At 39.4% G+C, this 72089-nt stretch overlaps 3 long non-coding RNA genes across 3 annotated transcripts; 1 reads left to right on the top strand and 2 right to left on the bottom strand.

Annotated features, from left to right (window-relative positions):
• Nucleotides 1-37484: 37484 nt before the first annotated feature.
• Nucleotides 37485-46675, bottom strand: LOC128806733 (uncharacterized). The gene is made up of 4 exons (XR_008436918.1): nt 46553-46675; nt 41931-42018; nt 39163-39281; nt 37485-37709 (listed from the first exon to the last, which is right to left on the bottom strand). It is a non-coding gene; the product is annotated as an uncharacterized LOC128806733 (long non-coding RNA).
• Nucleotides 46676-46809: 134 nt separating this feature from the next.
• LOC128806540 (uncharacterized) lies at nt 46810-48714 on the top strand. Its single transcript, XR_008436857.1, has 2 exons — nt 46810-47011; nt 48439-48714. It is a non-coding gene; the product is annotated as an uncharacterized LOC128806540 (long non-coding RNA).
• LOC128806541 (uncharacterized) lies at nt 48634-66166 on the bottom strand. Its single transcript, XR_008436858.1, has 4 exons — nt 66054-66166; nt 65847-65903; nt 50553-50720; nt 48634-48714 (listed from the first exon to the last, which is right to left on the bottom strand). It is a non-coding gene; the product is annotated as an uncharacterized LOC128806541 (long non-coding RNA).
• Between the last annotated feature and the right edge of the window lie 5923 nt (nt 66167-72089).

Below are 72089 nucleotides of genomic sequence, written 5' to 3'. Positions count from 1 at the left end.
TTTAACCATCAGGTTTAATAACCAAAGACAAGTGAAGCATAAAGATGTTTATGAAAACAAGCTCTCCCTATAGCTTTTATGGAGCATTCTATGCAGAATTTTTTTTTTTCCTCAGCAAGAAAAATTTAATAAAAATCAGCAACAGTGGAATGATTTCTTTCTCTTCCTCTTAATCAGCAGGAAAAAATCTGCAAGTAGAGTGGGGAGAGTTTCTTTCCTGGCAAAACATTTTTCAACTGTCAGACACAATGAGAAGTGTCATTTATATACAGGTTATAATGTATAGACAGAATGAATGAATATTTCAAAGTTGAAAAATTTAGAGTGGAAGTAATAAGTTAGTCATATGGCTTTGCAAAAGTCTTCATTTTTTCAGTCTAGTTTATGCATTCAACTTTTAATATTAGGATCAAGATTACATCTCATTCTTTGGAAAATAAAGTCTCTGCTGTCTGTGAGCTTGATAACAGGAATTACTTGATAATGTTCTGTTACCTGAATTTTATTTTTGTTTTTTTCATGCAGGAAATCAGAGTAGGTGACCACAATAGTCCTGCCAGGCTTTAAGTTTGAATAGAAATGAACAAATCTGACATTATAATGGATTTTCTCTTTTTTACTTGAAAGGCAAAGAAATGCAAATTCAAACCTAGGACAGTGCAACATTTAATGACTGAGCAGGTAACTCTCTTATACTATTAAAATGAGCTGGTTCCAGTTTTTGCACTTAATAATCTTCTCACATAATAATTTATTTCTTCAAAACAAAAGAATGCCTGCATTGAAATAAACCACTGAAAAATAATCAGGCAGAGTTTTTATTAAATGGCATTGTGGCTTTCTACACTGCTTGAAAGTTTTTGGGTCTCAGGAGTGTTGAAGTCTTGTCTCAGTCACTGAGACTGCAGGTTAGGACCCCGGGGACACTTGCAGGCTGAATTCTGTGTCAGCAGGAATGTCACCATAGGATGGTGGCCAGAGTGGCTTTTAGTGAAGACATAATTCAAGAAGATTGTTTCTCACTGCCTATTGGACATTATAGCATTTTTTCCCAGGATGTTAACTTACTAGAGTCTGCTCTTGTTCAGTGCAAATAGTTCAACAGCTGACAGATACTCAAACCTTCCTAAAGAACTTTAGTGGGGACTAGATTTCCAGGAAAATCCATTATTTTATTTTCCAAGCAAATATCTTTAGCCAGATCTATAATCCCATGCAATGCTACAGGCTTGGGAGTGACTGGAACCCTGACTGGTGGAACCTGGGGCTGCCAGTGGGCAGCAGCTGAACATGAGCTAGAGTGTGTGCCCAGCTGGCCAAGCAGGCCAGTGGCACCTGGCTTGGATCAGAAGTAGGATGGTCAGCAGGACCAGGGCAGTGATTGTCCCCCTGTACTCACAACTTGTAAAATCACACTCAAATCCTGGTTTTGGTTTGGGATCTCTCACAACAAGGAGAACACTAGGTGCTCGAGAATGTCCAGAGAAGGACAATGGAGCTGGAGAAGGGTCTGGAGCAAAAGTCTGATGAGGAGCAGCTGAGAGAGGTGTGGGAGTTTAGCCTGGAGAAGAGGAGGCTCACTCTCTACAACCCCCTGAAAGGAAACTGCAGCCAGGAGGGGATTGGTCTCCTCTCCCAGGTAACTAGTTACAGGATGAGAGGAAATGGCCTCAGCTTGTACCAGCTGTACTCAGCTTGTACTTGTATCCTGAGACTGGATAGGAAAATTTCTTCACCAGAAGGTGGCCCAAGGAAGTGGATAAGTCACCATCCCTGCAGGTAGATGTGTAGGTGTGATGCTTAGGGCCAAGCATGGTTTGGTGGTGAGCTGGGCAGTGCTGTGTTTGTGGTTGGACTTGGTGATCTTAAAGGTCTTTTCCAACCTTAATGAGTTGATGATTCTGTATAAGCACAGTCGATCCAAACATTAAAAGATTGGAAATAACTCTGTGTTTATTGTTTCACACTGAAATCAGGGAGAACAGATCAGTCTTTCCAGAATGATTACTGGACTATTCAGTTCCTTAACTCATGCTACCTTGGAATCTATCTCTTACTCAAACCAGGAATGTGCTTTTTCTTTTAACTAATTACATCATGCCACTTTCTTCAGCCATATTAAACTCCCACTGACTTCAGAGGTCAGGCACAATGATGTTAGAAAGAAAGGATTTGACTTATGAAACACCATCTGCAGCTTCAAGTCCAAATAATGTGGCACCTCAGACAATCCCAGGAACCCAGAGATTTTAACAGTTAAAGGAAGATTTGAAGATATTTTGTACGTGCTATTATAAGTGAATTGAGAAGTCAGCTATGAAGGTTTAATCCTCAATACAATAAAGAGGGATAATCCTAGTAAAAGTACCAATATATTCCCTTGTCCTCCAGTGATGTCTTTTCCTGTCAGACTTATATTAGCTTCTCAGTATATTCTGGAAATGGAGATTTGCAGAAGTACACTGGTAATGAGAAGAGGTGGAAAATAATTTAAAGATGTGAAAAACAAATTTTAGAGTGTTTCTGTTGGTGAAGGATGAAATTAAAACAATAAGTAGAACCAAAAAGAATTCAATAAATGAAATGCAATCTGAACGTGTCAGCTACTGAATCCATTAAAGCAAGGGGGTACATTATTTTAAATAAAAAAAATCAGATATGTCTAACTTGTATATCATTGACAGCATTATTACCAAATAAAATATTTAAACTTCAACCTAGTTTGTTCTCTTTTTCTAGAAGCCTCCTGAATTAACTAGTCACTTTTGCCATGAGAACTATGAGTTCAAAGATGAACATGAATCAGGAAATACCACAGTAGTCTTTCAAAAAACAGGAAAGTAACAGCCAGAGGCAATGAGATGCAAAGCCTCAAGTTTTGATTTGTGCATTTTCCTTAGCAGGATAATGTCTCTGAATCAATACCGCTTGAAGTCTGAGGCACATTTGCAAAGATGCATGGTCTGTTGCACACTTCCTACCAGCCTCCCAAGCTCCAGTAGAAACCACTGGAAAACGTAACAAAAGTTGCAGGAGGGTTGACATTTCTGACAAACACTGTCTCTGAGAGATACATTGTTTGGCTGAAAGTAATGAATATTTTTAAATGTTGCTCTTTGTGTTATTCTATTAATTTTGTTTTAGTTTATAGTAGTGGTAAAGAGGTTTATAGATTATAATCAACTTTTAATCAATGTGCCTGTAAAATTGGCATTGGAAGAATTTAAAAATAGCCAAGGCTGTAAATAGTACTAAGAATATTGATGTAGTAATGGATGAAGTGGTATTAACAGTAGTCAAAATATAATCTTCCTTGCTGTCTAGGGACAGTTCCAGAAGAAGCAAGGAGACAAGCTGGAAGCAATACATGGCAAGAGCCTCCAAACCACAGGAAAATCCTTTCCCTTTTTTTTCCTGTATAAAGCTGAGCAACTTCCCCTCCTACCACCATCAAGTGCTGCAAAATCTTCTGTTGCTTGATGGCAAAACGCTCATTAGGATACTTTGCATGGCCAGGTTTCTGCTCTTTTCAGTTGTAGGACAGTGAATTTAAATGTCATCAATGTCATCAGCTCAATGCCATCCAGCTCTAAGCTCTGCCCAAGAGGTCGTGCTTCCACTGATTTTAAAATGCTAGGTGTCAGGTTTTCTGTCCTACAAAGCAAATTTCATTATCTGCAGCTATTAAAGGACTGTTTCCTGTCAGTCTAAGGTTACAGCTTTGTGGACCAAAACCTACTGGTCAGATAGGTTAGGGATTTGTATTTGAGGGTTGTTGTAAGGTGTTGAAAATCCTCTAGAAAGTAGAGGCAGGGGGACTGAATGTTCAGCATGTCTTTTTGAGTTACATGCCCAGTGCAGGGCTTCCTGCAGGTGCAGGGGACAGGATTTGATGACCTTTGCTGTCCTTTTTGTTATGATGTTCTCAGATGAAAAAGAAGTGAGATTCTTTTCCCATGGACACTTAAGAGGTAGTATGAACTAAGAGCAGAAAACATGTTGTAATTTATAGAGAGAAACTTGGTATCCAGTGTGCAGAAATAGGAAGAAGAACCAAAAGTAACCCAGATAGCAGAGGAGGAAAGATATGAACCGTGCAGTGGGACTGAGGATAGAAAAAAAAAATTAAATTATACTTTTTTTATAAGAAATATCACTGTATCTTAAAAATATTTAAGAATAATTATATACACTTGCAACTGCTATAGCTGCTGCAAGTTGCTGCAAATTTACAAAGAGACGGGCCCGGAGATTTTGTGGGTTTTAAGATATTATCCATATTGTAGCAATTTTGGAAATTGCTGACCAACAGCAGGTTTACAAGATGACAGAATTACCTTTTCATGTCTGTTTACTTACTTGTTCTACCTCTTTGAAAATGACACTCCACAAGAGACATGCTTATGTTTTTATATGTAGTCAGTGTGTTTCTACAACACAAATCACTGACTAAAGCACTTTCATTGTACCCATCACATTAAGCTCCACAGAATTTACATAACAAATTCCAGCAGTGACTCCATCACCTCCATGGCGCTGTACAGCCTGAGAAAAGCTCTGAAGTAGTTTGTGGCTTTTTAATGGTAATTCAGACAGGGTCAAATTTACTTCTACATTGAAACTTTTGATTCCCAGCATATTTCTTTAACTGCAATTTTAGAATTTACTTCTCACTACTCACTGAACAATAAGAGTACAAATAAAAACTTAAAAACAATAATAAAAACAAAACAAAAACCACCAAAAACCAACAATAGCAACAAAAAAAACAACCAAAAAACCAAAAACAAACAAAAAACCACAAACAAAACAAACAAAAAAAAAATCTACACAAAAAACCGCACAGAAAACAAATAGACCAAACAAAACAAAAGAAATCCAAACAAGCTCCAAAAAGCAGCTGAAGGCTTGGTACAGCCTATGAAGGTTTTATCCACAGTTTTCATGGAGCATGTGTCTCAGAGATTGTGAGAAAAAGCCAACACAACAGACAAACTAATCTAGGGTTGGTAGACCCTTCTGCTCACTCAAACACCTAAAGTTAACCTCATTTCAACATTTGTTCATTGCTCACCGACTCTTGAAAGAGCCTCATGTCTTCATCTCTGGAAAAGACCAAACCTACTTGAAATTGCTGTCCTATGACTGTGAATATGCATTTTCCACCCTTTCTTCATGGTGTCCAAGGGACACCTGAGGCTTTAGTCATTAGCAACATTTTACAGTTATATTCACATTCTGAATGCTGAATTTAGCTAAAACTACCTCAACAGAGCACAGCTTTTTCCTGAAACAGGATGAGAATAGATGAGATATCTCAGTGGTTTGAGACAGCTCACCTAACCTTCCAATGTATCTATAATTCAACACATTGCACAATAAGTTGAATTTTGACAAATAAAAATAAATAATGCATTTCCCTGAAAGCTCAGGGAAAAGGAAAAGTGCATGGAACAAGAAACAGCATACTTATGGAAAAAAAAATTAACCAGATGAAAAGAAGGGAGAAAAATTATTTACTAAATATAGGGATATATTGAAGAGTGTAAGTTCAGAATCCTCAAAATAATCTAGTCATAGCCCAGAAAATGGCATAGTTCTTACTATGTAAATATATTTATATATAAAAAATGTGCTACCAAAAGTGAAAAATATTGTATTTAGTGGAAATTTAATCCTTGCCCCTAGCTGGTGCAATATTCACCCTTAAATTCCTGCCAAAGAATCTGAGCTAAGCTGATCTTTTTGCATTTTCCCAGCATGTTTCTGACTTTCAGTGAAAAGCTGAAAGTGCTAAATTCTTGCCATTAAACACCTGCTTAATTCCAGATTAATACCAGAAATAGATGCATTAAGTTAAAAAGAAACCCCACTCTTGATTGTTCAGAATTTTAAACTGCTGCTACTATACAAGAAATCAAGCTGGTTCTGCCTTTGTGCAACTCTATGACTAACTAGTTTACCTGTTTTCTAGGAAAACTCTCTGCATAATGGATGTGACTTTTAAACATTAATTACGTATTCAATTACTAATTATTATTCAGTACTTAATGCAGGTGTACTTAAAAGGAAAATTAGCATCTAGTACCCAGCTTATGTAGCTTATATTTTAATGTGGATTGAATAGTTCAAGAGTATCAGTCGCCTTTTCCAGATGTAGAGATATTTTTCATATATGCTTTCCCAAATCAAAGTAAAAAAGTGGCTAAGAGTTGCATCTCTACAGTGTATAACAAGCTGGAAAGAGCTCATTTTAAGAAAGCAAAAAGGTAAGGAAAAGCAAATAGTTTATGCATGAGGACTGATAAACCAGATCAGTAACCTATAAATTAAAAAGACAGAACTAAGGAAGAAATACAACAGGAAAATATGTTTAAGAGGGGAGGGAAAAAGCAAATAGTGTAAGGATGTAAAACAACAAAGCAAACCAAATGGAAAGAGCATATGGCAGGATGAAAATCACCTGAAGCAATACTAGAGGAAACTGTGAAGCTCCTTGTTATAGAGGAGCTATCAAGAGTGCTATAATTTTGTCCTCATTCCAGAGACTTTAAAAAATAATAGAAGAAAACTACATGGATAGGTCTTAAGAAAAGAAAGTCAATACAAACCACTGGAACTGGAGAGTAGCTTGCTGCAAAATCACTGCAGGTCTGTCTTGTTGCAATATGATTTTCTGTTGTGGGTCAGAAGAACCTAGAATATGTGACCACTAAATCTGGATTTAAAGTGAAAGGCAGAAAAGACAATTCTAGGTGGTATATTACTCAAGCAGAACATTTTGGATGGATTTCAACTGATTTGAGCTCCATGCTTTAAAAAAGGTTTTTAGTCCATGCAGGAGAACACAAAGGTTCCCACCTTTAACCTCAATAGGCAAGGTCAAAGGCACAGACCTTTGGAAAGGAAAGGAAACTAACTTAACCTTAGTGGGGACTGCAGAGAACCCAAATATGAGAGAGAGTCACTGCATATGAAATAACTAAATGGTGCAATAGTTGTTCCCCTTGGTGGCAAATTCCATTAAATAAATTGGGGCTAAAACATATAGGAAAATAACACAGTGAGACTCAACAAGATAGAAAAGACATGAAGCAGACTGGAATTCACAGTGGTTTTTTTTTTTTCTCTTTACACACCAGATTATTGAAATTAATCTCATTTTAGTGAGGTATAATACCAATGTTCATTGTAGAATAGGTTCTTTGCTGTATCCATAAGACAATGGTTGCAGAAATACGATACTTTACACTGCCTTCTGTAGACATCCATTTATGCTTACACATTCATTTTATCCAAACTGAGACTGAATTGAGGAACAATCAGCCAGTGACCAACTCCTTCAATTTTGTGTCCAAGCTGTGTCTTAGTTGTTAGATCTGAGCAATGAAGTGCAACTCCCTGTTCCTTCCCTCTGGCCACAGTGAATTATTAATTGTTGTTTATCTCTGAGTTTGTTGCTCCTTGGAGGATTTCATGAAAGAAAACGACAAAGTGAAAACAAATACATGAGATACCAAGTCTTCCACTTCCAAGGATGTTATTCAGGCACATCTGTTCACACAATAATGTAATTTCAAAGGCATTAAGCCTTGTATCAGAACAGTTTTATAGCTATGGATCTCCATGAAAATAGCAATTCACACATGTGAAACAAAGGTGATTAAACCACAAAGAACGAACAGTTTAGGGACAAATTTCGAAAGAGCAAGAATTGAAATGAATTATCAGGTTCTTTAAAAGAGTTCAACACTTCAAATCCTTTGACAAGTCACTGATATCTGAAGGAAAATTTAGACAATTCTTAGTTTTAAAACCCCACTTTTTCTTAGATCTAAAAGCCAATGTCCTTTAAAATTGGCTCTGTTTAGAAACTCAGGCCCATTGTATGCAGAACTCTCTTCCCTTTATAATAACCTGATGTAATACTTCAAAACGAGGAGTCTTTCAGTCTTTCAGCACACATTATTTTCCAGTGTTGAATTAATGATTATTTGTGCCTCTGTACGAGGATTAATATGATGTCATGACACAAAGTCCAGAAATAATGAAATGCTGCTTACTTGCCAAGCCGTTACAGAATTATCTACTGCTCTCGAAGAAGCAAATATTATTTCTCATAAAGTTTTCCCAAATGTAGCAGAGATGAGCAGCAGTTAAAATAAAATAGGATGATTCCCGCTTCAAAAATAGTTTCTTATTGCAAGAATGACAATAAACTGGAGCAGCTCATCTCTGATTTACACTTGACTGATAATGCACTCTGAAAGTACAAGGCATTTATTTTATTGTCATACATGTGACAGAAAATGACAGTTGCTAAGTCCACCAGTAAAACATTCCTCAAGAAACTTTATTAGGAAAGAAGTTTGAGGAGCTGTCACTCACTTCCTTAAGCTGCTAAGAACAAATAAATAAAATACAGGGCAAATTTTCTCAGGATTCTTCCAGATCAGAAATACAGTTGTTTTGTTGAGATCCTGATGTTGCCAAAACAGCCACATAAATTGTCTGTTGAAATAATGCAAGCTTCACAGCAGCATCATAACATCACAATATATTTTACGCACTTCAGCAAGAACTCACCTCTTGAAGAAGCCTAGGAGGGTTCCTTACTAATTGTATCTTACTCCCTGGCAGTTTAAAGGCACACTTACATCTGACTGCTTCTTAGACATGCTTATTTTAGTTTCAGCTTGGGCTGAGAAGAAGCTATTGTCATAGATGGTAGAAATGCCAGATCTATGTTCCTGCTGTTTAAGAACTGCATCTTCCAACATTATTACCTCACCTTCCTCAAAACTAATTGTTTGGAATTTTGCCCAGGTTAAAAAATGTAAAATGAATGCATATCAGGAAATTATATTATCTTTTGACTCAGTGCCTCCAAAATAGCTTCAGGGATCCAGGTCAGCCTGGTTAAATCTTTGCTATCAGGATCCATCAGCAGGCACAGCCCATGTTTGGGAATGCATGTTAGCAGGCAGCTGTATGACACCACCACATCTACCCTCACTTCTCCTCCCTGACTCAGTGAGCTCTTGCCCCTGCCTGCAATCCTATTCTTCAAAGGGTACCAAAAAACTGCATAAAACCAGCATAAAATACTGCATAAAGCCAACTCCTGTTTTTGGGAAAAAAAAAAAAAAAAAAAAAAGCAGAGATAAAAATCTCATTCCCCTTAGAAAACATTCTTCTTTATTTATTTTTGTATTGTAAAGAGAAAAATGTAGAAACACAGAAAGAATGGGGCTTTAAAGATACTCCAGAAATGTAGATCATCTTCTCAAAACTGAGCTAACTTCAAACTTTCATCAGTGTAGGGCATTGCCCCACTGTTTCCTGAATACATTGCAGTCTCTTGTGTCACTAAGGACTTAAGAATAAAAAATATAGACTGGGAGATATATTCTTGGTCAAAACAACTGTTTTCTCACAAATACAAAAAAAAAAAAAAAAAACAGCAGAAACAGCTTCAGAAGTGTCTCAGGTCCCATTTGCAATCCAGTTTGGTTTCTGTCTCCAGTTTCTGCAAGTCACTCCACAGCCACACTTATAAACACTAATGCAATAACTGACCTCATTAATGCATTAATACCTGCATTGCCTTCAGCTTAAATAGTATTTCCTTCACACAGCTGGCACTTACTGCTTATAAGGGCTGCAGATCTCTCCTTAATGTATTTACAGAAGACAATAATGTCATCTTTTAATCTTTACATACTCATATTGGTAGGACAGATAAACAAGGGCCTTGAGTCATAAAGTAGTTTTGCGCTACCCTGTCCCTGAAAGTACTTAGGGCTGGGCTGGATGGGGCTCAGAGCTACTTGGTGCAGTGGAAGTTGTCCCGGTCCATGGAAGGGGGGTTTGGACTAGAACATATTTAAGGTCCCTTCCAAACCAAACCATTGTAGGATTCTGTGATTCTGTTAAATATACACTAAAGGCCTCTATCTGAAGAAGAACGATCTGAACTAAGATAACAATACCTGTACCATTCATATGGGATGCAGGTGGTGTTATTACAGCCACAACCCATAAGGGAAGACAGTGAGAGGAGCAGAACCTGGATGTTTTAATGTGGGAAGAGACTTGTACTTTGCTGAAGCAGAGCACAACTCCAGAGAGTCTGAAAGGCTTATGTTGGCTGTAGAGACAGAATACCTGCACGACACATATTTGAAACACCCTTTAAAATTAAAGTGGTCCCCAAAGCCTTATGAACCCTTCTGTCTGGTTGTATTATGACCTCTGTTTTCAGTCACCTTCAAACCAGCATGAATTCTACTGGAATGCAATGCTTTTGTGGACCATACCATGGGTTTAATGATATTTCTCAGTGCTTTCATTCAGTTCTGTCTAATAAAACAGCCCTGGAGTGTAAAGATAGAGGATTACCTGTAAGGGGGGCCAGGTGGAACAGCCCTAAGGAGAGGGCAGTCAGCATTTTAAAACATATGTAGAGGAACCAGGTTTATGAGAAATTCTGGTGAAGTTCAGACCAGGGGGCTGATCAAAGGTAAGTACATTCTCCACTCAAACACAGGGGAAATCAAGCAATATACCACAAAAGAGCAAAGAACTTGTAACTTTGCAGGGTGGATGTATGGGAGTTTTCATGCACCAAAAAATATTGAAGGAGCCACTTGAGAGTTCAGAGGTTGAGGCATATGGAGGAGGGAAGATGAAAAATTGACAAACTAACAAGAATTTCAATGGCATGGGAAATGCAGCCACGTCTTTTGACTTAGTCCGATTACAAAACTTACCAAAGACTAAATAAGTCAAAAGTATAATGTACTGACTAAGCTAAAAGAACAAAAAAATGTTTAAGATCTGTCATTCTGTTATGTCACAGAATGCTGGAACAAATAATAATGTGAAAGAGACCATTCTTCAATAGATTTAGATTTCCCTCAGAAAATTCAGTTGCCAAAATTGACTGACCTCTGAAGTGACCCAAATATGCCACAATCAGCTCTTGGTTTTATGGGCTGTAGTTTCTGAACAAGAGTGCCATGGGAGCCTAGTCAATGAGCAGAGATACAAAATACCCAATATTAATTACTCATTTTAGAGAAAGGCCACTAGAGATCTGAGTCAACTTAGCTGTGGATGGCTGTGAGGATCAGAAATTGTGTTTTACTTCCGTGTTTCCAACTCTACTACAGGTTAATGCAGTAAGATGTGGGCTAGACTCTCTATTTAATATACTGATGGGGGATTTATTTTTTGTCTGTGTGTGTATGAAAGAAATGAGCTAAAATACTTTGTAACTAATGAATAAAAGCAATTAATTATAGCCAGGAAAGGAACAAATTGCCACAGAAAGAACCATCCTGGGAAGGGAAGAAGAGATTTTACTTTTTAATTTGATCTCAGCACCATCTTGAAAATGAATAACGCTTTTCTTATCACTTATGCAATGCTTTTTTATCAGCAGAGTAAAGGCAACATCCAAATGGAAACAGATTTCATATTTCAAGGTTCTTCAATGTAAATCAAGAGGAACAGATTAATTTTCAACATTCCTGTTCACTGAGCTGCTTAGTGGAACACAGAAGTTGAGCGCTTAATTCTCCAATGCACAGAACAATATCCTGTTGGATGGATTTGGCTGGAATTTCAGAACAACTAATGATGCTTATAAGACTCAGCAGCAATAGTTATAGCACCAAAACACTCTATAAAACCAAATACCATGTCTATCTTTAAAAAGAAGAGCTGCAAAGGAGGTATTGATTAGCCAGCTATGTCTTAGTAAGGAAACAAGGAGCATATAACACAGGGTTGTTAAGTGTAATCTTTATTTATTCTACCAAAAAAAAAAAAAAAAAATCCCTTGTATAACAGGATCATCACTCTTTGTGGATGGAAAGACAAAGTAGGAACCACATATCTAGGTTTTACAAGTCTATTAATTTTGCCTTAGGGCAGACTCTCAGTGTTCTAAATGAAAAAGCTAAAAAAGAGTTTGGCTACTCATTTCCAGAGAGTTATTCATTGGATTCACTGACAGAATGGAAAGGCTTGTCAAGCAGGGCTCTCCAGAAGTCTGCATAATGCTTCACTTTATAATCTGGATGATGAATGTTCAGTACGCCCTTTAAAAATGCAGATAATACAAAGCTAGAAATGACTGTGCATAGGCTGCAGGAGGGGATAACAAGTTAATAATGACCCTGACAAATGCAATGGTCCAAAACAGGGTATGTGAAATTCATCAAGTGCACGGGTCTAAAGATAAAAAAAAGTGGTAGGCTGGGCAGGGTGGGGAACAACAGGTTGTGTTACTCATATATATGGCAGATAGGACAAGGAATATTCAGATACCAGGGAAACTTGCTAATTACAATTCTGACATGCAAGGTTTTTCAGCTCACAGTGAAAGGGAAAGAAACTCTGCAAATAGCACGTAGTTTCCACACTGAAGATAATTTTAAAAGTTAGGCACACTTCTGTGAAGGATGATATTGTTGATCCTGTCTTTAGGTAGGGAATGGATTAAATGAGCTTCATGTGTAATTTGCAACCATGTTAACTATAATTTAAATTGTCAGTTGTGACTATCCTATTTGCCAGAAAATGTTCTACTCATAAATAATACTCAGTTCTTTGATGGACAGATGTGAGTTAAGTAAAACATCATTCATTGGGATAAGACAGTGTGCAGTTTTCATTCCCACATCTTGGGAGTCATTGCGAAATCATAAAAACATCACAACCTCTGTGGATACAGAGCATGTCAGCTGCCTCATGGTAACCTCTCTCAGAAACTCTCCTGCAAAGTAGTTCACATGTTTTGAATCATAGAATCATAAACTCACTTAGGTTAGAAAAGCTCTTAAGACCACCAGGTCCAACTATAAACTTTGAGGAGGAAGTTATGCCAAATTTCTTTGTATTCTTCAAGGGCAAAAGTGTGCAAGTGGACAAGTTCCATGGACCAGCTGATAGTTTTTCAGTGCACAACCTATCTTATCTCACAGTAATTTATTTATGTAGCCATACCCCTGTGCTCCATGGAGACACAAGGTAATGAATTCAAGACTCACACAGACTAAATAATTGATTTCAATTGTAATACCATACTGAACTCTTTATCATGCACCTGGACAAGTATCAGGGACTGCACAGAAATGTACAGCAGAAGCACACAGCAATTCTAGCAAGCCTCATGTGGGTCACCCTGTCTGGAGGTCGCAGGCTCATTTCCTATGCAGTGCTATTGCACAGTTACCTGAAAACTTGTTCAAAATAGGTATTTTTCTTTCTTAAAAACAAACAAACAACAACAACAACAAAAAAGTAGTGATCAGCTGCTCTGCATGTGTCAGAAAAACAATTTAACAACATGACTCGGTGGTCATGGCATGAGATGCTGCCAGGTCATGTCTCAGGTCACTCTTCTGGCTTATTATTTTTCCATCACTCTTCTGATTCTCTTCTTCCTTTGGACATTCTGTGCTTCTATCTCACTTGAATATTTTTAAATAATTTATCACAATTTGTCCAATGCATCCTTTTCCCAGTACAAGTGACTTCCTTGGCGACAAAGAAAATTTTCATACCTTTCATAGTATTTGTGTATTGAATGTATCAGAAGGAATTTATCTAATGATGGTGACAAACTTCACATGAGATTCAAAAACTGATTTATTATATTTACAGGCTAGTAATATTCACCCAGATAATAAACTTTACTGAAATTAAGTAACAGAAAAACCCTTAAAAATCTGTGGGATTACTTGTTCACTAAGGTATCATTCAGATTATCATAAAATTATTAGAGTCAACCATATGATATATTGTTCTGCTATAAATTGAATATACATATACATACCTTATAAAAGCTCCTGATAAATTTAAAAAGCATGTTTTCCAGTTTTTTTTTAAAGGGCTCTTTGATTGCAAGGAAGAGTTCTTCAGAATGATAAGGATTCAATACAAACTGACATTCTGCCTAGAAAGCAGCAAGGCTTTCATATGCAAATTCTCCAGCATGTTTTGATTTTTACTTCTAAAAAGTGTATTGTTCCGTATATAGAATGAATATTTTTGGAATAGTTGCATAATGTTAAATTTTGCCCTTGATGATTTTATCTTTGTTTGCCTGAAAAACTATTGCTTCATTTTAGATCTGAAATTACAGATTCATAAGTGCCCAAAGGCCTTTATACAATAACTAGTTAATATGAGATGTCATCATGATTAATGAATGAGAGTTCTTTTTAAAAAGCAATACTTTCAGTACTGGTTTTCATGGCATGAGCCTGAAATGACAGCACTTAGTTGCATAAAAATTGGAAGAAAAAAACTTCAAATTTTTCAGGTAAACCTGAAAAATAAACCAACAAAGAAAGAAATGCCAGTGTAAGTGGATTACAGTGAGATATGCTTGGGTTCATTCTAGTATGTTAAAGAGTAATTATTGACATTAGATTAAAAAAATTTTGGAAAACGTTGGTAAATATTTGTGGACAGGTGAACTGAAAACAAGGCAAAAATGCACTTTTAGCTATAATTATCAGCCATTCATATTTAAAGATGAATATATGAAACAAGAAAGCAAGTGTCCATGGAGGATGCTCTACTGGAAGGTACTAATGGCTGACATCAGAAGAGTCTAAGATCTGATCTAAGTTTCAGATGAAAAAAAAAGGCTACGGGCTGACTGTTTTCAAGCTCAGAACAAGCATTCAGCTTACTCTGTTGTTAGAAACAGATGTGAACAGGAGGGCCAGCTGTGGAAGAAAATATACCTGCAAAAAAGAGGTAGTTGAATCAGGGTTAGTAATGAGGACTTCAGCAGTTTCGAGAACAGGAACCAGGGTTTTATATCATTGGAGGCAGCAAGTCAGTAAAAGGAGAGCTATCACTGTGGGCAGAGGTGGGTTTAATGGAGGAAAACAGTCAGACATGGCTGGTGTCCCCCACACCCAGAGAGGTTCTGCAGCAGCTCTGCTTTGCATGGCAGGTAGCAGCTGAGCTGTTGTACAGTCTCTTCCATTCACCTGCCAGGATCCTCTTTACACACACAGCCCACATCAAATACAGAGACACCACAAAGGATATGCCAAATTCTAATTTTTGTCTTCTCAACATTCATCATGAATTGCTTTATGACATCTTTTAGTTTCAGTCCAGCCACTGGAGCCATGTAGGGGGACAGAGGATGGGACTGTCTGACAATCTTTTCTTGAACTGTTCACTGAAAGACTCTTTGCCTTGCATGGCTTTGTATCATTTTGAAGAAAAGGTAATGTGCTTTGCAAAGTCATCCTGCTGAAGAAGAGCAAGACAAGAGAATAAGGAGTTACATGAGAATAATGATCAGAATTTATAGGAGTAAACTTGACACTGTCTATTACCCCAGTTCTCTCCTCCCTGGTTACCCACTTCTACAAAAATTGCTGGAATTCTGTTCCATTTGAGATGTCAAATAAGGATGGAATCAGCCACTGGTTTAACGTGTTCTTGAAAAAAGGACAGATTGTTTCTGTAGGAGACTACAAGAGCAAGCTCAACAATGGTCAATTTGGGATGTGAGAATAATTCTGGACAATTAAGCTTCTTCCGCCTCAGTAACAGAATAATGGCAATGTTCAGGTTGCCTAAAAGGAAGGAAACTATTACTTCCAAGAAATGCCATCAAACTAACATGAACCAAAATCCTTTTCCCCTGCCTTTTTTTTTTTTTTTTTTTTGTGTCTGTGTGTGTGACAGGAGCATCTTTTTCTTGCTTTGTTTGAGGTGTCATCACTGTGTGCTACACTGGTTCTCCCTTAATTTCTCACTGTCATCTTCTCTATTTGGGATCTGTTACTGCATACTGTGCTTTCCTTCCCTCCACCAGCGTCCTCTCCTGTTCCTCAAGATCTATGAATCCATGTGACGCCTACTTCAGTGTCACAGCATCACTTTTCTAGTGGCAGAGAATAAAAAAGTGTCATACTATCATGGGAAAAGCCAGCACTTCTCCTGCTCTGTGCTAAAAAAAATTGTGGGAGGGAAAAGCAGCAGTTTCTGCAATGCTCACTTTTCCCTGGCACACCATAGCTCCCCTCTGGGACCACAAGAAAAGAAAGTTAAAGAGAAGACATTCAGGCTGACTCTGGGATGTTTACTCTTCAGCAGTAATTTGCATATAAAAAGTACACAAAAAAGATAATGATACTGATGTTGAAATTATTTTAACTATGCAATACAAGATTTCCTATAAATGGGTGGGGAATGGTGCTTTTTAAAATGGCCCAGACCTTTTAATGCTTTCCAAAGACATTGCAAATCATTCTGGTCAAAATGAGAACAAATTTCCAAATGTCAGAGTTTCCTACAAAACAGAAATTCAGTTAAATTGAGCTGTTACTGACATCCTCACTCACAACAGCTTAGAAAATCCAGTTGCTTCTGGTGTCACTGGTCCAGGAAAATGACAAGAAGATTTCCCCATTTGATGGTCTTGTCCACAAAGAATGTATGCTCTAACTTTACAAGTAAAAGTTAAATCTTAAAAAGGGTTCCAGAACACTAGTTAATAGCAATACAGGCTATGTACATGCTGCTTAGTCACCTAAATCAGAAAAAGATCAAAAATAAATCTGATTATAATGATTACTAAAATTAAGACCAACAGAGATGGAGGTGAATGAATTGCCACCTTTCTGCAGAAATAAACTCCTTGGAAAACATAATAAGCAATCATGGTTCTGTAAGAGTGCTTATTCATACACCTGCATAATGTATTTATGGCAGTTTTTAAAATACAAAGTTCCAGTTTGTACCTCTACTGCCTGAGCTGCATGATTAAGTTTTTTCCCTGGATTTCAAAAATGTATGTGCAAGTGGGAAGGCAGCAAAGAAATTGTAAAGGCTACTTGTATGCCATTTTTAAATGCAGATATCTGTAGACATGATTCTGCTTAAAGAAGTCAGCTTAAATCCCCTGTGATGTGGGTTTTAACTTGTGCCCATGAAAGAGGTGCTTTAACACCTTTTGAGACAGGCAACAGTGGAAGTGTTCTCAACAGTTCATGGATGCTGCCTGCTGTGATCCCAGGTTCCTGGCCCAGGCCACAGCTGGGTGTTCTCTTTGCTGTTTAATGCCCACAGGGCTGGGGCCCAGAGCATGGCAGGGCTGTAGCAGCAGGAGAAGCCACTTTCCTTATCTTGGTTCATCAGTAGCCACAGGGGCTTGGCTCAGCACGACAGAGCAGCCCTGGGCTGTGTGTTCACAGGTAACACACCTGCCTTCTGGGTGCAGAGCAGATGTGTCAAATCCAGCCTGCTCCCTATGGCCTCTTCTCTGGTTAACAGGGACCAATGGAAAATAAATCGAGTAAATTATTGATTTGTTTGCCTCGATGGGAAATTACTGAAAAAGTAGCTTTATGGAGACACTTGGGAAGAGATAATCTGATTTAATTTTGGACATCAGTCACCAAAATCTGCGATTTACAAACCAAGGTGCTGTTTTGTTGAGGAAATCTCTGCTTGCCAAGAGCTGCACCCCTGGAACTGCAGCCAAGGGCCCTATTGAGTTTGACTTTTTTGACCTTGTGTCCTTTACCTAAAGCAGGAATAAAGCTCCTGCTTTAAAGCTGGTTATACTGGCTTGCCATTAGGATGATGGTGGGCCCTTCCATCATTTGGAAAGATGCTGTGAAGACCCAGAGGGCACCCATCCCTTGCTGGGGTTTGGCTGCTGGGGGCTGGGGCCAGCCTGTATACAGGGGTCTGTCCTGGTTCCCAGTCCATGCAACCCCTCACAGTGTAAAGTGAGAGGGTCTGTACATTTATGTAAATATATATTTATGTAAACATATATACTTATTTTCTGCCTTGCTCTGCAGAGGAGCAGTAACCACATTGCCCATTAAGTTGTGTTTACCCTCAGAGAGCTCGAGGCCATACAAAGAGAACAAAAGATAATCAAGGCAGGCTCAGAGCAATAGCCAGAGACACGGGCACACTTATAATGAACAATACAATGCTGCATGACAAAAGAGGATTGTATTCCTACCTTCACCTCTGTGAACAGTCTTGTCCCAGTGAAGGACAAGCCAGGGACCACAGAAATAACCCTGGCAACTTGCCATGTCAAGAAAACTAGTGAAGAAAATTGTCTCTCCTAAGGAGTGGCCTGTGGTGTTGCCTTCACTGCAGATCTATTTTGTTCACTGCTGATATTTTTATACACTGAGAGAAAACATTCTGACTAAAGTCAATCGTGTTATTCAGGCATAAGTTCCCTAACACACATGTCCATCCTAATGAGTAGTTTACTGGTAGACATCAATTATTTCTGCTTCTTTCCCATGAGAGAGCACCCAGAATTTGAAATCATGTTTCTTTTCCCAGCGTTTGTCATTCTCATTTAGTCTAGAGGAGCTGAAAAAGAAGTAGTCAATTCCCACTTCCTTCCTTTGCAGAAATGCAGTAATAACCTAGAATTACTGTTCGACATCCAATCTTTTCCAGCAGATGGCTTTCAGCAAATAAATATGCTCAACTTGCCAAGCTTTGTCCTGAAGTACAAAAGCTATCCACATTAAATCAGGATTTTAAGAGTTTTCATTTTATTGTGATCTATATTTTGTTCATGTACCATCATATGATATGAGAAATAAACTCTTATTTATTCAAATTTACATTATGTATCTCATATCAGGTGCAGTTTGTAGAAGTAGGAGGTAGAAGCAAAAGAGTGTGAATAGGTCAAACTCAGCCCCAGTTTTTACAGCACCTGCTCTCAAGTGTTATAATTAGTTAAGAAACAATAATCAGCTTCTCTTTACCTCACCACACTTTATACAAAGGATCTGTCCACCTTTGAGAAATATGAAAGTATTTTAGGAGCCTTTCTAGGGGTAAAAGATAATCCAAATGCCTCCCAAAACACAAACAAATGAACTGAGGGAGGAAATATTTTTTTTATCTCCACCACATGAGACTAATATATAAAAACTGAACTACACCAACCAAAAAAAAAAAAAAATCACCCAAGACCATGTAAAGATACTTGTAAGATCTGTAAGGCATCAGCTAAAAGGCACAGTACAATTCAGTGACTGGCAGATGAAAGTTAATTTTGGAAAACTCAAACCAGAAATGAGGATATGAGATTTTCAAGTGAGGTTAATTACCAATTTAAAAAAAATCCACACAGGACTGGAAATTCTCCATCCTTCAACTGGCTTTAATTTCTGGTCTCTCTATGTTGCTAAAACATCCAGGTAGTTCCTTCCTTACAAATGAATCCACAAAGACTTTTCAGTCATGTTTTCTACCACCACAGTCTCAAGTGGGACTTACCCTTAAAAAGTCTGAGCAGGTTCCTGTTCAGATTTCTGCTTTTTTACCCAGATTGCAGTAGAGTCTCAAACCTCCTGAACATCCACTCCTCACACCACCATCCCCAGGCTCTCTTTCATTTCCTAGGACCACCCACAAAATCACTTACACTCTCCTTAGTCTGTTGTGAGCACCCACTCCTTTGGCAAAACATCAAAACATATATTTACCTTGACTTTCTCTCTCAGATCTTCTTCATTCAACCCTGCACTTGTCCCAGCTGTGCAGATGTATGGTCTTGCTGGTAAGTTTTCTCCCTCTTCCACTCCATTTTTGGCTTTTCTGTCCCATGATCTTCTCTGTGGCTTTTTTAATTTCCTAAGTTCTACCTCCAGGGAGCCTGTCCTACTGCTTTCAGAACTACAGGAGATGTCCCTTAATTTCCAGCAAAAGGTCTTAAAGAGGACAGATAAACTGTGAAGATAAAAATCCTATTTTTTAATGATAATGTGAATAACTCTCCAGGGTTCCTCTTAAAATGTCTACCAGCACTTGCTCAGAGCTAAACAAGAATGTGGATATAACATTAGTACAGGGGAAAACACATTTTGTGAAATTCTACAATTTTCAAAATTGTGTGGGCCCAATTTTCCCTTTTAAGAAAGAAAAGTAATGAGTATTGAAATTTGGAGTGACAAAAATAATTGTGTTCTGTACCTTTTTTGGCTTAATTTTTAATTGATTCAATGCTGTAATCTTTCTCCCAACACCCCAAACACAAGAGCACTCACAGTGACACTCCTTCCACGTAACACTCTTCCAACAAGGGAAAGCATGTACACAACCTGCAGTCAATAGGGAAAGTAATCTAGATCAAGTGATTTCTAACAGTGATGGGAATTGAAATTATTTTCTCCAGAGTCACAGAAGGAGCAGCACAGCAGACAGGCACTGCAGCAGGAGAGAAACAGCCCTGTGGGAGAGGAACCTTCTAGGGCAAGGGAGCCAAAGAGAAACAAACCATGGTGCTGCACTTTGCTTTCTTACTGCCCTCATGGCAGAGCTGCAGCTGGATGTTGGAGGGGAGGAAGAGCCTGTTTCCAGCCCAGTTATCCCCCTCCTAGGTGTATCCCTATCTGCTGTCAGCCAGGATCAATGTTTGCAACATTAAAAATGGCTTATTTATAAAGGTATAAGAAAAACTGAGGTGGGGAGATAGGTGTGTCTTGAGATAATCAATGAGCATAAAGAAAATTAAAAGCCCAGAGTACTTGAAAGTCTTCCAGAAGGTGCTTTATAGTTTAAAGCAGATAATGAGAATTGCATTCTAGTTGGATGGCTTTAAAGCAAAAAATGTCACTGAAAATGAACTGATAAATCTAACTGATTTTTTTTTTCATAGCTCTTCCTACTTTTGCCTGAAGAAAGTGAAATGATCAGTACTGCTCCTCTCCACCCATATTTATAGAGAAAAGGGACATGTTTCCCAACTTCAAATTAAGATATTTTGGCAGGAACTCAATCTGCACAATGAGGATGGAGAGAGAGAACATGTCTGGGAGGAGATACTCCAGTTTTTCCCTCAGTTTTTCAGGTTCCAGTTCCTCAGTGCTCTGTGATCATTTTCTGAGACAGCAGTTCAGTCTCCAGTGTGCTAACTATAAAAGTTAGGAAGTCATCCTTATTTTGCAGACCATTAAGTTTTGAACTTCAACGCTACACAAAGCCATATTTCTAGTTTTACTTGCTACAAGTCTGCAGACTGGCTTTACAGAAGTTTGCAGAAGCAAACATTGATTAATGAGATCAGACAGTAGTCAATGAAAGCAACAAATGGGTGGACTCAGGAGGACTGACTCTTGAGAACCAATTAATGTGTGGACATGCCATCTGGGCTGGCAGCACACAGGGCAGTTCACTACCTGCTGCCACTGCTGGCACTGCACCAAGAAGAATCAGAGCATCTGTCAGTCCCCAGGATCTGTAACAGAAAACTGCAGTGCAGAGGGCTTCAAAACAGGCCTTGAACATCAAAACTCTCTGGCAAATCCCTAGAAGAAAGAGCTAGAGATAGTGTGGAAATAACTGTATTAAAAATAAAATATTGAATTGTTTCCTATGCAAAAGAAAGTTTAATATACATGGACTTTTCTCTGTTCTTTGACTGCAGATGCAACTCTTTTCTCAAAATTTATTTTGATTACCTTAATTGACATCCAAATAATGTTTTCTCTGTGAATATCTTAAAGTAAGACTTCAGATTTTTAGCTATAGGCTTCACTTTTCTCTCCCATTTCCCTCAGTTCATTTTAATAAGGTCAAGATTCTTTCCAAAGAGGTGCTGAATCATTTAGGAAAAATTATAGTGAGCAAGCCATATCTCACTAAACTGTGTATCATTAGCCTTCAAGGACTTCTCTATTGAAAAACAAAATTTCTCTAGCATTGTTGATTATTTAACCAAAATGCAGGGAGGAATATCCCTATTCTGCCTCCCTTTTCCTGCTGAAAGGAACACAATCTAGATATGAGCTACTGCCAGGAGCTGACACCATCAGTCTTAAAAGGGGAAAATCACACAGAAGCAGCAAGTTAACCAGGGCTACCTTGTGGTCTTGTGCCCAGTAGAAACCATTATTGCTTTCAGTGGATAGGTTTTTATGGGATGGGAAGTGAAATATCAGGAATCAGTGTCAAAAATTAAGTTTTTAGTGCTTAATCACCATAATCTTCATTTCAGAAAAGATATTTTGACTTTCACTTGAAGACAGCTGTATTGCAAAAAGGCAGACAATTCAGAACTCAGTGAATAAATTAGAAAATAAATTAACCAAATTACCATGTTTACTCTTCTTTCTCCCATGCTTCATCCCTTTGACATTACTTTCTAAAATATCAGACTTAACCTGAAGTTTATAAATATAAACTTCAACTAAAATCGACTTGGTGCTGCAAGCTGTGACTACATCTGAGATGAATGAACTAAGTGTTATGAGGGGTCTTTTTGCAGGTCCTACATGAGGCTTTCTCAGAGCCTCATCCAAATCATTGGATACTTCTAAATCATTAGAAAATATTCTGTAAGCTACAATAGGCATTTGACTGGGTTATCAATGAAGAAGAATGGCTATATGGTTGGATTAAAGAGATAATCAGCCTGCAATATTTGCTTCAGAGAATGAATCACAGAAAACACAGCTTTCAGCTGAGGTGTTTATGTCTGTATTATGCATCAGCAGGCTTGATCATAGTGGAACTTTAATGAGACATTCGCATAAAGCAGTTGAAGTTGTCTAATTACAGACTTTTCTAGGAGCATCTTTTGTTCCCAGTGGGGCCTGGCCTATTTTCAGAGTAGTCTGGCTGGAAAGAAAGGATTAGTTTACCTGTCTCCATTACTGAAAGCTAACATGACTGAAGGCAGTGTCCCTTTGTACTTGCCAGGAAAATTCTCTCCTATTAGACGCTAAGCTCAGCTTAATGCTTTAATTGTTGGACATCTAGAATATGTTTGATTGAAGTTCAGCAATAAGAAGAGATGCACCTGATGGAAGTTTGTGTGCTCAGTGAAATTTAGAAAAACATTTGAAAACCTCTGTTATTTTCAAGCAAAATAACTTGCAAGTTTTATCTGAGTAGATTCTGCCATTCCATGTCTTCACAAATAAAGACATCATAGGGTGAAGACACCATGGTGATGGAACTATCTTTCTTATACACAAACTGTTGACTAACTTGCAAGCCACTAATTTTGCTGAGACTACTATCACTAGTCAGGAGCCCACAAGGGAAGCTCCTGAGAAGAGATCTAAGTGTGTAGTTAGGTAGTTGAACTCTGAGTTGGATGTGGAAGACATGAGATATCCTAAAATAGTATTTAAAATGTTCATAAACCCAAGGTGGGTTTAGAAGATGAAATGGTAGACCAAGAGATGGATGCAAGTCAAATTTCAACAAATTTCAATAAATTCAAACAAATTTCTACAATGGCCCTTCTACCATCAAAATGTCAGCCTTACTCCAGCAAGCCTAGGAAACTTTTTTGTGAAGAGGTAGAAGTGAGATCTTACTGCTTGGTTTGCTTTTGCACCCAGGCTTTTACCATTTTACCATTGCTGCTGGAATTTTGTAAACAAATTCCAAACCAATTGTAAACTCCAGTATTTACCAATCTGAGGACAGAGATTTTAAAGATGACTAAAACCAATCTTCTTGAGATCTTATAAACAGCTGTCCTAAGTGAGCTCCTTTGAGCTCTCCTGGACCACAGGCTGCACCAACACCTCCCTTGGTGTGGGACACCTCCCAGAGCTCACAAACCCTTGATCTGGCAATTTGAAAGACCATTGCTGATGACAAGGTTTAGTCTGATACCCCACAGGACATTCCTCAAGGTTCAAGCCATGCCTGCTGAGAAACACAAAGAGATTTTATGCATTTCACCAAATTCAAGGTGCATTTTTGATAGGTACCTTTGTGCACAAATAAAGATCTACACATCTCTGACTCTTGCACCCTTATCTTTATGTATTGGTATTCTTTGGACTCTCACCCTTTCCCATCCTGGTCTCAGTGTAAAAAATGACAAATTTATTCCAATCTGATTTTCCTATCCATGCTTCATCTATATAGAGTAACAGAGTGAACCTTGTCATCGAGGTCTATTGAGGTTGTACTTTCATAAATTCCTATTAAAACCTTAGTTTTGACAATTACCTTGATGGTGATCCTTTAAGTGGCCAAAAGCACTTGGCCAAAACTCATTTGTAACACAGGTGAAAATAATATTTTTTTAAGTCCATAAAATTTATGTCCAGTGTTGCCACTGTGAAATCAAAGAGAATAAGTTAAATCACTGAAAACTTGATTATGATAAGTTAACCATCTACTTATTGATGGAGAGCTCCTGACTCTCATCCAAAACCTTGTAGAATGGTTTGATGGTGAAAAGACATGCAAATCCCAGCATTGTCATGGATTGCACAACCATGATAATAAACCTGTAAGCACCAATAGTTATTAGGAAAAAAAAAAAAAAAAAACTGCACAGAAAATTGCATTAATGATAATGAAATCAGAAAGCTGAGAGTCCACTACAGTATTTCAACCAGTCTGCAAAACAACATAGCATTAGAAAATCAGTGTATTATTTCTGATTATTTCTGAGAAAGCTGATATCTGCCTAATTATTAAATTGACAGACATGTTTTCATAAACAGCAGCATACTTTTTTGAAAGGCCCCTGCTGATGCGCAAAAAATAGTAATACCCCATTTTGTAGCCAGAAGCTGTTTAGGTAAGAAAGGAAATTCCCTATGTATTGGCTTTTAAAATTCCTCTGAGGAGACCCAGGAACATCCATCTCCTCTTGACAAGTAATAGCCTAGAGAAAAATCATCACTAAGCACATTTTGATTGCCACAGAAGTCAAAAAACATCCTCTGGTAGACTTGATAGAGAACCAAATCCTAAAAGCAAAAGATTTCATGTGAAAATTCTCTATCCCCAGCAGGACTTTGTACCATGAAAATCAGCAGTTGTAATGTCCCAGGCAGTTATTTTCAGATCATATGGAGTACTAAGTGATCTCAGAGATAACCAGGAACAACATATGCACTAATTTAATATGAAATATTTTAATTGTTCTGAGAAAAGGAGTAGGATGCCGATGTCACAGGCTTATTAAATATAGCCTTTACATTGAACAGGAGTACATTCATGCTTAGATAAAGAGCTGCATGGCAGATTACCAAACTGGGAAAAGCAGTTAGGCTCATATCTCCTTCTGCATTGCCAGAGCATTCACACCCAGCTCTCCCTGCAGCCAGCACCTCCTCCAACGTTCATTAGGTCCCGTAACGTGTTCCTCACTTGTCTGCTCACTTAGTCAGTCCCAGCAGGGGAAATATTTGCAGTAGGGTGTCTTCTGTAATAATCCAGCTAGTATTTAGAGTCTGCAGACCACTTTTCCCCTCTGCTGCAGAAGTTCAGTTGTGCGTGGGTGGAATTCATCTTACCCAAATATAGTCCACAGAAAGAAATAAGCACTGCTGGGCAAGATTTTTCTGCTCTATTTTAGGCGCTGACCTCAGGATGAGATTTCTGTCACCAAGCACCTATTTCTCTTCTCTGACAGTACAGTGAGCCTATGATGACTCACTCAGATGTAGGAGTCTACAGCTGGTCTGGTGAATGCTGCCTGGAGTCTCTTGAAGGTAAGGGCAAGACCTTGGACTGGAGGTAAACTCTTACGAAAAGCAAATGCAAAAATCAGATGTGAGTAGCAGGGCAGACTGCTGAGGAGATAAACTACATCAGGACTGAGGCACGCACTTGACTGCTGGTGGTGGATTTTAAAACAGCCTTGGTACAAATGTTGTGGGATTCAGAAATACCTGAGCTTTTATCTGCTGCATTTAATCTTGTTCTGGTGTGCTTTTGTCTGAGTTATGGTTACACACTGCTAAGTCGAAAGTTTGATGTTTCAGTGATTACAAAGGCCTTGCTTAAATTTGATAGCTGCAATAAAACCAAAATTCATTAATTTAAAAGACAATAGCTATTCCTAAACAACAGCTTACATAGATGAGAGATAGATGGAAGAGCATGTCATTGAACATCAGCAACATAGGAGGTGGACACTTTACCTGCCTGGTAAATTTATCTGATTGAGACTTCTCCCAGCATCTCATTTGTAATAACTTATATCAATGCCTCTAAAAACCCCTTTTTTTAAATGCATATTGGAAAATAAATAACTACGCATTTTAGTTTACTTATCAAACTATTATATTAAAATACATGAATGCACTTATTTCAATATAATTATTTGGGGGGGGGGGTGGTCCTGAGTTTCTGTTTGTCTGTTTTTGTTTTGTTTTGAAATTAAAAATCTTTTAACTTCTATTCTATAAAACGACAAAAATGTCCGTCTTTCATGAATGTCAATTCTTCCAAAATGTTTTTATGTAGACTGTGGCACTCTCAGCACTCATCAAGGATGTCACCAGTGCCAGCAACCAGAGCTGACTGAAGACAAGCCATTCAAATGAGAAGTTTCTGACACAGGTAAATAAAAAGTATCACAGGAATGCAACAACAGATTAGAAACTCCAGAAGACCGTTGGCTAGGAAAAGGCTTTACGATTAATATCCAAATCCAAACAATAATGAAAAGCCTAGTATTCCTGAGAGGAAAAAAAAATTCTTGAACTGTCCATTCTTTGAGAATAAGGGTGAATGTATACCTTGAATGTTAACATACACAATCTACATTACAGCTACATAGAATAAAAGACATTTCACACAAATTCAGAATCATATTCTATCATTAAAATATCACTTCATGTTTTCACTTCTGAAAACATGTAAGAGTTTCTTTAGAAGAAAGCTGGAAATCTTTGTGCAGATACTGTGTACCTTTGCCTTATTCCAAGGCAGAAAACTCTTATGTTTTGGAAAGCAGAAGCTGCAATCACAGAGCTAGATTCTTCTTCCTCCAAAACTTCATTGCTATCTCTATAAAACTTGAGACATGGCACAACATAAGGTAAAAAGATGAAGTGTGAAATCAAACACTGTAAAGTATTAAAAGTTATATTGAATAGTCAGTTGAATAGCTTAAAAGTTTGCATCATTGTACACTCACATATGAGCACCAATTGATGTTTCAGTACTATTACACAAAAAAGCTGATCTATTTCTTTTTATCTTGATCATGTCACTTCTCCAACTGTACAGCATGAGCAGCACTCTAAAATCAGTGAACATTGCACTTGCTTTGTAGCAGAAGGATTTGGCCTCATTTTTAAAGAGCTTTCTAAGGGCTTCTTCAACTGCAGAAATTGGCCCACTTTCCTCACAGACAAAATATCTGACAGAGCCAATGATTTTTTTTTTGCCATAGCCACAATATCGTTTGTAAGATATTTTTGCAAAGATTCAACTTTATTTCCCTAATTATACGTTGGATGGGAGTATGGCACTCCAACTTAGTTCCTGAAGCATTAAGATTTTTACAGCTACTTATTCCAAACTGGACTATATTCTCAGAAATTTTGGGGATAACCTACAATCAATTGATTTGATTTGCAGAGTTTTGAATAAAGCATTGGATTAATTTTCATGCAGAACTGCATTGAGTGCTCATTGCACAAGCATGACCACAATAGTGCATTCAGGTACATTCACCCAGCTATGGGTGTCTGTAACTGAGCTTTCTTCAACACTATTGAATATTGGGTTTTAATGCTTTAAGACTTGTTTCATGCTACTTTTTTCGATGGTTTTATTCACATTAAAAATTGGAGTAGATGAAACCTTTTAGTAAAAAATTGTCTCTTTTGACTACTAGGAAGCAGTGAGGGAAAAAACAGTCCTGCAGTATAGAACAAATTCATGAAGCTTTTACTTGTTTAAATCTATGCACAGTTTTGTGCATTAATTTCATAAGCAAAGTGTCATCACTTTAAAGCCACAAACTTCCTCTCCTGTCTCTGTGTGTGTTTTCCAAAATGAAGTGTTCCCTGGTCTTTGACATACACGACCATTTGATAATGTCATTTTCTGAGAATTTCCTTCCTTTTATTCCAGGTTTTACTGGCAGTTATAATGTTCATAGTTACATTCTGTTTAAGAAAAAAAAAAAAGAAAAAAGAAGATATGAAAGAGGAGAAGGGATAAGAGAGAAGGATGAAGGAAGAAAGAAGTAAGAAGGAAAAATAAGAAAGAGGAGGGGAAAAAAGTATTTTCATGAAGAATTATTAAGATTTGAATGTAGCTGCATTTTCATGCCTTACAAGGAAAAAAAAAAACAAAAACCAATTCTATACATGACTTGTATAGAATAGCACTCCAAGGATAGCACTCCAAGGCATGGAGTTGAATATTGATGTCAAAATATTTTCCCTTAGAAAATTGAATTGAATGAATTTGGCACAATGCAATATTGCAACATTCACTTCTAGTCATCTTTCATATTTTTGCTTAGCTGAAAAGAGAAAATTATTCTGTGAAGCTGAATCCAAATACAAGACAAATGTATTTATTGCACTTGCTTTATAGATGTACAGGTAAATTACTTTGAATGCCCATGTAACAAAAAGTGATTTATTTAAATGGAAAAGCTTTTGTGTTTATTCTGTGAGACATGAAAATGTATCACTGAACACATGATTATGCTGAAGGAAGAGGTATTTGAAGCACACAAACATGCCACATCTCCTGAACGGGAAGCGTTCTTTGATGCATTTACAAGCATTCAATATTTCAGAGGTGTGTCAAGTTCTAATTCATGTTCTTTTTTAATAATTCTGCCCAAGAAGCAGCACTTTTAAAGAAGCTTTTAGCCACAAGTGAAGCCTCATTGACAAAAAAACAGAAAGCAACTCTGTGTTTTCATCAAGAGCTAATTTGAAACTCCCCAGCTTTCATAAACAGAAATATCTGTAGTCATGATCTGACCCCACTGACTCCATGAGCTCACAGTGGGCAGTAGAGCAGAGCAGGGAACAGCCCCACTCTCAGCCATCTACAGCTCCAGCAGCCACAACCCTGTCAGCAAAGACTCACACCAGGGAAACTGCCTTGTAGAGAAATAGTATTATTTAGTGCAATTCTAGCACAACTGTATTGCTTTCAGGACTCAAAATCCTATCTTTGCATGTTAGTTTTAAACTCACTTGCACACTGTGGTGATCAGTCTAGACACATTCTCTGGGTTTTAGAAACCACAACCGAGAAAATATCAACATTTGCACAAACACTTAGACACATAAGTGCACTTTAAAATCCAGCTCTGAGACTTTTGCCAAGGGCTCATGTCAGCTGGTTCAGCTCCATACCAGCAGAAGTGTTAACTCACTCCTCTGGGTGTGCGCATCAGCTGCCTACAGGCCAGAGTGGTGCCATTCCCAGGAGATACCCAGAGCAGTGCAGATTGTGTGCCAGCCTCCTTCCCAAGCAGAAATCAATGCCAGTGATAATACATTCCATTAATAAGGATAATGCCCAGAGACATAATTCAAAATCAAATCATTAGAAATTGCATTGATTTCTTTCTGAAAGAGAATAAACTTGAGAAAGAGCTTGTAAACTCCACACTGTAACACTCTTTTCTACCATATTCAAGAGGTTAATACAAATAATATTTGCTATTATAGTGTCTGTGTCAGAAGGTGATAGACCTGGAAATAACTCTTTTCTGACCAAAGGGAGAAACGAGGGATTTTTGTTTTTTAGTAATTCTGGGAAAATGACTTCTATGCTGTAGATTTAAACAGATTAAGAGCTAGCAGTGCAGCAAACTCAAATATAGATAAATATTGAAAGCCATTTCTAGTTTTAAAGCTACCCCAGTTAAAAATTACTTGAGTTTTATGGCCATGTTCTTGATACATTTTTGGGGAGTGCATTGTGTAACAATGTGGAAAGGGAAAAATTAGAAAGAAGAAATATGGGTTTGAGGGCCCCAAGTTGGGCAACTCCCTGGGGGCTCCCCTGGCAGGGGAGTCCCTCCTGGAGCAGTTCTGTGTCAGGAACGAGAGACACATTGGACTTTTTCAGTCTTCAGCTTCTGTTTTTTGTTATCTTATCAAAACTTCAGCACCCTGTCTGCACCAGACTCTGCATGCAGGAAAAACAGCACAAAAATGGCTAACCATCTCGTGTTACAAGGCCTTTTAAGTCTAATCAAAAACTAAGCTACCCAATTAAGAAGTGACACCTAAATTATTTTCCTTTCTAACCCAATAACTGACCCCTTAAGACCCACAATGCGGATTTTTCTACTCAATTACAAGATACCACCCAAACCCAAGAAGAAGAAGGAAGAGGAAGGAAGAAAAATGAACTCGAGACAACACCCTATATCCTCCATCTTGAACCCAGCTATAACATACTAAAAATCCCAAACCCTAAATTTCTCACCCATGTGACATACTAAACTACTCTCCACAATATATTTCACAGTTTTGTGGTTTCTAATTTATCTTGAAGTCTAGGAAGCTTTCTCCATGAATGAGGGTCGGTGCTCCCTTGGGAGTCAGGACAGAGAAATATTCCTGATGCCCTGGGTTTCCACAAGAAGCAGTAAGGTTCCTAATGAAGTATATAAGTGAAATGGCAGCTCTCTTCGCATTGAAGAGAATGTGAATTGTTCAGTATTTTTTCCTTCAAGAAACAAATATGGAGTGAAATAGTAATGACCACTATTAAAAATAGTTTAGTTGCACTTCTAAACACTTTTAATCTCTGAATGTCATGAAAAGATTATTTTGCTAGTTCAAGTTAGTCAGGAGGAAAGTGAGTTAAGAGGAATGTAAGATAGTTACTGGATTATGTAGATGTGTAGTGGGTTAACCCTGGATGGATTTCAGGCACACAACAAAGTCCCTCTATCCCTCCCCTCTGCAACCCTGCAAGGGAGAGAAAATAATAATGAAAGTTTCATAGGTTGAGATGAGGACTGGGAGAGATCACTCACCAAATGCCATCGCAGGCAGAGCAGACTTGAATTAGTGATATTAATTGAATTTATTACTAGCAAAATCAGAGCACGATAATGAGAACTAAAACCTTAAAAAAACTTCCTCTCAGCCCTCCCTCATTCCCAGCTCAACCTCCTCCCCAGAAATACACAGAGACAGGGAATGGGGATTATGGCCAGTTCATCACACATTGTTCCTGCTGCTGCTCAGGGAGAGGAGTTGTGCTCCTGCTCCCTCCCATGGGAGAGAGTCCTCCATGAACATCTCCATTGTGGGTCCATCACCCAGGCATCAGTCCTCCCCAGACTGCTGCAATGTGGGTCACTCTTCCCTCTTGGACCCAATGTGGGTCACTCTTCTGTGTTTGCTCTGCTGGTCATGGGGAAGCTTCTGGCAGCTTCTCACAAAAGCCACCCCTGTATCTCCCCTGCTGCCAAAACCTGGCCATAAAAGCACGAAACAAACCCAGAAGCTACTTGATTTCCTTTCTTTGACAAACAGACAGAAACAGGGAAATATTCAATGAACACAGTCTTCAAAAGAAGATTAAAGGACCTGGTTCACCACTCTGTGAGACTGGAAAACTAATGCACAGCTTTCTGGTACTCTATCTTGTTTAGTCTTCCCTGTAATCAAGTGACTACAACTATTAACCTTAATGATAAAAAGGAGAGTACTTAAGCTTGAATAAGATAGTAAAAAAAACCCCACAAAAATCAAAATCAAAAACCAACCAAAAAAACCAGAAAATACTTAGGTAAGTTCAAGTTTTCCCTGTGAGCTGGGATTGCAATAGGTGAATTTCAGATTTATTTGCTGCCTAAATTACACTACATTTCTCTAAATAGCATTTCCTGGCTCAGACTGACCCAGTGGAACTCACTCTGACACGCATCAAGAACTGAGAGGTGCAATCTCAGGCAGTTCACAAGTATTGCTTTTGAGAATTATGGGGGACAGGTGAAAGCAGAAACCTTGGAAAGAGGATGTTTCATATCCATTTTTTTAAAAGTGGGTGGAGTAGGAAGGCAGAAATGCCAGAACATTAACCTCGTCAGGCTAGCTCTAACACTCAAAATACTGCAACAAAAAGCTATTTTATAAGTCCCTAAAAAGCCAGCAAAAGCAGCATGAATATCTGAAGGCCAACTGATGTCAAACAATGCCTTTTAAGCTAAAAGAGATCCAAAGCACTTAAAATAAATAGATGTGATATGCCGTATTTTTACCTTAAAGACCATGAAAACCTACTAATTTGACTTTTTGTTTTAATCAGCTTGAGGAATGTCCTGTAGATGAGGGGTCCTAGGCTCAGTTTCCTAAGCTAGTACTGCCATTAATAGCAAAAAGTCCCTGACTTCTCTCCTGAGCAGCGTGTGGGTAAATAGGGGGCATTTTGCTGTCTAACAGCAAGGGTTTTGAAGTAGCTTTAAACACTCTCCTAGAGGTTTTTTTTTTCCTAAATGACTGCTCTAGCTGAAATTGTTAGAAGCTATATACAATTACCTGAAAACCAAATGCCAAGAGTGATCAGTGTTCACTGTCAAACTAGAAGGATGTCCTGTGTCTTCCTGCAAAAATCTGTCCCGTGTCTGGCACTCCTCAGCATTTCCATTAATGACTCATAAGCTGCGAGTGCTCCTTATGAAATTTGTATACAATCTGAAGTTTAATGTGAGTTTCAAGCTCTACAAGTGTAGAATTAAAATTCATCAGATGGAGTCTGAAATAAATAGGATGTACTTTGGCAAGGACAGATGAAAAGGTAGGAATAGTCAACTGCACAAATAGAAGATGGAAAACCACTGGATGAAATTAAGTTTTGGAGAAAAGGTTCAGATCTGCAAATTGAAGGGTTTGCAGTGTCACACACCTGCACTGTTTCTACCTACCTCCTTCTGACATTTAGAAGCAGGTGGGTTTTATGCAAGATGTGAAGCAATCCTCACCTTCCCTCCAGCTTTGGCATGGTCTCAGCAGTAATCCTGCCTCTCATCCAGAATATGATAATTAGAGAAAGATGGGAACACTGGAATACAAATCAGAGAGTGACAAGGATAATCAGAGCCCAAGGAAAAAGATTTCTCATGGGCAGTTGAAAGAAATGCAGTTGTTTAGGCTAGAGAACACTGAGAGAAAACAACAATTGTGGGATGCGTAAAAGGCTCTTGCAATTACTTTGAGAGCATTTCCCAGTGAGGGACACATCTTCCAGGACTCTGTGATACACTGTTTCTGGTAAGCAAAGCAAGTATTCACCTAATACAGGCCTGATTTTGGATATCCAGTGGATCCATTCTCCTCATCCTAAATGCCTAAGCAGCATTTCTCATTACGGGTCACATTGAAAAGCGATGTACAACCAGTTACAAAATAAAAGTGTACATGCTGAGTTACAGGCAAGTAACCAAACAGGCTGGTGAAAAGCATATTTTTCCAGTGGAATGCTGTATATGGAAAACACCTTTGCCTCAAAACATGACTCACATACTATAAGAAAAGAGGACACGTAGTCAGCAAACTCTTAAAGGTTGGTGATGTAGCAGTGTAGTCAACTGATGGCAGAAGTTGTCTTTGTAGGCCTCCAATCCATTCCAGCTATGTACTTATTAAACCATATCAAATGAAAACTGAGAAGGGGAAGAGAAGGAGAATGAAATATGTGGCAAAAATTCAACTACCAGGTGAAGTAGCTTAGACTGTGACCCACCAGCCTTTTCATGGCAGAGAAGCACCAGGGCAAATGCTTTCCCTCAACACCTCTGCCTGTCCAGCTGCACAACCCTCTCACCTCCATTAACTTTAGCAGCCTTTAAACACCTCATTCAGGCAGAGACTGCAACCTGTCAGTGATTTATTAACTGCGGTTCGGAAATCTACCCTGAGTGCTTGCAGTCATTTTCATGGTCCACCCACATGTGTTCTTGATATTTTCTTGATCTTACCTTCTCAATATTTTCTCTTGATCCATTTGCTTCTCTGCCCCTTTCATGAGTACAAGCTTTCATATGAACAGCCAACAGCCACCACCTAGGTACTCCATGCTGGTGCTTTGTGAGATGCTGGAGAAGGGACCCTTGATATCCTCCAGAAAGGAGCTGAATTACTTAAAAGAGATCTTAGATAAATGAACACGGACATTTTGCTGGAGAACTGGTGAATGTGTATATTTTAAGAGCATGTTTTCTGTTGCTGGGGATGAAGGTGGTGAGGATGAAGGTGAGCCTGCCCAACAGCTGCATCTCTGTCTCTCCACATCTGTGGAGAGGGAACATCTTGCGACAATTGCACAGTAAAGAGCATCATGTCTCCATCCTGAGTTGTCTGCACTCTGCTAAGATATCTCCTGCCTTCACATTCAATTCATCTTTTGTAATTGAGCAGCTTTTGTTTGTGCTTCTTCTTGCCCAAGCATCAGACAGAATAGCTTTGCCTTCCATCTTTCATAAAGAAAGCACTTGTGGTTTCATAGATGATGTAGGCTTCTGGGGGGAAGATTAAAATTTTCCAGCAAAACAAAGAAGAACCTCTGACTGAAGCATTTAAATTCCAAGTGTTGAGAGAGGGAACAAAGTGTAAGCAGAAAAGAAAATGCTTTCGCATTCTGGGTGCATTTTTCTGCAAACACTCCTCATAACCCTGGGCTTGAATGGCAGCTGAGTAGCAGTGCTGCTTGCAGCAGTGTTTATTACCAGAGGCAAAAGCTTTTGCTATAGCTCTCCTTTTAACTTTTGCAAAAAACATTGTCAGTCACTGCGAAGACATTGACAGAAGCATCAGAGAATGTGTAGAATGTAAATATTTGTGTTGTGGTTGTAAAACAGACAAACTAAAAAGGCCTAACTTCTCTGAAGTTCTCGGGGAGTGAACCTCAGAGCTGTGAACCCACTGGATGAGCTGCTCCCCAAAATGTCTGTGTGTTTAGGCAGCTTCTTTCTTCAGCACAACAGTATTAATCATAATGAAAGCTGATTATATTGCAGGCAATAAGGGGTGTACTATCACAAAAATGTACACACATACAAAGATCAGTAATTTCCCCAATTTCCTATGTCACTTCCTAAAAAATCCACCTGCAGAAAGGCTCTTCTTTCAGACAAGAGTGCCCACACAGAGGCCTTCTACAAGAAGACACAAACAGAAGTGTTCTTGACAAATGACCTAAGAGAATCTGGCATCTATGCTGTGACCCAGCAAATCCATGCAAAAGCACCTGTCAGACTATTTGAGGAGAAAGGATTAGCATATCTGATAAACACATGGTAGGAAGGCGGTTTCCTTGAAGGCTGGTTAGCAATTTTTAATAGGACCTCTTGCCCTCTACATGAAGGTTGGCCTTGATGATTTTGGAAGTCTTTTTGGACTTTAATGAGTCTATGATTCTATGAATATGCATTAAATAATTTGCATTTTTAGCAGGAACACACTGGTTTGATTCAGCCTTGCAAGGTAAGGCTGCCCTTCCACCACCTTGCCTGCACTACCTGTGGCAGAGCCTAAAAGATGCATTTCACAGGACTGACAGGCTCCCCATCATGCAGCCAGATGTCTAACAATCCTGGAAGTCTGATCTTGACTGGTATTTGCAGAAATTCACCTTCCATAAGTTTGCTTTGCAAGTATTTTGGGCTCAGAATCATTGAGCCCAAAAATATTGCAGTCAAGTTCAGGGGTTATACTTGATATTTGAATCCAGACCCATATAACTTCCAAAAAGAATATTCCAGTGCAGTCAAAAATTGCCTTCATGGCAAGAGGAGTCACATTGTGGATCCTGTGGGTTCGGACCTGTCCAATTTCTCAGGGCTGTTACCTATTAATGGGTAACTGAGAACAAGTGCATGCAAGACCTGTTTGCTTCAGGAGGTAGTAGAATCTTTCCCACAGACAATTTTTTAAGGATAGGGTAGATTTGTCACAAATGTTATAGAAAGAGCTGAGCTTGCTGCAAGACAGGGCAGAGACTACCTGACCTCTGCAAGCTCCCCTGAGCCATGCTGGTTTTTTTCCAGGTCATTGGACAGAGCACTGTCTAATTCCAGTTCAGATTTCTGGATGCTGATTACATCCTCTGCATTTGAAGCTTTTGAGATCCAGGCAGATTTTAAGAACATGCTTTCCAAAGCAAACTTGCAGAAAAGGGTGGACAGATTAAATAAGCATTTTGCAGAGGAAAAGCTTTGTGCAACTCTTCAGGAAATCCTTGCATTAGCAGTGGAATAAACCTGTTCTGCTTATCAGGTACTGACAAATAGGAAAAGTGCTAACAATTTAAATAGGAAGGTAGAGATGAGAAGGGGGAGAGGCCACAGGGTCAGCTGCCTCAAAAATGCATTAACATGTGTCCTGCCACTTAGATCAGGTCTGAAGAGGCTGGAGTACTCAGGTCTTTCACCCTAAATATTTGTGTCTGAGAAGCAGCTCAGTGTAAGAGATCTCTTTTAAATGATGCAAAACTGAAAAACATATGCCTCCTGAAGATGCAGCCTGCAGTGTACTCACAGAGCTGACAAATGAGGAAACTGCCAAAGATGCTGCCTACATGGTCCCCCAAGAACAGCTCCTCAGCATCACTTCAGCCCTTTCTGGGGTCCCTCAGAAGCCAGTTGAGAGTAAGACATTTGCTGGATAAAGAAATTTATCCACCCACTGTCTGCCACCTTTCCTATCTGCCACCTCTTCCTCATACTAACAAGAAATGGGCAGAAGAGACCTCATCCCAAACCAGGTGGGCATGGATTTATGTGATGGGATGTTCATGTCTGCCAGTGAAATGCTTGCAGTTTGGCCAGACAAGATGCCCAGTGATCTCAGTGGAGAAGTAGGAACCTCTCCAGTAAAGGCCCTAAATATTTAGTTTGAAATTGGACCATTAACTTTATTGTAAAAAAATTCCTCATTCAGTGTTAGAAGTAGTTGTTTCTTTATTGTTATATATAGAAAGCCATACTTCCTCCCTCATCTAATTTTTATTAGCATACCAATTTTTCACCCTTAGGGCCCCATTCTGATTACCTGCACACTGATGGTACACATTTGTGTAACAACACTGGCTCTAACAGCAACAGCTCTCTATTCATGGTGGCATAAGCAAGATAGGAATCTGGCTCTCAAAGCTCTATTTAAACTTGACCTGGATGATTCATGCCTTTGAGATCTCAAAATGAGATTACTGCAAAGTGCTTTATAGTGGGCTGCCAAAAGGGCTAATCCATTCCCTGAAGCTAATGCACAGTACAGCACCTTGATTGTTATCAGAGGTGGGCAGAGAGGGATCTGCCTACTCACTACTTGTCTGTCAGCATTTTCTGCTTTTTAGTGCCTAGAAAAGGTCTACAGTTTTTGCTTTTAGCTTTTAAAGCTATTAACAGGCTGGAAATTGATGTTGCCAAGGACATCTGTAAATGTGCCTTGGGGATGTATAAATAGTTTATTGTATTGAATTGTTCCCCTTTTTGTTAGCCACAGGAATCCTATCAGACTGACGAGGGTAATTTCCAGTGATGCCTCTCAAACTGAACATAACAAGATGGAGACTCTGCCATGCCTTTCCCCTGGACCCTGCCTGCGAGATCAGATGCCCTCCCTGAGTCTTTCATGATCAGATTTAAATGAATCTGAATTTGGATGTTCCCTTGTGAAGTTTCTTCTTTTGCTACGAAAATTGAAACCATTTCTCTCATAGTAATGTTCTTTTCACATTCTTCTTTTTTCTGATACATGAGGATCAAAACAGAAGCTCACACAACTTTGCATTGTATCTACAGGCTTTGCAGTGTGCTCCACAGGAGCAGCAAGTGTAGCAGAGATGTATTTCTATCTGCCATACAATTTGCTCAGAAATCCTTTCCTGTGACTCCTGGTGTGCAGCATTCAGCCTTTGTACGCCTGTGCAATGGCATAAGGCTTGATGTAGCTGTAAAAGCACTGGGAAACATACAGGAAGAAAAGGTAAGTGTGTAATGCAATACAGAAGACCAGAAAACAGTGCAGAAGGTAGGTAGAGATTTGCAGACTATTGTAGTGCACTGATATCCACACCGCCCCCCCACCCCACTGCACACGTAATGACTCTCTGGGAAGCTCAAATTAGTATGCATTTTGTCAGCCCATATTCTTTAATAATGTCTCTTTTAATAGGGACAGCTGGATCCAAGGCAATCCCATCAATCAACACTAACAGCTGTGGCTATGATATTTACTCCTCTGGCTCTTTCCTGCACTTGCAGACCTCATGCCCGTGGAATTACACACCTATTTTAGGTTTCCAAATTTGAAATGTTTGACAGCAGGAGATTGGTGAGATTTGCTATCATTAGAAGGATCTAGGAACAGTCACAGGTGATAACTCTTGGACATATCTTCACTTCTGCCTCACTGAAGGGAGGCAATACACTGACACTCCTGTCATAGTGGCTCTGATCCTTACACGGACTGGCTGTCTGCTCATAGAGGTTGACAATTTCAAGAGTTAATGGTTATATTAGCCCTTGGTGGAAAATATTGACAGTGACTATAATATTCCTATGATCAAGTCAGAAAAGAACCCACCTACTTTTATCTCCATTTCATAAATGCCTGAATTTAGAGCCCTTGCTGTCATGTCAGTGATAATGTCAAGCATGCAAACTTTCCTTTCTTCCACATCCATTGCTATGCTTTCAGTGTTCAATTTGTTGCATTTTGTTAGCAAAGTACAAATCCTAAATTATTTTGATCATAATCTCCACTTCTAACTAGTTTTGAATCACAGAATACCTTGTTCCTGTTATGAAAGAAGGATATTATAGCACAAACTTTGGAAGCCAGTAAATAAAGCCACACAATTTTCTTCCTTAGAAACCTTCCATGTGTATGTTTTGTTCAAAAAGTGATTAAAAGGATTCTATTTGTTTGTTTACAGAATAATGTTTTGGATCATGCAACAATCTTAAAAGAAACAATTTGTTACTGCTGCCTGTTTGGCATTGATCAGGCCACATCTGGCAGTCTGTGTCCAGCTCTGGGCTCCCAAACCAGGAGGAAGCTGCACAAACCTGAGCAGTCTCCACTGCAGGCAGCCTGGGGCTGGAGTACAGCGTGTGAGACAAGGCTGAGGCAGCTCCCCCTCCTCAGCATGGCCAGGAGCAGCCCTGGCTGCTGGGCTCAACTAGCTAAAAAGTAGGTAAGGAGAAGACAGAGCCAGGCTCTTCCCAAGATGCATAACAGCAGGACGTGAGGCAACTGTGACAAGGTGCAAAAAACCCAGGGAAACTCCAGCTAGATACTTGGAGAGAAAACTTACAAGGAAGGAGATAAAGTGTGAAAACAAGCACTGAGACTATGGAATATGCAGCCTTGGAAATGCTCAAAACTCAGCTATATGAAACCATTAGCTCACCGGTCCCTGAAGCCAGGCTTCTGTTCTGAGCAGGGTGTTGGAGTAGACAACTACACGGGTCCCTTCTGACCTAAATTATTGTGTGATTTGTGTGATTCTGTAAGTGCTCTTTGAAGTCACTATTTGGGAAGAAAAAAAGCAAGGAGAAACATAGGTCTTCCTTGTAGAAAGCAATCACTGTTTATGAAGCCAGCTCCCTTCATGTAAGGAGCATGAAGGAAAACCCAAAGGTACATTCAAATGCATGTATCCATCAAACCTTACTGAAAGTGGAAACAGGGAAAAAAAACCAGCAGATTTTTAAAAGCAAACCTAAAAATCTGGCGATTCCATCAAGTCCAAGCAAAAATGTAAAAGAATTTGATCATAATTTTGCTACCATAATTTTGCATTGTCAAATCCTTAGATGAGCCTTAAGACTAAGGAGGAGTCATGTCTGAAAGTTAGGGTTGAGACAAAGAGCTATCAACTCTGAATGTGTATAAGGGATTGCTGGAGGCCTGAGATTATCTCCAAAACATTATTTCTAAGCGTTTCAAAACTTTTTGGCCATATCACTTTGTTAACCTGCTCTTCCCTTCCTCTCCCACCTCTTATTGTGCTTTATCTATGGAAGCTGTTTCTATTGAAGCTGTTTCACAGAGTTGTGCCAGTGTCAATGTCTGCAAAGTAGTGAGTGCACAACTCCCCAGGGAATGAATCACCTGCACTAAGCTTTGACTGGAATAGCAGTGAGTTCAGTAGTCCCAGAAATAGCCAAGGTCTTCCTAAGAAATGAGAGACAAAGGAAAATACAACCTAGAAAAAATATACGCAAAATATAGGGTTGTGAAAAGTTCCAGAGCATCTCAGACGGATGTTTTTGTTTTCTACAGATGCTTCCTTTGACATTCCTCCAAAAGTTTTGAGCATTTACTACATAATAACTATTATTATGTATTATTATTACTGAAGGCCTGGATGGCATTCAGAGGTTTTTAAACAGCCATCTCTCACACAACATTTTGCAGTTTCTCTCTCTTCATGTTTTAAATTTTGTCCAGTGGAGTCTCAAACTCTCACAGAACAGGATGAGCTGAGAGACCTTTGCATAAGCCCCTCGCATGGATGGTTTTTTAACTGCTAACTTTCACACAAGTTGCCATGAAAGGACTTAAAAAATACCTGAATATGCAAAAAACCTTGGCCTGAAACAAAGACAGAACCAAACTTTAGCTAGACTAATAGATACCATTTCGCACTTTTTCTCTAAATTTATCTAACAAGGATTTTAAGAGCAAGTGACCATTCAAAGACAACTTCCACAATTTTTTCATGGCCCCTATTGATGAAGAACACAGTGATGGACTCAGCTCTGCTCTGCCCTTTAACAGCAACACACAATACACAGGATTTTTCAGAGAATGCCATGTGTTCCAGGTACTGAGAAAATAGCACTACTGTAGTTTGTGATGACCCTAAACCACTTGGAATTTTTCCTATTCTTTCCCAACAGCTCTTGAAAGGATTTCTCCAGGTTTGTAGATGTCTTTTTTGCATTCCAGGCACTCTTCTAACATATCCTCCCACTGTGAAGCTATTTATTGTACCAGGCTCTGTGCTTTTCTGCCTGAAATTCCTCCACTTTCTGAAGAGGGATTTTCCTATTAAAAAGAATCTTTCATACCAGGAAAAGGTTAAAGATTTACCATGCATCAACTGGGTTCTGGTAGTTTTATATGTGCATGTTTTTAGTTTATTTTAAACGGACTAAAAGCTCAACAGACCTCATTGCCACTTCATATAAACCTTCTCTAATCATGGGTTAAGCACATGCATGCAATTACTGATAACTCTTATCATCTGCCAGTCCTCAGAGAAAATATTCTTACCTGCACATTGATTTATAAATTATTATTTGGACCAGGTTATGCACTTGCCTTGCACTGGGGAGAAAGCCTGTACACTGAAATCGTTGCAGCTGTTTAGGTGAGCAACTGACTGCCAGCTTGAACAAGGGGTTCCTCACAGAAACTCCAAATCCATCATAATCCATCCTTCAATTTGGTAACAAACAGTGGTTTTGAAGATCTGACTTGTATTGAAATTCAATGTGTTTCCATCTACTAGCCAAATTTGTACAGTTATACAAACACACCTGGTATCTAAAGAGCATTCATTGCTTGCATGTCACTGTCCTTGCACTTTAATGTCCTAGAGATGACTTAGGGGCACCTGTCATTTTTCCTTGATTTAGGAAAGATTTAGGGATTTAGCAAAGCCTTTAGTTTGTGGGCTTAAAATCCCCTACAAAAGCCCAGGTTTTATGTGCCTTGTATTTAAACCAACATCCTTGAAGAGCAGATATTTACATCAATAGAGGTGAGGGTACCTTTTATTTAATGACTACAGAAAGAGATTTAGGCTATATTTCTCTTTTATGTCCAGGCAACCATATCTTCAACAAAGCTAGGAAGAAGTACCTGAAGCTGTGCTGAAATGTTTTTGAACTTTTTAACCTGCTGGTTCTCCACTCCCACATCTCCATCAACAAGAACTGGAGGAGCGTGAGATAAATGCAAACAACACAGAATGCAGCCTCAGAACCCAGATTTCCTTCTGCCAGTGGAGAAGCTACAATTATGCCTCTCTGATTAAAAGAAAGTCTGCAGCACTGATCAAGTTTGAGCAGCCTAATGACTTTGCTAGCACATGATGTTTGATAACAATCTCCAACAGACCACTGATGATACAGATCCCCCTGTTCTAGCTGATTAACTTGTACATACCAGGCCATGATCCAACTGTTTCTCAGCCACCTGTGCAAGTGAAATGAAGCTCTGCTCTTGCAGTAATTTAGCTCCTAATATTTTCAGGCTGATAAAAAACAGAGCACATCAACTAATGGCAATTTTTACATAATCCTTTTTATTTTCAAACCAGCCTGCCCACCTTATATTGCATATAAGCCATGGCTGTACTTACTAGCACAATGAACAACTCTATCTCCTCCAGAATTTAAAACTAATCACACATAAGCAAAATCATGCCTTCATATTCCTACAGATGAATCTTAAATCTATATTTTAATTAGGAAACAACTGTGTCATCATCTAGAGAACAAGCAAGTTCTATAGCTCATGTAAACTCTGGGTAATTTAAATTGAGTTTGTTCTATGATAAATGTTTACATTTGTCATATGATATAAGTGGTTAGGATTCACACCTGCACAAGTAGCTACCAACACACGGACAAGAGTTCTCACCTTTCCAGACATCAGTAACAATTCCTGTTTACCTGTGCATGGTTGTCTGAGCAAAAAGCCATGAAAAAGTCATCCCACAGTGACTGTGAACTGACTCATTCAATCCCTGCATGGTTCAATCATACACAGAATATGTATATATAGCAGCAGCTCTCTGGCCACAGAGGGCAGGCACAGACTTTCCCAGGGAAGGCTGTGAGAAGATCAGAGGAAAGAATGAGAAACAATTCTTATCTCCACTTGCTGCACCTGCTGTTGGGCACATGTGGAATGTGTCATGGAGATTTGTTTACCAAAGGGTAATTTCTCAGTTGGACACTAGATAGTGTTTAGATTGATTGACCAATTAGGTCAAAGCTGTATTGGACTGGCTGTAAGGGTTACTGAGTTTCTTAATAAGTATAAAATAATATAGTATAGGATGATATAATAAAACAATTGATCAGCCTTCTGCAATCATGGAGTAAATGGTAATCATTCCCCAGCTGGGAGCCTGCAGTGACATGTATACAGCAGTCCCCTTGCTGGTTTTGCTTCCTAAGCTTCAAGTTTATGTTCTGGAAATGTACTCACTTCCCATCATATGAAAAAATCTGGAAAAAAATCAGAAGTGTGAGTTGAAGTGCTAGTTTCATCCTTCATTTCTATAACCTTTTATATAGCAATAAAATGAAAGCAGCTCCATGCTGACAACCCGAAGGCTATGGGGCACTAAAGCAAATTAAATGGCAATCAAGCCTTCAAGTCACAAAGCAGATATGCCAAAGGCCTTGAGCTTCTTCTGGGGAAAAAGCATTCAGTAACTCTCTATACAATTTGAAACATCATAAGCATTTTCTCTGAGGAATTTACACAAACAAAACCTTAGCAATTCACTAAATATTCAAACAAACAAGGCAGTTTCAAAAATCCAACAAAACCTAAATATTTATTAATTACATTGTTGAACCTCAAATGCCAACAGCACATTTTACCTCCCTAAAGCAAATTCTGAACTTAGCTAATCAATACTCAAGCAAACTACTGATTTGTTCCATAAATAGGTATGCATTCATATGCTTTGCAGTGTAAGGAAAAAGTGGCATTCCCAGAAAATAAGTAAATTCAAATACTACATCTCTGGCAAGAAAAAGTTTGAAATTCTGCCAGCTGTATGCAGAGGATAACCTAGCATGACTTTGATTTCTAGAGGTAGTAACAGACTGATATCTTTCCCTGCAACAGATTTAGCCAAACACAGTGTTATGCCAATTTTTCTGCTGAAGAAACTGGGAGGGGAAAAAATGCCAAGAACAAATGAAGCCAAAACATACTCATTTGGGGGAAAAGAGAGGAAGTTTGAAAGAAATATGATTAAAGAGAAAGTGAAAATTTTAGATAAAGAAAAAATTTTAACTGTATTACCACATGGGATTTTTTTTCAATAAGAGATAAGTGTTAAAAATTTCATTCTGGACCTGAGTTTGCTCCCTAACAGCTTAAACATTTACATTTGGACAAAATAAATTCAAAATGCCACCATTTAAATTAGATGTTATTTGAAAGCCTCACATATGGAAGAAATTCCACAAAATATAAAGCAATTTGGAAACAAAAGATCCTAGTTTACATCCCCAAGTGAGCATTCAGGCAGACTCACCCAAACAATGATGCTCAGTTTAACCAAACTACCTGATGAGGAGAGATGCCCTTTTCACCTGAGAAAATCCACCTCCACAAAGTATTTTAATCAGTTTAAAAAAAAAAACAACAAAAAAACACAAAGCAGGACTTTGTCAGAAAGAACCTGCCCCTGTTCTGGGAAGGTAACCCAGGAAGGAGGGCCAGAGGAAGGAATTCATTTTTGGATCTTGCCACAAAGTGGAGAGCTTTGAAATACCTTCAGGTTTGGTCAGCCACAGCAGAAGAAAACCACTGTTTGCTGCCAATACCCGAGTGTATGCACAGAGTGAAGCTTTTTGTAGCAGCTGGTGAATGCAGCACCTCCTGAGTGCCTGTTGGAGACCCTGCTAAGTTCTTTGCAAATAAAGCACTGAGATTCTTGTCGGCATGTCTGCACTTTGTACTTGCCTGGCAATTTTCCAGCTCACTTCCCACCCAGCCTGGAAATCTGCCCGGGGTGTAGGATGCTAGCAAGCATCATTTGGTTTGTACTGTTTGCCTTTGTTGTCGACAGTTGGGTTTAAACTCTGCCGTACATCTGGCATGGTTTTGCAGGCTTATGCTGCTATTCACATCTTCTCTGTATCTCCCATGTTAAAGGTGGGAAGAGGAAGAGAGTATTCTCCTAGACTGACCATGTTTGAGAATTTTCTCTTCTTCTCAAAATGGACATCCTGACAGAAATCATTGTTTTTCTTCTTTCATTGTGGTATTTCCCCTCCCAGAACAGCAGAGCATCAAGAGGCAATAACCAACAGAAACCTCCATAGACAGGATCCATCCTCTGGCCCTTTCATGGCTCCTCCTTTCCTTCACATGTACATTTTCCCCCTTTTCACATATCCCAAACCTTTTTCATTCTTCAGTCATAAAGTGTACCTGGAGGAAAGGTACAGGAGGGCTGCCCACCATTACTTGCCACCTGCAGGCAACTTGCTGGTCCCAGAACCGAGCTACAGCCTCCATCCAATCACTGCAGACACCTGCCAGGAGCAAGCAGGGCTTATCGTGGTCTGCTACCAAGACATGTGGGCAAAAACATAAAGTGACCAACACAAATGCTAACTGAGAGCAGTAGCTGCCTTGGTTTGGCTATTTTTCTCATCAGCTTCACAAGACCCATGTCTGCATTGACTGGATCTTCAAGGAAATATCATTTACCTATGACTTGGTACCTGAGAGAGGTAGAAAAGACATGAAGTGCCCACCAAACCCTCTTACAGCCCCACAAGCTATCTCACTCCTAGGAGAGAAGGAGCTGATGATTCTGCTGGCAAGCTCAATCTTTCCATGCCCTTCTTAGGCATTTTGTCTCAGCCATGCTCAAAAACTCTTCTGCCAGTGGCAGGAGTTTTGGGGAAGCTCCAACAGAATTGTTTTCACCCCAGGACATCCAAACTATAACTCTGTTGCCCTCCTTCTGACCTCCTGAATCAAGGAGATGTTGTTGTCCTGCTGGTCTAGTCTAACAGATACTCAAGGGCAACCAAATTCCGCATCCTGGCTGGTGACTTTACACATCTCCTCATGGCTTCCTGAATTTCTGTTACAGTCAGTTTTCCTCCACTATTTCTTTCTGAACAATTTTATCAACAATTTTCCCAGCCTTCAGTGGCTTATAACATCACTTCTGGAAGAAACAAAAATTGCTTTGTTCAACTGAAGCAATATTTCTGTAAACTATTTATAAATCTGCCTTTAAGTGGCTGTAAATCGCCAGTGCCACAATCACAGCTCTGCCACATCTCAGGCTGAAAACAAGGGCTTTTCTCGAACCAGGGACCTCCAGGCAATGCTTTCAGTTTTCTAAGTGCATTTATTTATGGTAGACATAAAATCAACCCACAGCCCCCAAATACTTTTGCCCTGTTGTTATGCTAAACCATGCCTGTTTTGCGGCACACCTCAAATTTCAGTGCAATATGGAAGGATGAGTCAGTAAAATTTATTAACAAAAATAAATTAATTAGCCCAAGTTAATGTCTTCTTTTCATTTAAATTAAACTGGAGAACAAAGAGAAGTCTATCAAAAGTTCTTTAAGAAAGTCAAAGTGCATTCAATTAGTCTTTACAGAAATCAGGAGTAACACAAGTCATACAGCTTTGAAGATTCTTAATTTTTGTGAAAAACAAAAATTATCATGAGAAAACCACTGTGACTACTCAGCAAAGCAGTAACTCACCTCTCCCATGTGAACATTTGTTTTGGCTTTAACTAATGAAACAGACCAACTTCAGCTCTGAGGTTTTTCACCAACAAATGCTAAACATAGCCCAGGCCAACACGATTTTAACTGTCACAGATCCAGATGGCAGAGGGACATGAAACAAGCTCCAGGCAGCAAAAAGACACTTCTCAAACTGAAGGTGAGTCTCATAATAAAGCCATATGTCATGTAGCAAAAACACAGGGAATCAAGTAGAGCATGAAGACTTAATATTTTTTTAACCCACCAAAGGCACAATGTGCCCCTGCCAGATACCTTAGGGGGAAATCAGCTGAAAGAAGGCATCCTGCCAGCAGCCTGAAGTACCATGGCTATCCCTGAGCTTCCCACGGCCAGCATTAGGTGACAGCTTCTCCTTTCCCACCACAGATGTACAGATTGCTTATTTATCCCTGCAGTACTTATTGGGAGCTTCCTACCTTGCAGCTCACGTCTATCTTCCAAATGCACATTACACTGTGACCTCACAGCTGTGCTGGATTCTGTAATGCTATTCTCTGTCAGCATGGGGATTTAACAGAAAATTTAATGTGGATAGGCAGAGATATGCCATGTCTGACAGATGAAAAGGGTGCTAAGAGCAGCAACACCTACATTGGGCTGGTGGTGCAGAAGAGGAGAAATTTGTTTTCCACAGAATGTCCACAGGGGCCATCAAGAAAAAGCCACCACATTTTGAGAATTACCAAACTCTACAGCAGACCCACCCAAAAAGTAAGCCCTTCTCTTGATCCAGTAATACTGGGGTTATTTTATTGAGGCAAGGTTAAGTAGTTAGTAGTAGCAGATGAGGAGTGAGAAAGACTTACTGTGATATTCCACAGCCCTGCAGCAGGTTCTGCTCACATCTCTAGCAAACCCTGGAAGTTTGGAGGTAATTCTCCACATGAAGATAGCTGCCCCTCTTTCACAGCCCCACATGCAGTTTATTCTTTAATATTTTTGAAAATACCACAGCCTCCATTAGAAGTCTTCGCTAGAAAGCCTTTATTCAGCTCTCCTCCTTTCTGCATTTGGTATCTGGGAGAGCCATTTTGAGACAGAAAGAAGAGTACATTTGTATTTATCTGAGAGAAAACTGATAGACCAGATCTTTATTAATCAAAGTCAATGAAACTGCACGGTTGAGAATGTGATCCAGTGTTTACAAACATGCATTTTGCAGCCAGACTGTTTTGGTGCCGTTTCTCCTCCAGAAAGGGTATTGCCATACATCTTCATTTATTCTCCTAACTAACTTAACGAGGTATTTAATGGCACAATTTACAGAAAGAAAAATTAATGGCATTGCATTCTCAGCTTATGTGAAAAGGAACTGTCGTACTTCAGCAAAACAAATAGAATTCATCCGCCCACATGTAGTAGAGTCCTAAACCAATTAAACGGGCTGCTTATTTCAGATATAAAATTCAGGCTTCATCTTTCAAAATGAGATGTTTGATGAGGGAAGAATATTATGGTCTATCAGCTACATAGATATATATAAGTGTCTGAATTAATCTTTGGATGTCTCCCAGAGAAACTGAGAAGGTTCTCATGTCTATAAAATACAGAGAGTAACCAGAAATATAATTTGTACTTCTTTAACAGGACCTTGTTCAAGTTCTCTGTAAAAGATAAGACTTTTCTAAGGTCACACAGTTCTAATTTATATTATCAGTCCTAATCCTTGAAACTGCATTGTTTTGAATTTAAATATCAGACTTTTTTTTAGATGGCAAATGCCTGATCATCTTTCTTCTACTATGAGAACCAGGAGAAGCATGGTGAGAGTAAATTAAACCCTGAGGAATATATCTCCAATACTGTGTATTTAGCCAGTGTCAGGTAGAACAAAGACCAAGTTCAAAAGCACACAGAAAACTTAGATTAGTAATGAAGTGAGAGCCTAATAATTTTAAAAGGAAAAAATCCTAAGGGAGTTGGGAAGAAACTAAACTGTAAGCAATACACATATAGTCTTTTTGTCTTTTATTTCTTGGGTCCTCTCTGTTGTGCCTGGTACTGTAGTAAGTTACTATAGGCCGTAGATTCTAGAATTTAATATGCTGCTGAAATTTTTGTACTATTTAAGAGCAAGAGTGAGCCTTTGCAACTGCCTAAGATCTGAACAATTCTTAATATCTTTTGCTGTTCCTCAGAGCTTTCATCGCTTGTTTAGCATCCAAACTGCACAGCTGCTGCAGGGATTGGCCCCAAACTCCTGACTGCTGTGAGCGTGCCTTGTTTGTTCAGGTCTGAGCACCAGGTTTGCATCTTCCCTTGGAAGCTGACAGGAAAACTGGTCAGAAACATAGAGGCAAATCCAGGGTTAGTCTTGGAAACATGAATCAGGGAAGAAAACTAAAGCTGTTCTCCAATTTGTTTTGGCACAAATTATTGTCGGTTTTATCTGATCTGCCCAAAACCTTGATGATCTGCAATCAAACAGTAACAACAGTTAAATGTAATGATTTCACAACATTCTCTAGATATACATGCTATTTAAATGCATTGATTCAGCCACCTTGAGAGTTAAATTGACCAGAAACAGTAAGAAGTTACATAAGGTAAAAATTCTTATGGATATGAAAACAAATCATAGATAAGAAGAAAATAACTGCTTAGACTAGACCTTAACCAAGAGGCTGTGCTAAATAAATATATTTAAAGCTTTTAAAACTTTAACAATCAGACTGATATGGGACTTCAGCATACAATGAAGTTTTATGTGGCATTCTCAGAAGAGAAGTGCTCTTCTGCATTTGGTTCATGATTTACCATACAGAGCAAACTGAGGTATCAGAGCTCAACTAATAGCTTCAGTAACACTATAGATATTAAAAGATCTGTGCTAAATAGGTAGCTAAATAGGTTTAGAGCCAGAGAGTACCACCAATGGCACGAAATACCCATGGACAGGGACTTGCATCCACCTTTATATACTGTGAGATAGCTGTGGGTATCAGAGCACGGAAAATAAAAGTTCTCAAAGGGAAAAGTGCAGACACACAAATGTCCACAAGTGGAGGACAAGAACAAAAGGCAACACACTACAGCAAAACAAATACCGTCCTAAGAGATATCCTGGGGGAAGATCCATTAAGATGCAAAAATACTCAAGAATAATGTTTAAGTGCCAATTCATGAGATACCCACTCCTGCAGCAGCATGCATCTACTTCTAGGTAGCTCATGCAAAATCATCATAGAGTTATGCCCACTGGGAGCAGGTGCTTCAATTAGAGGTTACATTTGTAATGTAATTAAATATCTAATTTATTAAAAGGAATGCAAATCACCTCAGTTTCTAAGTGGCAGCAATGACATTTAGAGCACGCTATGCAACACCTTTCTGTTTGGAATTAAGCAATGTATGCCCTTGATGATAGCAGTTCCAAAATGGCCTGTTGTTCACTGGTCTCTTGAGAAGACCAGTGAGCATAAAAAGTGAGAAATAGGATCAAAACATTTATGAGAGGCAACTGAAACAGTCACAATAAAGTGTATTTCGAGGAGGTTTTAGAGGTTTTTTTAATTTTTCCTTTTTATATCAAGAAATCAACACAATTATTGAATTTTTTAAAAAATAATTTTTATGCAAAAGCTTTTAGTTGTTTTTTTAGTATTTCAACAGTTTGCAACCATAGCGGCTTGCCTTAGCTCTGAGAGTAGAGTCACTTCTTTGAGCTGTTGTGCCTTTTGTGCTGCTCCTCAGTAACTCTCTGGTGTGCAATTGAGCATCTGGTTGATGGATACCATTCCCATTGCAAGACCAATTCTGATGATTTGTCGTAACAGTAAGTCCCATAATGTAACAGGGAAAGATTAGAAACAAGCAGCCCTGCAGAACTGCTAAAATACATAATCATGTGTACTGGTGTTTAACTCATATTCCATAAGATCCATTGTTAACAAGACAGCTGCTTCACCATGGGAAGTTATTTATGCATTGGATAGACATGCTGGGAAAAAACAGGCCAAGCAACACCAAAATATCCAATACTATAATAAGACTTACAGAAAACAAAAGGATGTGATGTATCTTCTCACAGCACTATTTAAAAATATTACTCATTTACTAAGGCCCTTTTTTATGTGAGAAGATTGGACAATCTCTCACTGGAAAAAATTCAAAACAAAAAAGAAAAACAAGGATCAAGCACTGCAACAGCACCTCTCTCCCCCCAGCCCCGGAGCAAAACATGGCAATTCCTCCGTGCAGTGACACTCCTTCAATCCAGAGGTCCCAGAGTCCCTGGTGAAGAAGTTCTCACTTCAGATTTTCACCTTTTTTCTTCTTGTCTGGGAGTGAATCCTTCCAGGATTGAAAGTGTGTGGCTCAGTGGCTGCCCACGCAGACTCCAATGAAGTCAGCTGGACTCTGATTTTGTATAGGCAAGTACCTCCCAACTTGCTGCACTGTTAAAGCCAAATTCTGCAGCCTGCAAAACACAGTAAGGACATCTTTCTTAATGCTTTCTGGTTTAATTTTCAGCTTGTTTATCCTCCTATCTTTCCTCACTTGATTGCTATTATATGATTTAATAAGAACACAAATCACCCTCACCAAAACAAAAGTAGATGGAAAGGTGTCCTGGTTAAAATATTTTCTTCTTTGAACTGAGGTAATCACATCTACTCAAATTCTCATCTCCTGATAAAACATAAATTGTCTGTTGAGGCCATGAGAAGAAATAATTTACAGCTGCCTTTTTCAAGTGCTTCATTAACGGTATGCAATGTCTGTTGAACTACATGCTTTCCTCCAAATGTGTAAAGGCATAGAGGCCTGATACAGCAGACTGGGGATTTTTGCTGATTATAATTTGATTATTTGGGATTTTAAGAACATATGTGATTAAGATCATATTACTTATCTATATACATTTGTCTACTTACACATAAGAGCATTTGCTTTGGCTAATTTGGTATATTTCCAATACAATATTCTTCAGAGAGATAATATTTTTATCACTTTTTTATACGTGGTATTTCATGCGGTTACTTACAAGTAGCCCACTTTGCAGCATACTGTTGAGATCCAAGCAGAGAATCAAAAAACTAGTGTGGAAAAATAGGGATCCTTCATACCTAACACCCATCTGTACACTGACTTTGGACTAAGTAACTTTTAATACTTGTTCATTTCAAATGCATTTTTCTTTGCCTCTTACCTCAGCTCAGGAAAAGCCCTAGAAGTCATGTAATTCAAAATTATGATGATGAATAGCAGTTTGCTTTGAAAAACAAGCAAACATAGAGCACTGTCAGACCTCTGGCTGGTGCCACACTGTTCCCATAGAGTAGTGCCCATGAACATTTCTAAACTCTTTTTACCTTAGTTAGGATGTTGCTACCACAATATACAATTTTACTGCTTTGAGAATTTCCTAATTTCTACGTGGTAAGGTTCTTTTTTTTTCCCACCCATAAAACACCAAGAGAGTCTTATACCATCTGTGCAGAAAAACATAGGCAGGTCACCTGTTGGCTTCCAGATGGAACATAAATATTTGGCTTGGGATATTGCAGTTTAAAATAAAACTGCAGTGGCATACTACCATGAGAGCACTGAACTATTCCTCTTTATTTACGGACCTGGCATCAACCTTGGAAAAGAGCTCCTCTTCTCTTCTGATAAAACCCAAGCAAGTTGTTCCAAATTATTTATGTTCTCGTACCTTGCACAGACAGAGCTTTTAATTTGTCAAATATAATTGAATAGACAAAAGAAACATGTGAAAAATTTATGAACAAGTAGGAAACAAATAATAGATAGTTCTTAAGGGGAATGATCACTTTATCGCTGTAAACCTCATATTTTTGTCAAGGGCATAAAAAAATCTGTTTTCAGGCAAATTTTCAAGTCTACACAAATCATATATTCCAGCCTAAGCATCTATTTAAGTAAATAAAATCTGCTAAACATTTCAGACAGTCATTATGGGGGCTTTACAAACATGAAAGACATCATCTGCTCTAACGAGGTAAAACCAGGTTGTCTCCATGGCATAACCAGGTCTGAAAATGGACTGGTAGCAATACAAGATACTGCATGCTATGAAACTGGGAACTTTCAAAGTAATGAATTTTTCCATAAGAGAAAAAGTCAACACATATGATAGCTACTAGTACTGTCTATGTATTTGCATATTCTTCAGTAGCATTTACCAGTTCCAGTTAAAGGGACAGTAACTTCTGCAACAAAAGAGGAGTTAACAAATAAAAGCACTTAATGCCACTCCTAAAAAAAACCCAAAAGAAACAATACAAGGCTTGCCACAAAGTTGCTTAATTCTTTGCTGGCATGTACCTCACTCCAATTAGAAACAAACCACACTAAGAGGAGCAGTATCATTTGGTTAGCCAAGACCGTGGTGCAAGGGGTGGATGCTCTGCCTTCCAGCAAACTGCAGCCACCAGCCTCTGCCTTGTCCTGTCTTTCAGTCAGGAGAATGGACTCTTCTTCCAGCCTTGGGGTCTTATAAGGTTACATTTCCTCCATGATTAATAACCCTGTGACTGCTTTAGCTCCTAGAAGTACGAATTACACCTTTACCATAAGATCCCTAATGAAAAGGAAAATTATCTGTCTGAAAAGTAGGACACAGAGCCATGAAATTAAGAAAATGAGATAGCAACCTATTTCCAAGAGCTGCTGAAGGCACTGCCAGGAGTGAATGTTATTCTCCCTAAGAGATTGCAACCAATCCTGCTTAGTGGTTGATGGTCACCTAGGAATGGTCACTTCTCTTGTTTTAACCATCTAAATGAAGTATTAATCTCATTCCCTAAATACGACCTTCAAATTTTCTTACTTCCAAGTGAATAGCATTGGTAATATTTGGAAATCATCTTTGGAAATGCTTCTAGTCAAAGTTTTCCTGAGCTTCACTGGAATATCAACATTAAATAATAATAGTGAAACTTTTGCTGCCACGAGTCTGTTATCTCTGCTCTACTCAAACAGCACTGCCTGAAGCAGATACCATCAGCTGTTATGATGCTAATAATATATCAAACACTGTCATTCCACATTTAAGGGATCCAAAAGAACAGGAATTGCCTTCATTCATTTGTACTATGAAATTTTAAGAATGCTTCTTTTTTTCAGTTTCAGAGGTATCTTTGGACTTGACATCAGTCAAGAAACTGTGACTCCAAAGAGAAAATGACTGAGACAGAGTATTTCTCCACTGCCCTCTAATTTTAAATGACAGGTGCAGATATGTCTCAAGAGACTGACAGTTTTCTTATTGTGCTTTGCATTTGAAAGGCATGTGGGGGTTTTATTTCAGAATGTTTTTATTTCTTCTCTTGCTGTGTCAGTGGCCAAGTTTGAAAGTCAAACCTTGTAAATCACACAATTCCTGGAAATGAGTTTCAGACCTCTGAATGCTGACTCACTGGCAGTTAAGCACTTTTTTTGTAAGTGGCTCAGTAATGTTTAGAGCCAGAATTTTCAGAAACAGCCTTCTGTACTACAGATTGTTGACAGGTAAAATTATGTGCCAGTTTAAGGTTGAATAGAGGACTTTTTATTACCTGTCTCAATTGCATTCATTGCACTGATTAATTAAATGGTTAGAAAAATGGGCTACATACTTAACAGAAAGCATTCTAAAGCAGCTCATCCAATATTCTCACTTCCAGCACAGATTAAGAGGGTCAGATACAGCCTTCAAAAACTGCTCACCTGGCCTCTCCTGCTGTGGTACTAAACCACCAAAAAGCCTGAAAGAACTGCCAAGACTGCTCATGCACACAAACAGTGGCTAGGGTATCCTAGTGGAAGGTGACCTTCATCTTGAAAGCAATCTGGGAGGCAAGGTGTGTAAATCTCATGGCTTTAGCTGCTTACGATTCCCTTCCCTTGGCTTACAGGTGTAAGTTACACCTTAGGGTGAAAGCCCTGCAATGAGGAGGAGGGGCTTATCTCACTCAACACTTGAATTACTCAGGGAGTTCAAGGAGATGCTGTAGAAGCCACAGCAGTGGAGCTCTGCTGGTTATGCACTGATCCCAAGTGCCTCTGTTTTCCCTGCAGCCCTCAGCTGAGGGAAGGTGGGTGTCATTTGACATAGCTTCACTGAATTGTCTGTTTCTGAGAGATTCTAGTGTGGCAGCTGTTTCTAGAAGCTGCCAAGGACCCTGGTGCTGGACATCAAAGAGATACAGTGTGTCCATTCCACTACTGAAAGGCTTAGTGCCACTAGATGGGTTTCCATACTTGTACTTGCCTTTCTCTTCTTTAAGTATTTCTGCAATGGGGACACAATCTGTCTGAGGCTGCACTGGGCAGTGATCATGCTCATGACTGAGAGTGATAACCTCTTCCACCTGGAATGCCTTCTCCAAGTGTGCAGCCACTGTTGGGCTTTCACCCCGAGGACCACGATCAGTGAAAGGAAGGGGGTCCTGCAGGGTGCTGGCTATTCTGACAAAATACAGCTAATACTCCGGTGTGCTAAGCTGAAAATTTTTTTGTTACCTCTCTCCCCCCCATGACTTTATGAAACCTATCCCTGCCTATGCCAAGACACTTGTTTTGTCCATTTAGGAAGAACCTTTCCCTTATTCAAGAAACTGGTCTAATCAAACTGGTAGCTTGCGTCATGATTTTGCTTTATTCAGTCTGAAGTTTGGAACAGCCAGTGACTCACAAAGGCAAAAACCTGAAGAGCTGAACATGCAGAAGGGTACAGGTGACCTTTAGCTTTGCTCTTTCTGGCTGGATCACGTTGCTGTGCCTGAGCTGAGCTAAGATGTTGCAATCTCTCACACTCTCTTTATACTCCTTACAAATCACAGAACTGACAGTGAAGAAAAAGAGATGATGACAAGTGACCAGAGGTCTAGAAATAATTATTTCATTACCCTGTAATCCATAGCTTCCCCATATTGAGGCTGGAAGTATCCTGATATCAGATATCCTATATTACAGGAAAAATCTTGTTGTTATTATTGGATTTTTTATTATATATCCTATCCTATTATATAGTGTTATAAGAACCATATTATATTTGATATCCTATAATGTTGGATCTTTTGACTTCAAGAAAATACCTGCCTGCTTCCAGATTTCTCCTGGACTCCCTGTGCCATAGGACCTTCATACTTTGCCATATACAGGGGACAGAGATGGTCCTTCCTGGCAGCCTCCAGGTGGGCATTGCCCCTGAGAATTCCCATTTTCTTTGGCTTCAGGAAAGCTTTTCCCAGACAGCTCCTTCTCTGATAAATCCTGACTCAAGAGGAATGAAACAATTTGGGCATTTGGATTAGATGAAACAATTAGTTTCAGTTCAAAGGGAGATCCAGGGGAAAACTCAAAAATATTCCCAACATTTACTTTTGAAATTATTCTATCATGCAGCTATATTAAGAAATAATAACAAGAATTTCCCCAAAATAAATTCTTTTTTTTTTCCAGGGGAACTAAACTTTTACTTGGCCCCTTTACTCAACATTTTTCCTCATTTTGAATAGAAGAAAAGAAAATCCCTCCAACTTTCAATTTTAAACCAAAGGAATTATTCTCTCAATTCTCTTTTAGCTGGCCACAAAAATTAAAACACTTTCTTTTTCACTGTGTTCTATGAAGGATCTAAAAGCCCTAGATTTTCTCCCTTAAAAATCTAAATCTAAAACTGGCCTGATCTGGATTTAGCAGAACAGAATTTTCTGGGTTTTTTTAGATGAAGTAGGTGCAGAAATCAGGCTACTCTAAATCCTTAGGGCAAATTAATGTACTTCAAAATTAAACACCTTCTAAGATTCTGTTTAAATACTTAAAAAAAAAAACAAAAAACAAAAAAACCAAAAAAAAACCCAAAAAAAACCAGGCTAATAATAAAATACCAGCCTATAATAGAGCTGTTTCATGTTTTTCCTTTTGCAAGGTACCTGAATTCTCCTAGTCAAAGATAATTTAATTAAAAGTACACTGTTAGTTGGCAGGTTTGTAAACACAGAAGGTATGGTTAACATCTCAGCGACTCACAAACCAAATAAGCCACTGATTCCTTGGACTGTGTTCTTCAAACGTATAGAAGAAAATGCATGGAAGTACAACACCTTTACAGATGCAGAGGAGAATCAAGCAGCCCTTGCTGTGCCCCCAGAGACCATTTCTGGATGGGTCAGAGGGACATAATCCAACAAAACCTCTGCTGTTCATCCTCAGCCTGTGCAGGACACCACAGCACATAACCCCTCCAGTGCCTTCACCTCCTTCAGGTAGGAAAGAGCTCTTGTGCCCTCTCTTTGTGAAGAAACAAAGGTGGATTGGCTGGAGGTGGATATATGGAGGTAAGGCATCAGGTACTGTGAGAAGGTAGCTGCACTCTGCCAATAGCAAAAAAAAAAAAAAAAAAAATGTATTTCAGGAAATCTCTTTTTTACTCTGCCCTGATGTGGGATAGCTCTGGCTGGGATAAGTCCTGTGGGAATGTTTCTTCTGCCTCAACACATTGGAGTGGACACTGAAAAGTGCAAAAGGGAATTAGCATCTAAAGGACAGCCAAAAACTTTTAGTTGCATTTGCATCTCTATCTTTGTGAGAGGGTTGGAAATCTGAAGAAATAAGAGAAGACAGAGGATTTACTCATATCAAAGTATGTTCTTAAAACTTTGATTGTTTAGGAACTCATACATCTAGATTCTTACCAGTAACTGCAAGGTAGGAGTTGCTAAATTCATTCCCACTTGAGAAATCCTTTAGGAAGCCAAAGCAGCTTATCAGTGTCATTAAAGGATTTCACAGATCCGTGGGTTAAAATGGGAGAGGGTTTTCTTGCTAGGAGTATTGCATTTTAAAAGTGCATTATCATCTAAAACATTTCTTTGCTCCACTTTCATGGGGAATTATTGCTATAGCAATGAATGGAGTCAGGCTGCACGAGCGTTCACTTTCCATTTCACTGGCTGACATTTTCCCAGTCTCTGCTGGATCCCTACAAAACAGGCTGTCAAGGAGCAGAGGGAGAGGACATTTCACTGACCAAAACCTTCTCCTCTGCGAAGGGTGAGGGCCATTCCCTACCCTCTGGGGTTCCTGCTCGATATTCACCTCTTTTGCTGCAAGCATCAGTTTGCCAAAGGAACACAGAGGAACTGCTGTGGGTTTTTGGGATGGGCTAGGAATGTTTTATAGTTAGACAACTCAGCTGGGCTGACTTCTCAAAGTGCTGGGAAAGGTGAGATCCAGCATGTAAGGAAGAAGCATGACTCTCCCCAAATCTGAAAGTTTGGGCATGAATTTCATCTGCTCACTAAAGCAAATTTATAGTAGTTCTTTTGGGGATTTCAGCCTAAAAAAAAAAAAAATGGAACCACTGCACTGTCATGAATTATTTCCTATAATAGTTCTGGGTTTCATTTCTAATTGTAAAAAATGAGCAGAAATGTGGGCTTGCATTCCTCCAAAACAAGTTTCATGGCTGAAGTTTTCTCTGCACACATTATCCCCACATTTATTTCCTGATGATCCATTATTTTCAACTACCAGCTTCCCTGGATTTCTCGCTGAGATAAAGCAGACCCCTCCAGCACCATTTAAAATGGGATTAAAACAAACTGCAAATTAGACCAAGCACAGCAGGAGCTGAGCATCTAAAAGCTACTTCAGTTCTCAGTATTGATTCCCTAACCCTCCATCCCTGGTCAGCACGCCTCTGCATGGAGAAGCATAAACACAAACATCAGGCAATCATGGCTTTCCACTTTATGTTTTGAAATTAAAGGAATAACTTGTGAATCTAGATTTTTTTTTTTGGTTATTATTCTAGCCCACTGCCTTTATAGGCTTCCAATAGTCTTTCTCTTGAAAGCAAGATATGATTAGGAAAAAATCTATTAAAAGTCAAACTTCCCTGCAGACTCACTTATTTGTCATTCACCAGACTTTGGTCAGGTATCTCTGCAGAGCATTGCATGGGGGTGCAGGGTTAAAGTATATTTAATCTCATCTAACCTCAGGGTATTAGGAAAAAAAGTGAAAAATTATACCATTTTCCTTCTCATACCTTGATTGACAACCTGGTGGAAGAAAGGAAATTAATTTGATTTCTCCACATGAATCTCCCAATTCCTAAGACTAACTGAGGTAATGAATTCCCAGACAAAGCTGAATTTTGATCAAATAAGTGCTTAACCCAGGAGATATATCAGGTGCTTTTACCCAGTGGCTCCTTGGCAATGTGTGAAATGGGAAACAAAATCCATCAACTCAGGTGCCCAAGGTTCCAAGCAGAGCAGTGCAGAATGGACAATCCCTACCTGGCTCAAGTGGGCAGTGAACAAAGTGGGATCAGCCACATTTACCTGCAGCTGCACCACTCCTGCTCGCTGCATTTCCAGCACAGCCCTGGCTGCTGCAGCAGTGCTGTGCTCCTGCTACACCCTTTGCAACCAGTTTTGGATTTTCCTGGCTGTGAGCAATATTCCATCAGCATGTGTGCAGTGCTGAGGGGGCTCCTGGCCCCACAGCCAGCCAGGACAGCCATCATCTGTCCCCTGTCACTCCAGTCACTGCTGGATGGCTGCCGCCTTCGCACGGTGCTTCACCACTCCAGGGTTTGGAGCCAGCTAAAGCATTTTTCAGATCTGCTCTGATTGCTCTGAACCCTGAAAGCTTAAAAAGCCTCTACAAACAAATGTGGTTTCTCCTATTTACCTAAATACATGACTTAAAAATATCCAACAAAACAATGACAAAAAACCTCACCTCAAACCCACGAAGAATTAAAATCAAGACAATGCTGTATTGAACATTTCACATGCAGGTGTGCTTGCTTCAAGGACCATCCTGCATTTCTCAATTCTTTAATTTCACTCTCAGCAGCTTTCATATAATTTCCAACCTTTCACTGTTATTTTCTTCCCAACATTTTATTGTCTCAAAAAAGCAGAAATATCATTCCGTATTTGTGAACACGGTGGCCCCAACTCTAATTCCCCATTTGCAATATGTACACTGATAATGCTGAGCTCACAAGGTCACCATGGAAATACATTTAATTTGCTCAAAGAAACCTTCCTAAATTATCTCTGAAAAGAGCCAAGGATAAAACTTTACATGATGAAAAACATATTGTATTTTTAGCTTGTTTCACATTTGCTTGAAAATTGAGGATCCCGCTCAGCTGCCACTGAAAACAGTTTCAACTCTGTTAAACTGAAGGCACAGCATTTACCACGGTACACGATTTTCCAGCAGCGTGATGCTGCTTAGACCAAACTAAATGGGCACTTCTCAACGCTGTAGCATACCCACTAATGGAAGGCTGCATTAAAATATTTGTTCGCTTAGAATTGCTTTTATTCTTCATTAATTTGGGAACGTAGGAGGAAAATTTGCGGGATGGCGCCACTAGAGGGACTCGGTAGGTGGACGAGAAGCTGCCGGGCAGGTAATTCCCACCCCGGCGGGCAGAGGAGACACGGGCTGCCCAGGAAGCCACGACACACACCTGCACTCCTTCTGCTATGGATTTAAAACAAACAAAGAGCCCACAACAAAACTCCCGCTTTTCAGTTCTTTGTAACACATCAAAGAAGCAAGTGAACTCGGCATTAAAGGAAAGGCAACGCTGGAGAGAGCATCCCGGAGCAGTGTTCTGGGAACACTTTCTTCTTCGGTGCCTTGCAGAGCACTTTATGTCTTTCCAAGAAAAAGTCTTGTCTTCTTTCTCCAGGTGTTCAGGTAATGGGATATCTTACAAATTTCTGTTCTCAGCCACAATTTCAAGGATCTTTTTGCTAATTTACTATTTTTACAACCTAATTTCTAAAATAGTGGTTTGTTGGAGCCTCCCACTGACTTCCCTGGGCCTTGATTCATGCCCTTAAAAATCCTCAAATCCTTGATCTGCAAAACACTCCTGGCTTATGCTTCAACTTCATGCCTGTCAGTTGTTTCAGTTAAATTAGTGAGAAAATGTGTGTTTAGTTAACAGGAAATTTGCTATACAAAGCCTTTGGATTATACCAGAGGCTGTCTTTGTTTTGAAGCTTTGTATAGAGCTTAGTGTGCATTTGGCATCAAATAGTACTGAATATATAGTACTAATATATAGTACCAAAATACTAATATTAGCCTGTATGGCTATTTCTTAAGTATGAGAGCAACTATTAAAACGAATCTTTTTCAGAAATCACTTTGTTGGTTTAACTTAAAGCAAAGGAGAAAGGCACCTCTCTCTTTCCTTGAGAGACTTTGATGAAGTTTCCCATGGAAGGAAACAGACTTGCCTCAGGCACGGTCTGTCTCTCTTTAGAGGCTGTACCTCAGTTATTCCCCTTAATGCTGACCTGAGACAGCCAGCTGTGCACACCAAATTGCATCTAGAGAGTAAAACCAAGGCAGAGTTTGTGGAAGCAGATACTGAGAAATCTTGAACTCCATAAAACAAGAGCATTTCAGATTTTACCCAGCCAAATATGGAACCAATTAGGGCAGTAAATGTGACAACCTCAAGCTGTTCAATTTTTTGCAATCATACTGAAAAGCAGTAATGACAATTACATGGCACATATTTGCCTTTGCCTAAGGTCAAATGCCTGTTTCTTTTGGGACTTATTCCTTTAATCTGCTGAAGGCTGCATGGGCTTTGCCAGATTCCGTGGAGCTTTGCATTCTGCAATGGGGGTGCCAAAGCAGAAGCATTTGTCTTTTGGTTTCCCTACTGCACTATCAAAGCATGTACTTGGACTGACACACTGAACCAACATGCAGCTGGAGCAGGACCTTGGTCAGAACACCCAGGCAGAGAAACCAAAGCCCCTGGCAGGGCAGCTACAAGAGTCAGGGGTGCATTTCATGGCTTCTAGCATCCAATCTCATTGACTCCAGCAAGCACCCAAAAATGTGCAGAGAGGACTCTTACACATTTGTCATGAAGTCACAACAGGTTTTAGGTTTCAGGATTTAGACACTAAAAGGTGATTCTTAGCATGTTATTCAGAAAGGATCATGACAACACACACCACACCAAGACATGACATCCTAGCTACAGATTTGTCTCCATAACCCTTCAGATGCTTCAGTTAAGTCAGAAGTGACTGTCCAGCATTGCAGCCAGGCTTCCCCTGCTGCATTCCCAAGGGCAGGTACCAGGTCTGGTTTCAGAGGCTAAAGGGGAATGTTGTCACTGACAAATCCAGCCTACGGTCTGGTGATCAGGCACAGCTGTAATCCTCCTCCTCATGGAAAGGATTTGGCGCTCCAAATTCATCAAACAAAAAGTGACAAGCCCTAACTCCACCACCAGAAATGACACAGACTAATAAGGCATCTCTTCTATTTGTATTATATGCTGGTGAAAAAATACAACATTATGTATCCAAATACCAGCCAATAGTGAGAGTCCAGGTATAATTTGTACCTAGTTCTTTCTGATAGCTACTTGTAGGCAGGTCTGAGCCTATGAGAACAAACAAATTGGATTAGACAAAGAAGCATCCATTGGAGAGTAACAAGCAGCATTTATCAAGGACTGTGTGTGCCTGTAGAAGGGCTTGGATCTCCATGTGGACATTCTGGGTCACTCTGCTCCCCTGTGTCTCTGTACTGATTACAAAAGAGGTCTGTACCACCCTGTTAAACCAAGTGCCAGTAATAGGTGCACTCATGTGTCTCTGCAGACCTGCAGTTTGTCCTTGAGACACATAAATCATATAATGGTATATTTTGGTTGCTGCTTCAACAGCAAATAAAATAACTAGGCTCTGAGTAGCACTAAGGCAATACATCCCTGTTCCAAATAGGAAAATTGGTGTAAAAAAAGCCTTTGTGTCATTGAAGGGAAGTGTTCAGCCTGGGACCTGTGGGTTGGAGGAACAATTTTAAATAAATTGGTTCTCATCCTCTCTAAAAATATATAAAATTGTTCCTGCTGTTAAATTACCATTTGCTGGTACCTGGCAGACTCCTAATTGATTAGAAAAAAACTAATTTAGTGCAATGAATTATTTGCAAGTGAAGTATCTGAAATATCTGCGTTATTAATATTTTTGATGTAAAATTACTATTTTATTCAGATGTCTCAGCTTGTTAGAGTTCAGAAAAGTAACTTAAAGGAAAGCTGAGTAAAACCAATCCCTGGTGCAAAAGCAGCTCAATGAGCAGTCTTGCCAAGGATGAACTTGTCCCAGGATTCATTTTGTTGGCATTGCATCATGTTAAACTTATCTAGATAGTTCAGAGTTATTCCCACATGGGAAAAAATAAGAAACTCATTAGAATTTGGCAGCAGCTTTTTTTCCTGCTAAATTATCTTGACCTTTCCTGTGAAAGTTCAGAATATGCCAGTTAGCAAAAATTCAGCCAGGATTCCACCACTGAGTTCTGAGTGAATTCAGGTTTGGAGTCCTTCCCTCCCGAGCCCTGACCTTCTCCTCTGGCAGAGATCACATCCTGCCCTCCTTCACACTCTACACCTTTTCATCCAGATGAGGACACCTTATAGAAGAGAAGTGGAAATTATTTTTTTGAGGGATATCTTTTGTTGAATATCCAAAGTTTCTTTTATTTACAGTCCATATGGATGGCCACATGCAAGACTGCTTGATTTGAGAAACAACATAATGAAAAACAGCTCAGTGTTTGTGGCTTTTTGTAAGAAGTCTCTTCAAAATACTGAAATTTCACTAAATTCTGAGTCTACTCAGGCTTCTCCATCAACACTTCTATCTAACCAGGCACTGTCACATTTAGAGTGGTATAAAGAGTTTCCAGCACAACACATGGGATGCAAGAATCTTTTGAAAATTCTTACAACCTTCCAAATATCTTCTCAGTTTGCAGAGGAATAGGACATTTGAGGCAAGGTTTCCTGTCAGACATTTAGCAAAATTCAAAGTTTGAATACAAACTAGCAAAGAACTTCAGAGACCAACTCCTCCCCCCAAAACTAACAAAGTATCCAAACAAAACAACATTAAAAAACCAACTAAACCAAACCAAAAAAAAAAAAAAAAAAAGAGAGAGAGAGAGAGAGAAATACAAACCCTAAAAAGGCCCAGACATCCACAAGACCAAATGACTGGAAGTTCATCTCAAACTTAGTCCACCTCGATGAGTGACACCATGCAGTTCTGCTGCAGGACAAGTCCCAGCACTCTGCACTTCCCTGGGCTTTCCTGTGCCAGACTGTCTCTTCCCATCCATCACTACTCACTGGTTGTATCCCAGCCTGGTCAAGATGAAAACATCCTGGAATATGCTGTTCCTTTTTCCCTTCCTTCTAGATATCACTGATTAGAGATCCAGCTGCAAACATAAGATGTATTTCACTCTCCTTTTCTGCCCTACTCAGGAATTCTGGTTTCACTTAAAATCTTGAGGTATCTGTGATATGAACATTCCCCACTCCTCCCCTCACCCCTTTTTCTCTCTTGCCATCTTACTTTTAGATCTGTTTTTATCATGTTTTCCACCAGCCAATTCAGTCAGATCTTTACCAACTTTTTGTTATTAAAAAATGTCTTGAGAAACAAGAACACCTCAACAAAGCATCAGACCCTGGTTTGTCCCCAGTGTTTCAGAGATCAAATATAATATAGCAATAAGAGAAATTATAAAACTGGGGAAGGGGAGACTAGACTGAGTCATACTATCCCCACACTTTGTGGTTTGTTAGATTCATACATTTACTTTATATTATTTCCTATTTATAGCCTTTAGTAGTGACTCACAAAGCATGAGAGCCTTAAGCTGTCTGCAGCCCTTACTACCAACAGTCTGAGCACCCTCCTGTCTAACCTGAGGCAAGTGTGACATCCAGCCCTGCATAGCAGAGTTGAAAGAAGCAAACTTCAGCTACAAAAAGCAGTGGGAGTTTTTCACTCTAACAGCTCCATGTAGGAGGAGAGAGTCAAGCAATGAATATGCTGCAGTCTTGGCACGGCTTCTTTCCTGTCTTTTTATGGTCTCAATGGTCTTAGAGGTCATTTTTCAACCTTAACGATTCTGAGGACAAGACAGATTTTGCCATGAGTGTCTAATGAAAGCAGCTCCCAGCTGAACTGCTGGAAATAGGACAACACTAAGAAGTTTCAGTCAGTGTGGGATGCAACCCCAGCATGGTCCTCTACCACTGCTTTTGGTCATCAGCCTCCACAGAAAACAGGCACAAACCACCATCCTTCCGAAGGATTCAGTAGGATTCATCCTTCATCCTTCAGTAGGATTTTGCACTTCCATCCTATGTGTGCTGCATCTTACACCTAAAGATGTGTTATGGTCTTGCCAAGGACACTGTGTTGTGTTTGTCCCGAGGCAGCTGCACAGGACATTGGTTTCTGACACAAAGTTGATGTGAGTAGCTCCTACTGGGGTTTTTCCTTGGGACTCTGCATTCCAGCTGCAGTATTCCTTCTCGTTTCTGATTGACACATCCAGAAAAATTGCCCCATCAGCCAGATCAAGGTCTCTTAAACCACTTATCCTGACTGAGCCAACACTCTGAAAATCCATGGCTCCAGCAGAGTTTCTCCATGCAACTTTCACTTCAACCAGATGCATCAGAATAGTCAGTACTTGAAAAAATACTGACATGCACCCAACCACATTAGGACAGAATAATGCATTTTAGCAGGAAACACCCAAACTGAAACTGACCTTAGCCCTCAGATATGATTTGCACTAACCAGTGTAGTTGTCCTGACAGCCTAGAAAATATTGTATGGGTGGGATGCTATTTCCCTAAGACTGAAGCTTTGTGATGCTGTGCAAGGAGAGACCATGCAGAGCAAAATTCTGGTTTTATATCCTGGAGCAAATCTAAGATAGATAAACTAGTTTCAATGGAAAATATTCAGTCTTCCCTAATATTTCATTTCATTTATATAAGAGAAATCAGGGCTCATAGCTTTAGGCTTTTTTTAAGAGACAAAGATTTGCTCTGTGAAGATTTTTAATATAAGGAAATACTCCAAGCAAAACTATGTTTTCAGAAAGCTTAAATACTCAGTACCAAAGCAGTATTTCCAGTGCTTAAAGGGGCCCCAGTGCATCCCATTTCTCTGTGAATATACCATGAACTTTCCTATTAATGCCTAGGTGTTCCCATTATGCTTTTATCCAATGAACACTAAGATTTCTTCAATTTCTTCTGCATTTTTAATACATGTATGGGTAAAAAAAGTTTTTTTTAAATAAACTTTTTAGCTGACAAGAAAGTTGGACAATTTTCACCAGTCTCTAGCTCATAATCTATGTTTGTCCTAGTTATACAGGCAGCATGAAACCCACCAGTTATAGAGACACCAGGTCTTCTTCTGTCACAGTTTAGTGAACAGGGAAACCCCTTGCAGAACACCAACAAGGCAGCTGCAGAGCAGCTCTGTAGGGATGCATCTCCAGGAATATCAGCTGCTCAGTGGGGTCCATGGGTAAGGTCATAGCTACTCAGAAAATCATATATTTACTTATAAAAATCTGATCAATAAATTAATCAGTACTAGCTTGAAAGAAAAAGCTTATACCTCTTTAGCTCTGTGTCAAAATTTGGTATAGTCTTGTTGACTGTATATCTAAGCTTTAAGTGGAAATTCAATGACAGTACCTCCACGAAGATGCTCTGGTGATGAAATCCAGCTGAGCTTCTCATTTAACTAATAATCTGCAGGCGTAGGAAAAAAAATCAAATCATTTCATCAAGCTGAAACAGGTGAACACATTAATATGCTACAATATATCTGTCTGCTGTACATTTACATGTGGTATAAGCTTCCAGGCCATAACGCCTAAGCAGTGAAATTTGCAGACTCACTTTATCATTTTCTTCCATGATTTTGCTTCGTGCCCCCAAACTTAACAGCAGCACTGAATTTTAAACTGCAGACTTGCAGGTAGCCCTGCTCATTCCACAGGTCACAGCACCCATCTGACTCAGGCTGCAGGTCTTTCTACCCCTGTGTTTCTTTGTGAAGTGCTGCAAAAGCGGATGTCACAAAAACAGGAGTGAGAGACTTGGAGCTGTTTAAGACAGACATGAAGGGAAATCACATGGCATCAAAACAGGGCTGCTAAACTGCAGTTCTTGAGGTAAGGTCTGCCCATCAAATCAATGTCTATATGAAGGCACACTATGGCTGAGAGGAGCAGGCAACAGCAGAAAAGCAGAACAATCTACAAGAAGGAAATCCTAAAGGTGGAAGAACAGGCTGTTCCCATGTCCTAAACAGTGAACCAGCAGGGAGGACAACCAGCCTGGCTGAACAGAGAGCTTTGCCTGGAACTCAGGAAAAAAAGTTTATCACTTTTGAAAGCAGGGGTAACCTAGAAGGAACAAAGATGCCATGATTTTTATGAGGTACAACAATGTGAAGCACAGGGTCCTACCCCTGGGTCACAAAAACCCCAGGCACTGCTACAGGCTGGGGCAGAGTGGCTGGAAAGCTGCCCAGCAGAAGAGGACCTGGAGGTGCTGGTTGAGAGTGGCTGAACATGAGCCAGGTGTGCCCAGGTGGCCAGGAAGGCCAATGGAATCCTGGCCTGTATCAGAAATAGTGTGGCCAGCAGGGCCAGGGCAATGATACTGGGCACTGCTGAGTCCACACCTCAAATATCATGTTCAGTTTTGGGCCTTTCCCAGGTAACTAGAAATAGGATAAAAGGAAATGGCCCTAAGCTGTGCCAGGAGAGGTTTAGATTGTATATTACAAAAAAATTCTTCATGGAAAGGGTTGTCAAGAATTGGAACAAGCTGCCCAGGAAAGTGGTTGAGTCACTATTCCTGGAGGGATTTACAAATGTAGATGTGGCACCTGGGGACAAGGTTTAGTGGTGGACTTGGCAGTGCTGGTTTAATGACTGGACTCAGTGATCTTAAAGATCCTTTCTAACCTAAATGGTTCTATGATTCTGAGAGGTACCTGGACAGGGGACTGTTATATGGAAGACAATAATGAAAGCTTTATGTTCAAAATGGAATGGGAAATAAATTTAAGTTTGCCTTTGATCTTTTTAGGAATAGCTCAATATGACAAGTTGAAAAGAGAAAAAAGCATACCTTAGATCATGGAGCAGAAGCCATAAAAGTTTTAAAACCCATCAGTAATCAAATACTTTTTGCACACATGACACTTCAAAACAAAGAGAAATATGCACATAGTCCAGGGCTGTCTCTGGTCTTTGTCCATCCAGAGATTCACATCCCAACAGACTATTCAGAAAACTAGAAAATCCACTCCTCCAGTAAAATGCTGAGGTGGCAATAAGTGTGATTCAGGAAACCTGTGACCAATTTGCAGTCCTCGTCAGGTGTAAGGCAATTACTTTGTATTAGATGTGAATCAAAGATTTTCTTTGAAAAGGGAACTTCCCCCTCCAATTTCAATGCGCTTGGAGCATCTTTGCAGCCCTCCTCTGGATTCTCTCCAGCAGGCCCATGTCCTTCCTGTGCTGGGGACCCCAGAGCTGGGTGGGGTGTCACAGCAGTGGAGCAGGGGGGCAGAAACACCCTTGTGCTGCTGGTCTCATTGCATACAGCCCAGGAGACATTTGCTTTTTTTGGCTGCAAGTTCACATTGTCAGCTCATGTTGAACTTTTTGTCCACCAACACCCCCAGGTCCTTCTTCTCAGGGCTTCTACTTTCTCCTCCCAGCCTGTGTTTGTGCTTGGGATTGCCCTGACCCTGATGCAGAACCTTGCACTGGGCCTGGTTGAACTCCGTGAGGTTCACCCAGGTCCCTCAGGATGGCATCCCTTCCCTCCAGTGTCAACTGCACCACACAGCTCGGTGTCATCGGCACACACCACGGCTCAGGAAGGGCAGGGACAGGGAGCTGAGGAAGGAGAGCATTTCTGAAAGAAAATGGAGTTCTGGAAATCAATTAATGGAGCAGATCAAGTTTTTCATCAGACTTTAAAGCTGGCAATATTTTGAGAGACTTTTAAAGAATTTTCCCCTTTGGTCAAACATAAACCTGTTATTGCAATCTGCAGAGAAATCTATATTCCTGCAGACTGGCACAAACTAAGAAGAACAGAGATGTTGAAATACAGAGTAATTTTCACTAGTGCTGGATTGCTGAACTTTTCCAGCTTTCCCAAAACTCTCCTTGGCCCACCATGTATGCCAGGGGCTGATTTTTGCTGACTCCTGACAACTGGATTGGTGGAAGAAGTTGCTCCTATTTATTTCAAATTACTATTTCAGGTATATCTGAGAAATTAATGTAAAGAGGGAGGACGTAAAATTTCGATCCAAGAGAAAACAGATAATTTCCTTTAAGGAAACGTAACCACTCATCCGTCTGGGACAAAACGGTCTTTGAAGGGAAGAGCCAAACAAACCATAAGCAGGCAAAATTTTATTTTTACTGAAAAGAATTGGACCTGTGTATTTATAATAACACTTCTCAGAATTATCCCAAGTGAACTGAACAACTGAAATGTCATATATATGAGCATATAGACCAATCTCTGTTAGACACAAGGATCTAAAATGACATATTTTTACCTGTTGTCTTCAAATGGCTCAGTATTACACCTTCTACTGAAATAGCTGATACTGCCTCCACCTGAGTGTTAGATTACATGTCCCTTGGGTACAATCAGTTCTGCAATTCCTGTGCAAAGCAGAATGTTATTTAACAAATCTAAGATAGAATTAAAGTCAGGGAATAATGACTAAAAGTCAGAAAATATTGATATGCATTGACCACTTGTACTAGTAAACCCTCCCTCCAAATTTAGTTCCAGCTGATACCATGACTCATCTTTCCATATAAAGATTTTATTTTATTACTTATTACTTGGCAGACATTCACAGTTAAGAGTGAATAAAAAATGCAAACCACACCTTTCTGGACACTATAAAACATCTTCATCTCATCACTGTGGGATTACTGTGGACAGAGGTCCAGAGTCCCAGGGAGGAGATACACAGTACAGGGGGAAAGCAGGGCCCTGATTCTGGTCTGGCACTTTCTCTAACTGCCTACTCTGAAGGGTGTAAAGTAGGGGGTTTCGTTAGCCATTGCTCAAATACACTTTTATTAGTCATTAATAGACAAGATACAGAAATTTTTACTGTATTTTTTATGAGAGTAGCACCTACAACTGCAACAGGAAAATGGCCAAACTGGGCAGTTTTTCAAAGCTGGGAATGTCATTGAGGAACACATCTGCAGGCAGAAAGGGGCTACAGATGACAGCACCAAGCAGACAAACTGAAGTGCCAGCCCTCAATATCAGGTGGTGCATGCATCTTCTCAGGCATCAGAACACTGTTCTGAAGAAAGCCAGGAACCTCACTGAGCAGGGTCAAGCTCCTCACAGTTTTCTCTGCTGCATCCCACACCACCCAGACACGGGCAGTGCTACAAATCTGGATGCAGCACTAACAGCACCACTGTCTTCTCCTCTTGTACTTCCAAAGGTGTAGTGGTCAATCAAGTTCCTAGAAAGGTGTTTGGACAGCACACAGAGATGGAAAATCTTGTATCTCTTTAAAGAACAACTGCTTTTAAGTGCTAAAAGATAATTCATAGCCCTTGGAAAAGCTAAAGTAAGGTCCTTTAAGGGAAAGGGATGAAATGAAATGAAATGAAATGAAATGAAATGAAACGAAATGAAATTAAATGAAATTAAATTAAATTAAATTAAATTAAATTAAATTAAACAAAGAAAAGAAAAGAAAAGAATAGAAAAGAAAAGAAAAGAAAAGAAAAGAAAAGAAAAGAAAAGAAAAGAAAAGAAAAGAAAAGAAAAGAAAAGAAAAAAGAAGGCACCCCCAAACAGAAAAAAAAACAAAACAAAACAAACCCACAAAACAACAACCAAAGAAAAAAAAAACAACAACACAAAAACCCACCAAACCTAAACTAAATATGAGTTCTATATTTCAGACACCAGGATTTCAGAAGCTGCTGAGTGCTTTCCAAAGTGCTAAGTACATCTGCTTTTTGAAACTGGTTATTATGGTAAACTGTCATCATTAACCAAGGAAACTTAAATTCACAACTGGCCCAAAAGCTGCAGCTTTGTGCACTTAACAAGGCAGCAAGGTGTGTCCTTAATCAAAATGCAGAAAGGATAATTTACTCTGTGCTGCATCCATGTTTTTTGTAAATTGCAGAAGATGCTGCTGAGTGTACAGCACTCTTACAAAGTCAGAATGGTTTTTCTGTTCATAAATATTAATTCAAGGCACTCAACCTCAAACATTTGAAAGTCTTGGCTCTTTTCTATTATTATTCATTGCACAATGATATTTTAATTGGAAATAGACAATTACCAGAATATTAATTCTGTTTTTCTGTCTTGGAATTAATATGAGTTTACCTGCACACAAAGGAACATTACAAGTGTTTATTTGGCTGTATCTTAAACCAGACAAATGTCTCACTATACTGTATGTAAATATTACAGAAAATATATATTTCCCATCTAAATGCCAACTCTCATAACAGAGATGTTTCTATAGGGCAAGAGCTGTGAGACTAACTGAATTTCCCTTGCTGCAGCCTTTTAGAAAATCAAAGTAAGGCAGAGGCTCTAATTAATTTCAAATAAGAATGAAAAGTCTCTTGGGCTTGACAACAGCATTTTGCAAAAATCTGATGTAATCTGGATTTGACTGATAATATGTTAACAACATACTGTTTCAAAGAGATCCCTTGATTTTTGAAGGATCAAATTATCCCTGTAAGAAAGCCTGGTTTTGACAAAACTAAAAGAGAAAAATCAGCAGAAAGTTGAGCAGTTTTTAGCAGGGATTCTTTGCTGAGCCATTCTTCTAAGATTTGCAGTGCTAGAGGAACTAGCAATGCCTGGGGTGTTCCTCTGAGAACCCAAATGTTTGCCCAAGCAATGGGCCTAGGATAGCTGTCCTTCAACACTGATCCAAAATATCCCCTGGGTATGACTTTTTTCCTAGGTGGAAGAGAAAGAGACTATTTTTCTAATTTTTTTTTTTTTTCCTGAATTCACTTACCTTCCTGCTAACTTTATTTTAAAAGCGTGCAACTTGTAACATAAAAGCAGAGAAAGCAGCATCTTCATGAAGAGTGATTTTTCAAGAAGAAGGACTTTTTACAAGGGCATGTAGTGATAGGACAAGGAGTAATACCCTGAAAGAGGGTAGACTGAGATTAGATAGTAGGAAGATATTCTTCACTGTGAGGCTGATGAGGCACTGGAACATGCTGATGTGGCTGCCCCATCCCTGGGAGTGTTCAAAGCCAGGTTGGATGTGGCTTGGACAGCCTGTTCCAGTGGAAGGTTCCCCTGTCCATGGCAGAGGGGTTGGAATAAGATGATCATTAAGGTCCCTTTAACCCTTCAGTGGTTCTATTACGAGTTATTTACCACCAATGTTGAACTGTTATCTTTGAAGAAGTGCCTCTTTCCTTCTAAAAGGAGTTATAAAATAATTCAATACTCAGTGGGGAAAGATCATAGAAGCTATGGATGGTGCATTCCCCTAACATTCTGTAGCAAGTCCCTGGTGTTTCTGTACTGATTAGTGGATTACCCAGGCAAAAAGAACAAGCTCTGGAGGGGCAATCAGGAGACAGACACTGAACGCCTCTGTCCCAGATGATTAAGATTGTCTCCTGAGAGATAGAGAAGAATCACTCCAAGTCTTTGCAGCAGGACTAATGAAGACTGATTTCTTGAAGCTGCAGCACAATTCCCCAGCTCCAAACCCACCCCTCCCTCCTCCCCTGCAGTAACCTCAGCTCCCCTCCATGTCCTCAGCTGCCTCTGCAGGAAGGCTCAGGCACACGTCTGTGCCACTGGAGCCAGAGGGGTGCTCTGGGCCAGCTGGCTGCTGTTGGCATCCCTGGCAAGCAT

This window comes from Vidua macroura, chromosome 4, assembly GCF_024509145.1.
Source record: "Vidua macroura isolate BioBank_ID:100142 chromosome 4, ASM2450914v1, whole genome shotgun sequence".
Taxonomy (NCBI): domain Eukaryota; kingdom Metazoa; phylum Chordata; class Aves; order Passeriformes; family Viduidae; genus Vidua; species Vidua macroura.
The sequence above is the reverse complement of the archived record's forward strand: the minus strand, read 5'-3'. Positions and strand labels throughout refer to the sequence as shown.